This window comes from Solea senegalensis, linkage group LG19, assembly GCF_019176455.1.
Source record: "Solea senegalensis isolate Sse05_10M linkage group LG19, IFAPA_SoseM_1, whole genome shotgun sequence".
Lineage (NCBI taxonomy): Eukaryota > Metazoa > Chordata > Actinopteri > Pleuronectiformes > Soleidae > Solea > Solea senegalensis.
In genome coordinates, this window is record NC_058038.1 from 952,659 (window position 1) to 1,015,710 (window position 63,052).

The 63,052-nt window shown below is 42.3% G+C and overlaps 3 protein-coding genes across 6 annotated transcripts; all 3 read right to left on the reverse strand.

Annotated features, from left to right (window-relative positions):
* Nucleotides 1–3,378: 3,378 nt before the first annotated feature.
* On the reverse strand, nt 3,379–29,498 carry nbr1b (NBR1 autophagy cargo receptor b). Of its 3 annotated transcripts, none has more exons than XM_044051239.1 (22): nt 29,256–29,498; nt 23,674–23,736; nt 22,893–22,911; nt 22,771–22,793; nt 22,279–22,467; nt 21,722–21,799; nt 21,381–21,640; nt 21,066–21,191; nt 20,637–20,843; nt 20,343–20,502; nt 16,412–16,495; nt 16,095–16,280; nt 15,852–15,968; nt 15,009–15,084; nt 14,357–14,467; nt 12,862–13,155; nt 11,361–11,571; nt 10,033–10,260; nt 6,426–6,595; nt 6,187–6,325; nt 5,110–5,203; nt 3,379–4,098 (listed from the first exon to the last, which is right to left on the reverse strand). In XM_044051239.1, exons 1-22 carry the CDS (start codon nt 29,355–29,357, stop codon nt 3,925–3,927), a joined length of 3,111 nt encoding a protein of 1,036 aa, XP_043907174.1. In that variant the 5' UTR covers nt 29,358–29,498; the 3' UTR covers nt 3,379–3,924. The 3 variants fall into 3 exon arrangements, with proteins under 3 accessions (XP_043907174.1, XP_043907173.1, XP_043907175.1); XM_044051238.1 differs by having other exon boundaries at nt 16,077–16,280; XM_044051240.1 differs by lacking the exons at nt 3,379–4,098; nt 5,110–5,203 and adding an exon at nt 5,745–5,878 and having other exon boundaries at nt 16,077–16,280.
* A 3,582-nt stretch (nt 29,499–33,080) lies between these two features.
* Nucleotides 33,081–44,421, reverse strand: LOC122785457 (sodium- and chloride-dependent betaine transporter-like). Its single transcript, XM_044051257.1, has 14 exons — nt 44,267–44,421; nt 39,497–39,631; nt 39,226–39,363; nt 38,934–39,045; nt 38,701–38,833; nt 37,779–37,913; nt 36,814–36,917; nt 35,862–35,986; nt 35,620–35,732; nt 34,894–35,031; nt 34,711–34,813; nt 34,447–34,547; nt 33,469–33,642; nt 33,081–33,293 (listed from the first exon to the last, which is right to left on the reverse strand). Exons 1-14 carry the CDS (start codon nt 44,394–44,396, stop codon nt 33,177–33,179), a joined length of 1,758 nt encoding a protein of 585 aa, XP_043907192.1. The 5' UTR covers nt 44,397–44,421; the 3' UTR covers nt 33,081–33,176.
* A 2,718-nt stretch (nt 44,422–47,139) lies between these two features.
* slc16a6b (solute carrier family 16 member 6b) lies at nt 47,140–60,431 on the reverse strand. 2 transcript variants are annotated; one of them, XM_044051259.1, is made up of 6 exons: nt 60,385–60,431; nt 54,875–55,127; nt 54,522–54,665; nt 51,829–51,957; nt 49,267–50,178; nt 47,140–48,931 (listed from the first exon to the last, which is right to left on the reverse strand). In XM_044051259.1, the coding sequence occupies exons 2-6, from the start codon at nt 55,104–55,106 to the stop codon at nt 48,672–48,674; spliced, it is 1,677 nt and encodes a 558-aa protein (XP_043907194.1). In that variant the 5' UTR covers nt 55,107–55,127; nt 60,385–60,431; the 3' UTR covers nt 47,140–48,671. The 2 variants fall into 2 exon arrangements, with proteins under 2 accessions (XP_043907194.1, XP_043907193.1); XM_044051258.1 differs by lacking the exon at nt 60,385–60,431 and adding an exon at nt 58,249–58,634.
* Nucleotides 60,432–63,052: the final 2,621 nt, after the last annotated feature.

Genomic DNA, 63,052 nt, shown 5'->3' on the forward strand with positions numbered 1-63,052 from the left:
TGCCGACAGTCCACCTCCATGTCTGTTTGTATTCTGAAGTCGCATCAAATCACGTGACTTTCTGCAAGATTGCAAATCCCTGGAATCTTTGATTGATCTTCTTTTTGGAGTGGGGTGAAAAATTTACCTAAGCTGGGAGAGATAATCCACAGCGTGGCATATGTCCCATTCAAAGAGCTCCTCATAGCAACTTAACGTGATTCCAGGAAGTGTGCCTACCTGTTATAACCAGTGATAAACTACATAGGAGAGGTAGGAAATGAATGGTTATGACTGTATTATGTACCATATTACAGATTATAAATCATCCTCATACACACATCCACAACCGACCACGAGATCAGTGATGCCCAAACACTGGGCCGGGACTCACAGACGAGTCGCAGGAGATTTTTTTGATTCCCCAAAAAAAATTGCATAATTTCCCCAACCTTTTATTTAAGATTTAACATTTAGATTTTATGTGCCAATTCAACTGATATTAGGCGTTACAGACATGGCTGTAAATGTTACACTTACATTTGCTGTTGGCCAAATTGACTGTATATAGTTTGCTTTTAGGAAGGTTTGGGGAAACACTGCACTACATGGTATTGGACATTGTTTCATAGTTTAAAAAGGTCTAAACAAACATGTACGATGATTTATGGTTTCTGTATTAATAGAAGAGCAGTTAAAATACACCAGTCATATTTAGACAACACTGAAACAAGGGAGAGCTTCAGGAACAATACAATAATAATATGTTTCCATTCATCATCTACAGCATGTTACACATACACTGCAGTAATATGTGTTTGATATTCTCCAGTGATGTTGACAGGAATAAAAAAAGAAAACAAGAGTAATATTAATAAAAATGCATTCACAATCATAGATACTTGGATCATCACATTAGATCAGATTTAAATATGCACCTTCAAAGCAAGTGGTGTAAATACTTTCCTATGGACCTCATGGAATTAGACGTGGACAATGTGGATGATATAATAGTATATATATATATATATATATATATATGTATATATACTGTATATGTATATATATATACATATATATATGATGTATATTCATGATACAATGGCGTCAACTTAATCAACTTTAATTGCTTGGCACATGAATGTCCATAAAATCTCTGTTTTTGGCTGATATAGTGCTCACGTTTGTGACATAAAAAATCTAATATTTTAACTAAGCAGACCTGCTCACTGACTTGCAACATTGCCCACAATAAGCGACCTAATAACAGACATAGTAAAAGGAATGCTATGTATATTGTAAAGGAAAAATAATAATAAGTAATATATGTGTCCTGTCATAAAGACTTTGACTTTTAACAAGTTAACGACACCTTCTGGTTTTGACCAACTCTAACCTGACTGATTCAAGTATATCTTCTAGGTGTACATGCCCAAACTGAGACTTCAATACATCCATTAACTGCATTAACTCCACTTCATGGTTCTGACTCACGCTGCGTTCACACCAAACACTCATTTTTGCATCGTGTCATTCACTGCATTTCATGTGCAGATGTGAGACCCCTGAGGACTCGGTCTAAACATGGAACGTCTGTCTGTCTGTCTGTCTGTCTGTCCCACTTCTATGCAACACTTGACTTGAAAGTCAGTAGTAATGAAGAATAAAAAGACGTTCATTTGATGTAAAGAGTCCTACGATGACTTTCACAGGCGCTATGATTGTATATGTATATAAATATATGTGTATATATATTTATACATATATAAGTGTATATATGTATATACTGTATGTATATATATATATATATATATATATATATATATATAATATACATATATACATATATATATACATATATACATATATATACATATATATGTATATATATATGTATATATATATATATATATATACATATATATATATATGTACATACAGTATATGTACACACCTACATATACAGTGGGTTGCATAAATATCCGCACCCCTTCAACTTTTTGACATTTTGCCATGCTGGGACCACAAACATAAATATATTTAATTGAAATTTCATGTGAAAGACACACACTAAAGAACACACAATCATGAAGTGAAATGAAATTGATACATGATTTTGAACTTTTTTTATGAATAAAAAACTGAAAAGCGGGGTGTGCAAAAGTATCAACCCCTTTTCCTCTTTGTGCAACCAATTGCCTTCAGAAGTTGCCTGATGATTTCTGAATGATCACATGTTGACCCAATGACTAAACAGAGTCCACCTGTGTGTAATCTAATCTCAGTTCAAATACAGCTGCTCTGTGATGGTCTCAGAGTTCTGTTTAGAGAATATTGGGGAGCAGACAGCATCATGAAGTCCAAGGAACACACCAGACAGGTCCGGGATAAGGTTGTGGAGAAGTATAAAGCTGGTTTAGGCTATAAGAAGATTTCCAAAGCTTTGAACATCTCTCAGAATACTGTTAAATACACTATCCAGAAATGGAAAGAGTATGGCATCACTGCAAACCTACCAAGACAGGGCCGTCCTCCTAAACTTACTGGCCGAACAAGGAGACGACTGATCAGAGCTGTAACCAAGAAGCCTAAGAAGCCCATGATGAACTGCAAACTATTAGTCGTACACTGCACAAATCTGGCATTTATGGAAGAGCTAGAAGAAAGCCATTCTTAAAAAAAAACATGGGTGATACAGTAAACGTGGATACAGTAAAAGGTGCTTTGGTCAGATGAGACCAAAATTGAACTTTTTGGCCAAAATATTTGGCGTAACAGAAACACTGCACATCACCCTGAAAACACCATCCCCACTTTCAAACATGGTGGTGGTAGCATCATGCTCTGGGGGTGCTTCTCTTCAGCAGGGACGGGGAAGCTGGTTAGAGTTGATGGGAAGATGGATGGAGCCAAATACAGGGCAATTTTGGATGAAAACTTGTTGGAGTCTGCAAAAGACTTGAGATTGGGGTGGAGGTTCACCTTCCAGCAAGACAATGACCCTAAACATAAAGCCAGGGCAACAACGGAATGGTTGAAAACAAAAAATATCCATGTGTTAGAATGGCCAAGTCAAAGCCCAGACCTAAATCCATGAGAATCTGTGGAAAGATCTGAAAAGTGCAGTTCACAAGCGCTCACCATCTAATCTAACTGAGCTTGAGCTGTTTTGCAAAGAAGAATGGGCAAAACTTCCAGTCTCAAGATGTGCAAGGCTGTTAGAGACCCCAACAGACTTGCAGCTGTAATTGCAGCAAAAGGCGGTTCCACAAAGTATTGACTCGGGGGGGTAGATACTTTTGCACACCCCACTTTTAAGTTTTGTATTTATGAAAAAAGTTCAAAAGCATGAATACATTTTATTTCACTTCATGATTGTGTCCCTTAGTGTGTGTCTTTTATGTGTGACATTTATGTTTCTGGTCCTAGCATTGCAAAATGTTGAAAAGTTAAAGGGGTGCAGATATTTATGCAACCCACTGTATATGTTTACCTCTGATTGACATTAACTCGCGACTTAACTCGCTACATTGTTCTAGTGCAGATTACAGTATGTGGTATTTGCACTTAAAAGCAGGAAGCTTGTAAGTGTAGCATTTCGATGCTAACACATATCATTGTTACTTTGATGCTGGTGTGTTTGCTTGCATAGTTTGTGCAGCGAACACAGCTTCATTTTCTTGAGCTTTGTAAAGTAATACGGCGTCAGTGCCACTTTCATATGGTTAGACTGTAGACAGTAGGGGGGTGTGGTCTTAACCTTTAGAAATGTGTCTTCCTGTGAATGCAATGTTTCCAGTGTGCTATCACAGAGAAGATAGTTGAATCAGTAGGATGAAGGTAAAAAAGGTAGTTGAGTGTAGATGACTTTCTTCCTCCTCATCTTCCCTCATTATTCATGTCTTCAGTTTCATCTCCTCTCCTGTCACTGCTTTGCCTCTTTAGTCAGTAGCGTGTGGAGTACCAGTCACTGTCAGTCATCTGGACCAGCTCGTTGACCACATCCAGCAGGTTGTAGTTGTGTTTCTTCAGCAGCCGCTGGTTCAACGGCCGGTCTGCAAAGCCCATCTCCACCAACACGGCCATCATGGTGTCCTGGGTGGACTCGTCCACTGGAGGCTGTACGGGAACAGGATTTTATCAGTCCAAGAAACCTGCGACTGAACATTCAGGGGTTCTGCACTGCAGTCTCACACAGGATTTTGAAAGATAAGGTACTTGTGTAATTTTAACATTTATCTTTGTATACCTATTTCACCTATACAAATGAGATAACACAATCACAATAATAATTACAATACAATTAAATTCCCAATTCCAACTAAATTCGAAAACTTGTCCCAATGCAGCTCAGGCACAGAAGCATTTTAAAAATAAATACAAAGCAGTGTTGTTTTTGGCAGCCATTTTAGATTTAGTCTAAACAAAGTAAGTACAGTCTTTTAACAAATGAATTTAGGTCAATAAGTTTTGGAGATTGATGTTGGCCAGAAAACCTTTTATCTCCAACATATTTCAGCTGTGACAAGAGTGTCACACATGAGTCATTTCATTTCAAATGTTAAGAGATTATAATGTCCAGTTTTTTTATGTTATTCTATATCACAAAACAGTTTCTGTCTCTATGATGAGAGAAGTCCCGTCCATTTATCTTCTAAACAGAAATGTCATGACATTTACAGAAACTCACACACGTCGTGTTTCAGTCATCAAACATCCGTGTTTAGCTCATCGTGAAAAAAAGGGGCGTCAACCAAATCAGTTGGTCATGTAACAACACTAATACAAAGTTACATTGTGTTTCGATTCGTTTTTTGTGCGACATTTAAGGACAATAATGTAAGTGAAACACATTCACACTGATGGAAGCTGAAAGTGTTAGCATGTTCCGCTTACTACATGTAACTCAGCAGAGACAAACATGCAGCATTATTTTGTGGGATTATGAAAAAGGAAGGTGCTTTTAGTCCCATGTGTTATTATTTATTCACATGTCAGATCCCATCTGACACGGTGCTTGTAGAATCTAACATTTGCCACCACAAACAGGGGCAGGTCTAATCTTAGTGAATAACAATTTCCTTTAACAACAGAGATATAGAAGATGAGGAATATAAAGCAGTGTCTGACCTGTGTGGGGCCTTGTCCAGTGAACAGGGCTTTGTATGCAGAGGCAGCTACAGACAGAGCTCCTTTCACCAGACCGCTGGTGATACCTGGGTGTCTGAGGGAGGATAATACCACTTTATGACCAGAGGGGAACAACAAACTTTAAATGCTTTTATTTGTAGTATCTAATAAGACTGTTTTCTACCACTACTACGAGTATTAGGGCCACATTCAGGAAAAGAAAATTCACAGACTTTGAGAATAAAGTCTTGATTCATGAGATTAATGCTGTAAATTTACATTAAAAGTTGTGACAATAAAGTCTTAATTTACAAGATTAAAGTTTTAAATTTACAAGTTTAAAGTCGTGACAATAAAGTCTTAATTTACAAGATTAAAGTTTTAAATTTACAAGTTTAAAGTCGTGACAATAAAGTCTTAATTTACAAGATTAAAGTTTTAAATTTACAAGATTAAAGTCGTGACAATAAAGTCTTAATTTACAAGATTAAAGTTTTAAATTTACAAGATTAAAGTCGTGACAATAAAGTCTTAATTTACAAGATTAAAGTTTTAAATTTACAAGTTTAAAGTCGTGACAATAAAGTCTTAATTTACAAGATTAAAGTTTTAAATTTACAAGATTAAAGTCGTGACAATAAAGTCTTAATTTACAAGATTAAAGTTTTAAATTTACAAGATTAAAGTCGTGACAATAAAGTCTTGGATGCATTCACCGATAACCCTGCAGTCGAGTTGCAGCCGTTTCCTCCTCCACAAAAGCAGCAGCCTTTCTCGGCCAAGAAGACACTTACTTCAAATATTATTTCACATTTCTACGACATAGTTAAGTCAGTTTTAATAGACATTCATCTTTGCGACGGTGAAGTCGTAATTTACAGCTGCTTTTTCCCCAGATACAATATAATAATAATAATAATAATAATAATATGCAAAAGTATGTCTGACATCCTTGTTATACACTCAGAAACTATTGGAATTAAAATGATGGGATTTCAATTATTGTGATGGAACTGTTTTTTGTTTTTTTTTAATGGGCGAGGTCATGCATTGTCCATCAGTGTCAGTGTGACAGACCTGGGGTCTTCAGGATTGTCGTCATGGTTGTCGTCATGGTTGTCCTCAGGGTTGTCCTCAGAGTTGTCCTCAGAGTTGTCCTCAGAGTTGTCCTCAGTCTCTTCAGTCTCATCTCTCTGAGGTTGTTCAGAACCAGAAGCTGCAGAAAGAACACACACACACACATCACAAGAGGCTGCACGATCCAAACCCTGAGGCTGACAGAGAGTTGAGGTGAGTCTGTACTCAGCAGTGCTCACCTTCCTCAGTTTGGTACAAGTCAGAGCCCTCAGCTCCTTCTCCAGCGTCATCATCATCATCATCATCATCGTCATCTTCATCTTCGTCATCATCGTCATCGTCGTCGTCGTTGTCGTCGTTGTCGTCGTCACCAGCAGCAGGAGTATGTGTTTCTCCACTGCTCTCAGGACTGCACACAGTGAACAGCGACACGTTTACACATAAAAAACATAAAGAAAAGTTGATGTTCCACTTATGTGGCTACAAACTACAAAATCACACACGGTGCAAATGATCTCCGTCCTCTGAACTCAGGTACACAGAGTACGTTATTTATTCCATGGCTATAACTTGTACAATGTCATCCAGCCAGCCTTTTGTAGTCGGTCTATGTAAAGATTTCCAACATTTTGCAATATTCCATCTGGCTTGAAGAACGGCTATGGTAACCATCTTCCTGATAACTCTGCTGAGATTAATATCCTTTGGAATGAGTCCCTAAACACACATTCTTGGGCACAGAGGCAGCGTCACCCCTGACGTATATGAAAGTGTCTCAACCACCTCTCTCTAAAATTCTTGTATTTTTGGACAGGACTATAAACAGTGGAAAAGTGTTTCACATTTAGAACATAAATCAGGAATGTTACGATGGAAACGATTCAGAACCCCTGAAGTGATATACAACCTCATGGACCTTTGTATTGTAGCAGTCTGAAACCTGAATTAGATGTTTGTGTTGTGCCATTCAGACTCAGTTATCTCCTCCCCTAAGTCTGCACACCAAGCAAGTCTCTTGTTCTTAGACGACTCTAGTGACCCTGATGACAAAATCCTATAAAAGATGGAAAGAAGTCTTCTCTGGTGAGGGCTTATCACAATTTTTTCTACTGCTGAGTGGACGGCCCAGTTCTTACCTCTCACCCAAGAGAGGTAAGAACTGGGCCTAAACCAGAAAGAAATAGTCCAAAGCTGGCAAGCCCAGTAGTACCATTTGAGATTGGGGAGTTTCAACCCTCCCGTCATAAGGCAGATAGAGTAGGGAGAGGCGTAGTCTCACACGTCTGTTGATCCATATGAAATTTCTGAAGATTTTACTGATATTTTGGAAGAAGTTTGGTGGTGGTGAAAGTAGAATACACTGAAACAAGTATAGGAATTTAGGTAGGACATTAATTTTAAGGATATTAATACTGCCAATCATTGAAGTTGGCATTGTTGTCCACCTGTTAATGAGGTTAGTCACTCCTGAAATCACAGGGCTATAATTAGTAGAAACAAGATCCTCTGTTGAATGAGTAATTTTGATCCCCAAATAAATAAAGCATGATGTGTTTTTAAATGGGGTGTATATTGGGGGGCAACTTCTCACTGACTGTTTAAGAAAGAGGATATTTGACTTGGATTCATTCACTTTATACCCAGAAATTGACCCAAAGGAATGTATTAAACTAAGGAGATTTGGAATAGAGCACTTTAGTTGAGTCAGGAATAAAACAATGTCGTCTGCGAATAATCCTATTTATTATCCACATTCCCTATCCTGATACCAGATATACGACTGTTGCACCCCATCACCCCTGTCTGGTCCCACGTTGAAGTTTGAAGGGCTGGGAGGTTACAAAGTTTGTCATGACAGACGCGCTTGGGGAGTGCTATAGCATTTTCATACACTTACATATGTAATCACCAAACCCAAATCGTTGAAGCACTTCAAAAAGATAATCATGTTCTAGACTTTGAAGGCTTCCCATCTAATAGAAGCTGAGATTTCATTTTTATTTATGGCAAAGAACAACTCAATGTTTTCTTCTATTTTTTGTTCATGGAGCCATCTTGGGCAAAGCCTCCACACTGTTAGTCATGGTCTGAAATAGCTATGCCTTTATATCCACTGTCTTGTATATTAGCCTCAAGAGAGCTAGAAATTAGAAAATAATCTATATGGGATTGTGTCTGGTGTGTGTTTGAGTGGCAAGAGTATTCTATTGCGGTGGGATTCCTAATTCTCCAGATATCACAAAGGTGCAGCTCTGACATGAAGTGACCTATCACCTTTCGGGTATTAGTGTGTGAGGTGTCATTTCTCGATGAGCGGTCTAGAAGGGGGTTAGGAGCACAATTAAATTGTTATTATCATATATATTATTATTTCACCTTGAAAGGAGGAAACCGTCATAAAGAGGTTACTACAGAATGTGGCATCATCATTATTGGGTCCATAAACATTAACAAGAATAATTTCTTGGTTCAAAAGAGTTCCACTAACCACCACAAATCTACCTGCAGAATCTTGGAGAAGTTTGTCAATCCTAGAAGGGACTGATTTATGGATAAGGATTGCTACTCCTCTTCTTGCCTGTGAGGAAAACATGATGCTAGAATTTTGACTAATTTTCTTATACCCCTGACATTCCATGAAACAATATTGAGGAAAGGGGCATTACTCATAACCCAGCCTAAGTAATATTACAGTAACATCAAGTCCTCTTCCACCAAAAGGAACCAGTGTGCCAATAAAATATGAAAAATAAGGAAAAGAAAAAACAGAAACAAACGCCCCTTCTCTAGAACGGAGACGGAGCTCACCTTAATCCCTGGGCCCCCTAAATGCACAGACCCCTCTCACACTCTTACAACAGTCTGCAAATCCTGCATTCATCCTTAACTAAGGAGCAGATACAAAGCACTGAACAAACGTGGTATTACACACAAAAAAGTAAACCCTATCACATGTAGCTAACTGACCCATAATTAGGATTTCTAACAAGAAACCATCAAACAGAGATGTATTACTGTCATTATCATTGAGACAGACTTGATACCATCAACAGAGGGTCAGCTATATTACCGGAATATTAAACATGTCACTGGGATATAATAATGTTGTCCCATACATCTTAGTCTAAGTCATTCAGTTATTATAGATCCAAACTGGCTAGCAGGTGATAACTTCTTGTAGCTGTGCCGAGAAGTCTTTCTGAAGCGCATGTATAGCTGCTAAAATATCTCCGTCTCTAGCTTGGGTTGAGGGAGCATCAGCTAGCCCCTGAGCAGCTAGCTCCAAATTGTGGTCTTTCTTCTTCTCCTTAGCTCTTGAACCGAGTTTAGACTTCCCACAAAAGCAAACTAAAGGGTTTACATATATATAAGAAATATTTTACCGGAGCACACGCAACAGAGAACAAAACTTTCTTTGGTGATCTGAGAGAGAACTTTCCTGGATATCCTCCAGGCTCCTGACTCTCAATCGGAGACGAGCTGCTGTTGCTGCAACGATCACGATCGTTTTAATAATTAATTTAATTTTCTCGATGAATTGAGTTTAACCCTTTTGTTAGCAGTGCTGTCGTCACTGACAGGATCTGTCACGCACACTTCTCATGACCGTAACTCCGAGACCGTTTGTGATAGCTAGACAATTCATAAAACTCTGGACTGGCGATCTGTTAAGGGTGTGACCCCGCCTTTTCACAGCACCCCGCGAAATAGAGCTTTGGGACTTTTGTGGAACAACTGTCCAAGCAAAGACAAGATTCACCAGCGCTTCACACGACTGTGACGTCAGCTTCTCTGTACCGTACTCTTAAACGGACAAACGGGGCAGAAGAACTCAATCATACGGACCTTGGTGTGACAACAGCTTTGGGTGGTGTCACCACTTCCGGTGTCAGTGGCTCATCGTCCAGCGTCTGAGACGTACACAGCATGTCATTGGCACTGCTGGGACCCGCAGACTCTTCCAGGACTGCGGAAGCCTCGCTGCCCTCAGTGGGGTCAGGGAGGTCAGACGACGGAGTATCTGGGTCTGTGGGAGTCTTAGCGGGGACGTCACCAGGCTGGGACAGAGCAGAGCTGCAGAGAAGAGCATGTGGAGAATAAAGGAACAGCCACAACACGAGCTGCCATGTTGGAGTTACTCACCTCATTTTTGTAATATTTTTGTCTCTTAAAGTCTTGGAGTAGAAAATATTTGGCAGAAACTTAGATAAAATAATTATCCTCAATTGTGTGGAGTGTACAATCACTTGATTGTATGAATTGCAGTTGTTCTTTACTGCATGTTTTTAAAATAGTCTGGATAGGCTCTTGGTGGTATGCAGCTTAGTTTACACGCTGGACCTTTCAACAACATTTCTCCTGCACACAGATAAGATCACATCCATCCTACTTCATGTGCTCATTTGGTCCTAGTCCTGATCCACCAGTTTGTGACCTGGTCATCTGGGTTTCTAGTTTTTCAGTCGGGGTAATCTGCCGATGTTTGTTTTTTATCGTAAAAGGAGCTTTATCGACACAGAACTTATGTTTTGCGAGCACTGAAATGCTATTTTTTGAAAATGGGTCCCAAACTGAGAAAAGCTCAGAACGACACCTTTGTCTTTTTGTGTAGACGACCAACATGTTACTTTGGGAAAATGATGATGTCATCATCATCCTACCTCTCATGCACTTGCATTCGCTGTTGCTAATCTTTGAGACTGTTTGCTATATGATAACATTTATTTTCTTTCCTTAGTCGCCCCGTACGGTGGTCGACAGGGGCAAACACACTGCAACGACCCAAAACACAAGCAGGAGGAGAAACGAGCTGCATGTGTTTTGGGTCGTTGCAGTGTGTTTGCCCCTGTCGACCACCGTAGTCCTGGCTTTGTTCAATCTGCCTCTGTTTCTGTGACTGTATACATTCTGATGTGTTCGAATGAAACTTTATTTAAAAAAACAAACATGTGCAACACCTTCTCTGGTTTCTGTGTATTTGCAGCACTTTTAAACATGATTGGATCGTGTTGCACTTTGTGTGATATCAGATTTTTGTTTTAGTAAGGTGAAAAACAAGATAGCATTTACTGTGAAATGACTAGAATATATGATAGTCCTTTAATAACTAAGGTACCCAGCTGTTCTCAGGGGTCCACTCACACTTTGAGGCAGCAGGCTCAGGTTAAACACACCTGTACATGGACTCTCCCAGCGGTCGACTGGTATCAAAGCAGTCAGGAAGGATGATGATGTAATCCTCTGAAGAGGTGGAGGAGGAGCGGCTTCTTGTCCCTTCTCTCTTCTCCTCTCGCTCCTTCTCCTTCTCCTCATCTGGCTCCCCCACTCCCTCCTTCACCCTGGGCGCCACACTGATGTTCTCCACGTGGGATTCTTCAACCTCATCTGTAACGGGATCCAGAAAATGGAGACGTTTGCTGAGAATATGACGGATATGATCATTCCTATTAAAAGACTTTTTAAGGTTTTAAATCAGAGATGTTTTATACCTGACGCATCCAGGCTTGGGACCGGCACTAGGAGTAACTGGATGTGGGGTAAATTTGGGGAAAGTCCAGTTATGGCGCTTTTCCACTACATGGTACCGACACGGCTCAACTCTACGCGGTTTGGTTGGTTTTCCATGACAATATATAATATGTAATGTAATAATACCTCATCACAACAAGGAATAAAAATAGCCAAACATATACCTTATTGTTCACTTTAATTTGACATTATAATCCAATCCAGACAGCAGCCAGTCGACTCTGTCCCAACTTTACAAGTGGGACAGAGTTGGACATTCTAGAGACATTAAAAAACGTTGACTCCAACGCCAACAGACAAGAACATGAGGCTTAAATTTCGTCAACAATTACACAGTGATTGACATGATGTTGTTGAAATGATGCTAATAGTAAAAGTTTCTGGACGCAGGGGCGTAGGTTTATGGACGATGGGGACATCCATCCCCGCTCACATTTAGAGAAAGCTAAATTGTCCCTACATCTATTAGAGACAGTTGTGCGTGTGCACGAACCCTGCGAGAGGAGAGCGAGTGGATTTTACAAGCGTCAGTGAACGCATCACAGTCGAGCAGATGTGCTGTTGTGACACAGAACAGACACAGCACTGATTTTGTGTCCTCACCAGTCTTCTAACCAAACCTCCGTCCCCGCCCTCATGACAACACCGCACAGCTGCATGAAGCTGCCATGACACGACTCACACAAACAGCTGTTTTCTGTGAACTGAAATACGACGGCAAGTGTTGTGATGTTAAATGTTGAGATTTCAGACATTTTAAAGTTGATTTTTTGACTGATCTTCAGTGGGGTTTGATTCTTGTGTCACACGACGTAGAGTCGAGCCGTGGCGAGCTGGAACTGTGTCGTGGAAAAGCGTCATAAGATTTACTGATTTACTGAGCTTTTTCAGTTCCAGTCAGAATCACTGATCATTTTACAGGACAAAGTGACTTTAGTCTATTTCCATACACTAATAAATCACAGCTGGTGTCATTTCTGAAAATGATTCAAGCACAAACACTATCAATGCAGCAAAGTCTCAAGAAAATGTCATTCAGGACTGTGAATAAATATGATTCTGTCATTACCAACATGTCCTCAAAGACCTGCTGTACGGTTGATGTGATCTCTAATGAATTCTGATCTCTGTGTGCACTGCGATCACCTGTGGCTGCGGCCGCTGCAGAGGCCCCAGAGGCCCCGGAGGCCCCGGCTGACGTGTGGAGCAGGGTCGGTGCTGAGTTGGGGCCCGGCCCCGCAGCTGCAGTCACAGACACTGGAGCCGGCAGGGAGGCTTTCAACGGGGAAGGGAGCGATGACTTCAGAGTCGCTGGTGGTTTGATGGTGTTTGAAGTGGCTAAATTAGAGTCTGGGCTCTTCTCTGTTTTCAGGGTTTTACTCTTCACACAGGAAGAGGAAGAGGAGGAAGAAGAGCTCCCCTGAGCAGCTTGACAAGCCACTGTGAGCAAACGGGATAATGATTGTTAGACACAGTGAAACTTTTATCTTTTAATCAAAAAGTTAGATCCAGGTCATACTTAATAAAGGTCTTATTCAGTCTAACATTACAGTAGCAGTGATTTCTCCTGCTCTCATTTGTAAGTAGACCTGTGACCCTGTGACCCTGTGACCCCTGTGACCCCTGTGACCGCTGTGACCCCTATGACCCTGTGTTATGACCCTAGCAGATCACTGTGTACAAGTACATACAGAAAGTATGACCCACGTCTTATGATGTCAACAGAGACTTGAAGCGTTGTATTTAGAAGCATCTTTAAAAACGGTAACACGTTAGATTAGGGGACACATATTCACCAGTAACTATTTGCTCATTAGCATGTTAGTAACATAGTTACTTAATATAGATCTGTGTGTACAGTCTGTACATTTAGCTTACATTTTATCATAGTTTTTTTTATTATATTTTTCTGATATTGTGTTTACTTACATATTTTTTTGGTAGTGATTATGGGGAACGTGCAAATCAAGAATTTCATGGAACATATGACAATAAAATATCTTGAATCTTGAATTAAGGACTTATTAATGCCTTATTCTGCATGGCCTTATTATACAACCAGTAAACCTAAGAAACTAAGAGTTTTCCCTCAATAACCTCAGAATTATTGCTTATTAGTACTTAGTAAGGATGTTGTTGTTTATGAATTATGATCTTAGTCTGGACTTTATCACAAGAATAGTTAGTCTCCTCAATAACTGTTCTTATGTAACAAAACACACAACTACAAGTGTTAACAGTGTCTAAATAACTGTAAGTGAAGTCTTTGTTACTTGAATATGTTCCTCACACTAAAGTGACATGTTGATCACTACTAACTCACCAGTAGTTGAACACTGATTAACCACCACATGTTCCCTAGTCTAAAGTCTGTTCCTGTGATGGTCCTGGGTTCTCAACTAACGAACATTGACAATGATACGTTCTGTAATTAAACATGATGAGTAACAGGTGGAGAGATGTTGACTGACTGTTGTCACTCATCCCTCCTGAGGTAAACACTCATGTTCATGGTCATGGTGAAGGTGAAGCCACAGAGGAGAAGAGAACAATATAAACTCCAGCAACAGCAGTGCATGATGGAAACGTGGCCACAGTCTCTATGGTACCAGAACACAGGAACAATAGGAACATCCATTACCCATAATGCTGTTGATGGCTTCTGTCTCCTCCTGGATTAGACCTAATGAGGGACTGCTCTTGTCCTGCAGGTGGCCATCTTGAGGCAGAGGTGACATGCAAGGAGTGATGTCTGAGAAAACATAAGGATGTGACGTTAGAAGCGGAAGCAGTTAAAAACAATTCTGAAATGACCTTCAAAATAAGAGTTCCTCTGAACATCCTTTGTAACCATAGACTGTGCTCACTTTGACACAGCTTTATTAACTTGGACTCCACTGTTTTATTCATGGCAGAATGTGTCTCCACGGAAACACAATTAGAATCAGGGACCTAGTTCTCATCAACATTTCTAGACGGTCATTTAAATAATAAAAAAAGAGCCATTGATATTGAGGAACATCATGAAAGGAACTAACCGGGGTTCAAGTCCCTGTTGAGGCGGAGCAGTGATCTTTAAGAAATTCTGCTTCATAGAGAGAAGCTCGTGGGAAGACGCAGGTATTTCACCTCTGAGGCTGACACCGCACAGTTTCACCTGAGACCGGGTGTGAAGGCGGTGACCTGAGAGGCACACTCCACTATTGTGTGGCTGTTGTTGTTATAATGTGTGCTGAACTGTGTTAAACGCTGGGTGTTGTTCTTTCAGAGTATGATCAAACAACACTTCTTACCTGCTGGTGTGTTGTTTGGGACACTCTCCAACTCTTGGACAATGTTGATATCCAACAGCTCAAAAGACAGAAGATCCTGACAGATAAATGACAGATTACTGCTAAGGAGGGGCGTGAATATTTAATAATTCTACGATTTGTCTGATTATAAAAGGTTAATGTTAGGGACAGTGCTTTGTTTAGGCTGTAAAAATGACTCTGGTTAGGGTTAAAAAGTCAAAGTCATGTCCTTGAAAGGATGGCCGTGAATCTTTCTCATTTTTTGAATGACTTTGGGATCGGAAAAAAAACCCAGATATCTGAATCTATTATATCTGAAACCATTATTATTACCATCATTATTTTTTTTTTTTCATTCTGTCAAAGTGTCAGTGTTGACCATTTTGTAGCTAGCATAGCCTGGCTAATGGCAGGCTGCATCTCAATTGAGTCAGAATCTGGATGTCGTCACCTCCCGCTTCCAAGAGGTGTGACCAACGGAGGTCGATCCAAACACCTCTGACCACATTTGGATGGACTGGATCCGTCACACAATGATCTGCATATGCAAAAATTAGTTTGCAGTGGTTACAGATGTCATGTTGGATGTTTACAAACGTGCATGGAGGTCGTTCCTCTGCTGTCACCACGTTAAGGCCGCATGCCGTGCACCGGGGGGGAAACGCGGTTGTGATTGGATGTGAGTTTTAAACAAAGACGTGTCTGCAGAGCGAAGTCACTGGCAGACTTGGCTGCATTCACCAAGACTACAGCTAGTGTGTGTTGCCCCAAAAAATATGAAAACACTGTAAGAAAATGTGAAACTGTGTAGAAACATATGGATTCCAGCAGCAGGTGATTTACCTGTGCAGTGAGAAGGTCGACAGAGGGGATGAAGTATTCCTCCTGATCCACTGACAACAAAGGCTGCTCCCGAGAAGCTGCACAGGCTTTCCCATCCTTTGCAACTGGGTTCTTACCCTGCACACAAAGACAAACCATTTCAGTTAGTCACTGTAACCACAGCATGTTTCTATTTATTTCAATAACATCGCTGGAACACATCTAACACATATACAGTGTACATACTAGAATCATTTCTTCTACCTGTGGTGTGACACAGGGCGACACCAGGATCCCATCAGCCATCACAGGTGCAGGGGCAAGAGGGTCGACCACGATGCTGCACCACACCCTGGGTCCAAATTGCTCTCCAGCATGAGCCAGGCGCCAGTGGGAGGTGTAGGAGCCCTCCACAGCAGGAGCACACAGGGCTACACTCACAATACCCACCTGAATAACATCATAATATCAAAATGACAGTAAAGCTGAAATATACCAGACAATAGAATACAAGTGACAGAGGGCACATCATGTTTACATGAAACACTGCTGCATAGAGAAAGCAGGAAACATCTGTTTACCTGTCCGGGCTGAAGGAACGGAACACAGACTTCTTTCCAACGGTCCCCAGATCCCACAGCCAGGTTTCCCCACATGAACTTCAGCTATGGGAAGAAAACCAAGACATGAGAACGATCCGCTGACAAGCACTTCTATCTTTCCACTAACCCTTGACTCCTCCCACCCTCCCACCATCGTCAGCTCTACCTCGACTAAGACGACGATGACAACAAAAAAAGCACCTACTTGTACATCGCACTTATAACTAGCACTTTTTAGTTTGACTTGAAACACACTGTGCATTTGGATAAAAGCGTCTGCTAAATGTCATGTAATGTAACGACACGTCGTGTCATGTAAAAATCGGGTGTCTCCAGCCGCTAACTTATTAAATCCTGAGTTTCAAAATCTAAATCTTTTTCTTGGTTTATTAATTATACTTTATTAATCCCCTTTCTTTCCCCACGTGGTGGGGAGTGGAAACAGCAACCTCGTTGTTACAAGCCAAAGTCCCTTTCCACTTGGCCATGGGCTGCAGATCATATGCAGATTGATTGTCCACGCAGTTCCTTATCCTGTGCAGTCTAATGGAGCTGCTGATGGGTCAGAGTCTCAGTAGACCAGGTCCACAGGGGGCTGCTGGGACTGCAGCCTCCTCACACATCAGTGGTGAGGGACATCTGCTGCTGTACTTCTGTCGCTTCGTCTTCTCCGTGAGTAAATGGTTACACTACTTATTCAGCTGAATTAAGGACTTTAATCTCATAAATTAAGACTTTATTCTCGAAGTCTGTGAATGTGGCTCCGTCCTAGTCAGGCACAGAACTGCATTCAGTGCTTGTGACAGAGCAGGGAGGCTGTTACAACACTGAAGTGCAATGTCTCCACAACGTATGAACAATGCAAAGGTACAAAATGAGACATTATGTCTGCACTCGTGCCTGTGGACAGACAGACAGACAGTATGGCGAGTGACGAAAGCGTCTAAAAAGGCTGAAGCGGACGCCTCTCCTGCGGGCGACAGCACAGTGCTAGCTAGCATAGCTACTATGCTAGAAGACCACAGAGCTAGCATCGCAGCCGACTTCAAGACAACATTTACTGCTTTGGAATTGAGACTCGACAAGATGCATTCTAGAGTTGTCACGATACCAAAATGAGTAACCAGGATACTATACCAGACAAAGTATCACGGTTCCAGGTAGTATCACTATACTGCAGCCTTTTTTGATGATTATTATTTTTATGAACTGCAATGTAATTTGTACAAGTTATAAATACTTAGCCTATCATATCCCCGAACGACACCAGTAACCAGCAAACAGCCAATCATTCAGCAGCTGTGTAGTTCGGTTGCAGTAGTTACAATGTGGGTTTGTTTACAAGGGAGTAGCATGCAGTGGAAAGCCGGGAGGAGAGTAGAGGCGGCCGCAATGTAGCAAAAACTGGCACCGGTAGTATAGTAATCCACGGTAGTACCGTCGTGTAGAATTTCTAGTATAGTAGGAACCGTTACGATTTGGCACTGTGGGGTACCTTGGGGATCGTGCAACTCTAATGCAGACAACGATAACGGAACATGGTCAGGACATGGAATGGACTCATTGGAATCCCACGCTGAGCTGCACGCCCAACGAATTCAAGCACTGGAGGAGAGGTATGTGGCATCAGCAGAAAGCAACGCTAAGCTAACAGCAAAGACTATCGATCTTCAGAGCCGCAACCGTAGAAACGATATCAGGATAATCGGCCTCCCGGAGTCGATCGAAGGGCCCAGGCCCACAAGCTTGTTTGCCGAACTCTTGTCTGAAGTACTCGGCAACCAAATTCTTCAGTCTCCTCCCGAATTGGACCGAGTGCATAGAGCTCTCACCGCTAAACCGCAACCTGGCTCACGGCCCAGACCGGTAATACTTTGCCTTCATCGCTATCAGGCTAAGGAGCTGATCATTCGGGAGGCTCGTAAGAATCGTGGGAAACTTCAGTACCAAGGGTCACCAATCCAGATCGTTGAGGACTACACACCAGAAGTCGCCGGGGAACAAGCTAAATATCGGACAGGGATGGCTGATCTCTACAACCTCGCTCTTCAACCAGCGCTTCTCTTCCCAGCCCACTTGCAGAATGGGGCAGAGAAGAGATTTTCATCTCCCGAATAAGCCACCACCTTCACGTATACCAAGTATAGACAGGCCCCGAGGCCCGATTAGCATGGCGGCTATCTTATCTACGGCTAATGTGGACTATGCTAACCGAGCTTCCTTACAGGAGGAGCTGTTTCGTATGGGTAAGCCCTAGCACTCATCATTTTTACAAGCGTGATATGCTGAGTGAGTTATTGTGTTTATTTTAAAGGGACTTAAGGACTGGTTGGACACTGTAGGGCCCAGGCTTGATGTTTACCATTTAACTGCTGTGCTGGGCTAGCCCTGGGACTAGCTCGGCTAGTTCAGGAGCTGGGGTTGTGTGTTACACTCCATTTAATTTGATTCTAATTTGAAGTTGACGTTAATTAGAGGACATAACAGCTTGTATTATTTTCCCTTATTTAATTTTATTTAAGTTAACAGGTTGCCAAGCTTATGCATGGTGGAAACTATCATTATGATGGAAGAGGGTTTAACTCTGCAGTTACTCTGCACTCAATGTTTAATTCTAAGTGATCAATACCCTATATTTTTACTCTGCATTTAATTTTTCTTACTTTATCAAATTTTTATTTAACCACTTTGTTACTTCTGAATCACTTTTAATATTCAAGCTGTCTTGATTTATACTCGTACTACATGAGCGTTATGGAAAGCATGTTCAAGGTTCATGTTCATTACTATAGGGGTCCCAACTGGCTTTTTAAAGCTGCAAGAGCTGGGACAAGTAAAGGAAATCTTAGATCTTAGATCTTCACTTTAGTATGAAGCCAAAGGGATTCAGACATTGGAGGCTGGATCCTGTCTTGCAGGCAGATTTCTGAGGCAATCACTTTCTTCTGTGAAACTAATAAAAAGGATGAAACCTCCCCGTCCATACTATGGGATACTCTCAAAGCCTACATAAGGAGTAGAATTATCTCTTTCACATCTCATACAAATAAATTGCGCAGATCTCGGCAGAAGGAGCTGGAGGATGCCATCGCAGATCTAGATAGCTCACTCAAAAGCGAATACTTCCCAATCAACCCATTGGCTGTAGACTTATAGCCTTCAGTTATACCCTTTAAACTAGCAAGCAAAGGATTTAAACACCTTGGCATTACGATTACACGATCCTTGTGGACTATGAGAGAGCAAAATCTTACTTCATTAACAACAACGGTCAAGACCGATTTACGAAGATGGAATTACCTGCCATTGTCCCTACCTGGTAGGATACAAATTATAAAAATGAATGTGCTACCAAGATATCTGTATGTTTTTCAATGTCTGCCTATCTTCCTTCCCAAATCCTTTTTCACAGCTAAAAATTACATTGTTTCATCATTCATTAGGGCTGGTAAACGGCCAAGGGCAAATCGTACACTGCTTTGTAGTGATAGATCGGCTGGGGGACTGGGTGTACCCGATCTAATCGGCTACTATTGGGCAGCCAACGTGCATAAGATGATTTCTTGGTTCACTTCTCCTCAATCGAGCTGGTGCCAGAGTGAGTCAGCCTCCTGCTCCTCATGGCTGCTAGCTTTGACATGCTTTTGACACGCCTATTTGCAATATCCACCTGTTCATTTCAGCAAAGATTGACTCACGAGTCTCCGTTTTAGAAAATAAGGGGCTACGTAGTCTGGGAGACTTGTACATTGATGGTATATTTGCGAGCTTCAACCAATTACTCTCTACCTTTAATATACATCAATTAGACTTTTTCCGGTACTTCCAGTTGCGGGACTTAAATACATAGTATTCATTTATGCAAAAAAAGAGTACAACAGGTGTTATATGACAAAAGAGCAGTATTTACCTTAGTATCAGCACTCCAGCTCATAGTCCCAGTGTTCCTCATCTTCCAGTACTTTATAAACTTAGTCCCAGGACGCAGTCTGGTTCCGTCAGGAAGGTTTTCATCCAGAAATGCAGCCGTCATAGTTGGAACCACCAGGGGACAGGGACGCTTTGGACGCCTGATTGACAAATCATATCAGTTCCTGATCAGTTGACTAATCAGGAAATGAAAAGCACTGACTGAATTAAGTTTGTAAGAACTGGTCTTTTCTCTGGACCTCCAGCATCTGCAGCATGTGTTTCAGTGACCTACTCTGGGCTGTTGTGCTGCGTGGCTCGAGGTTGCAGCAGAACAGGGGAGGAGCTTCCATCTCTGTGGGAGGAGCTCCACTGTATGCCCCTCCTCTCCATCCTCAGCTGTTTGCGGATCTCCTTGACCTCCGCCTTCAGCAGGCGTTTCTCTGCTTTCAGCCGCTGCTTCTCTGCCTTGCGGAAACTGCGGTCGCCTCGTCTGTAGAACCTAGAGCAGGTGACGATGAAGACAACGACATGCAGGTGAAGATGCAAACCTGAAACCAAACTGGGGCACGGAAAATAGGAAACTCCTACTGGCATTTGGAAAAGAGTCAAGAGAGTTTTTACCACTGTTTAAAACACACATTAGAGATATGTGGACAACACTTGTGTTAAATATGGTAAAGTGAGGAATAACAGAGACGGTCACACTGCTGCAGTGACATACTTGCTGTGGTCAGGAGCAGGTGATCCGTGTTCTGGGATGGACAGAGGAGTCCTGGCTCTCACCAGGTTGTGACTGGGATCATGGGAAAAACTGCAGGGCTCACACAGAGTGCACGATGTGCACACGCTGATAATAAGACAGAGAGAGAACCTTAGAGAACATGTGGCAGCTCTTCTTCTGTGGAGTCCACCATGTTTATTTGACACTGGTTGTTTCAGTAGGTGCGTGGTACCAGTACAACAACTGGAGTTTACCTCTAATAATAATAATAATGATGTCGTAAGATTTAGCCAGTTAGCTCCTAACAGCACACACCTGCACTGGTAGCCTCCTCCGGTGGTCTGTCCCCTGCAGGAGGAGCAGGGAGGAGTGGAGGAGGAGGAGGATGACGCTCCAGGCAGAGTGGAGGACACCTCAGGGACCTGCTGTGCCTCTGCTCCACCTACAGCTTCTCCTCTGCCACCTCCTGCTCCCCCTGCAGCGCCTCCTCCTCCCAGGGGCTTGTGAATGCAGCACTGTCCGGAGAACTCCCTGCAGATCTTCTCCACGGCCTCTCGGACCACCTGGTCTTTAAACTGTGTGGGTGAAATGTGTTATTACTCTGATTGCTCCCCCAGTGTCCAGTGAGCATGACACAGTCATCAGGTTGTTTGTACCTTCTCCATGTAGGAGGTAAACCAGGCTGGAGGAGTCTTGTCTTCTTCTTTGTTCCCTTTCACCTCTTTCATGATCACCTGATCAACAGGAGAATAATTCAAACCTGTATTTATCGCCAGTTAAAATGACAAACCACTGGGGCTGTCACTGTTTGTACAGAACAGAATAAACAGATAAAGATATCCAGATAGACATGCTCTTTGATTACTACTTGCAATGAACAGTATCTGAAGCCAGCCTGTGGTCACAGTGGAGAGGTTTCTGCCTGCAGTGAACAGAGCTAGCTGCAGCTCCCTCATGTGGCACAACTGGCTAATGCCAGAAAATTGCTAGCGTTGACGCTAGTTGTGCTTTTGAAAACAAAGAACACCACAGCTAGCAACACTAGCAACACTGCCCCGAACTGCACACTCTCATGCACTAATATCATTTTATGTAAAATCTAACAACAAAAGGACATTGAACAGCCAAGGTACAAGGAAGATTCATGCTGCGACTTACAATAAGCAGCTCTAACGACGTGATGCAGTGTGAGTGTAGTGTGAGTGTGTCTTACCATGCCCTGTTCTGGCACTGCAGCCTGGACCTTGCGACTGACCACCTGTGCCAAGGCGGGGCAGTGCTGTGGGGGTCTGAACCCTCTCTTAGGCTCTGCTCCGCTGGCCTTGGTGGTGGAGACCCTCGCCGCCTGGCCTCGAGTCTCGTACACGTTCATGTGGAGCCGGTTTCCCTGCCGTGCTGCACTCTGGGAAAACACAAACTCTGGTGTCACTCTCACCTGTCGCCACTTTGGGGTACATTTAAAAAAATAATACTAAATAAATAAATAAATAAACCATTACGACACAAGCTCAACTGAAAGTAGGGACGGGAGTTTCTCACAAAAATGTTATTTGAGTATTCAATAGAATAATTCATTGAATATTCTAAACTGGAGCACATGAGAGCTTGCGAAAGTAATGTAGGGTTCACAGCGCGGCGCAGCTGGTAATTGTTTGTTAAACACAAGTACACTAATAATGAGTCGTAATCAAACTAGACATCTTACCTTCAGTGCCTCTTCATACTCCACTGGAATAAAATCAGAAACAGAATTCACATACATTGCTATTAAACTTATCTTAAATGCTAAGGATTACTTAACATCATGGTGTGTGGCTGTCCACTTACCTTGACTGTTGATGGAAACCTGGAGGAGGAAAGAAATATATTTCTGTGTAAATCATTAAAGGGCAATTGCACTAAAGTAAAATGCAACACTTAAGGTCTAGGATTAACTGGGATTTATATGAAAAAATAGAATCATCTAAACCACAAGGATACAAAGTGATATTTGAGCATTATTCATGAGATGATACTCAAAAGAAGCTATAATATTACACCATCATTTCCGCCAATATGAATCCCTCGTTTTCAATAGAACAACAACAAAAGAGATCAATGTGGGATCATGAGCTTCAGCTCGCTTCTGACTTAAGTGACTGATCCTCTCAGTCTTTGAAGTAAAAACACTCAAACATTGCTGTCCCATGTTTCCATTTATGTTTAACAACATTATTGGGAAATACTTCACTGGATCTGTAGCTTCACAATGAATTTAATTATACAGGGGGAAATTTAGAGTGTTTAAAAGTTTATTATTTATGGTAATTTATGGTAAAGGCAACATTTATATGAAACATTAACAGCAGCCACACCAAGATGTCATTAAAATGCATCAAATAAAACATAAAATAGAGTTTTCTTTGGAGATTTAAACACATTTTGGCAAATTTGAATAGGAGTAGTAGTGGTCTTGTTATTTTTTAGATATTTAAATGCATAAATGTTACATATATCATTAAAACACAAGAGGGATTGTCATTCTAATGCCCAATAGGCATGAAAACAAAACAACAGAGTAAAATTTAATGACATCAAAAGACCAGCGTGATTACAAACGGTCTCTCACCTCCTCGTTCTCCTCGTCAAAATAGGTCAGCTGAAGACTGCACAGGCCGAAGGAACGCTTCACCTGTTCACACACACACAGAACAATGCAAACTCAAATAAAGTGGTCACAGTTCATTGATTTCATACAGATTCAGTGATTTTGTCTCAAATGTGTGTGTGTGTGTTCTTGAATGTGTTGATAAACCACAGGGAGTGAAGACATTTAGTCTCGTCCACACAACTTGGTTTTAGGGTTAGGGTTACAATTGAGTTTAAGTTAGGTTTAGGTCAAAGGTTAGGTATTTAATTGTGAGGGTTAAGGTTAGGAATGTGTCATGTCTGTGAGTGTCCTCAGTAAGAATGCTGCAGTGACCAGTGAACAAACATGCAGCAATATTCATGGAGATCTGAAACCCTGGTCCACGCAGTCACTTCCACAATCCTCTACCATTAACCAGCAAAGTGTTCATGTGATTTTACACATTCATCGTGTTGTATTAACACATAATCATCGTCATAATCATGACGTCCCTACTTTGTACAGTAACTCACACTGTGAGCAATAACCTGATAATAAACCTGTCACTCAGTGACTCCGCCTCCTCCACACTGATTTCTGACCTGACGTGTGCGAGACGCAGGCGACGGACAAGTCTCCACTCGACAACAGCGCAGCTGCATGAAATGTGACTTGTGAGTCATCGGCCACATGATTTCCAACCACAACCACAGACTGCTACTGTTAGCCCACATACACAGTGTCTCTGCTTCAACCTTCTTCACCAAGCAATTCTCAGACAGACTGCACACACACACAGTGTGATCATGAATGCACACTCATCTTATTCTTATTCTTCTGTACACTGTCCATTGCTTTGGAAGGCTGACCTCCAGGTATTTAAACACATCCTCTTTCATGTCCTCTACTGTTCAACTGCTTGATAATGCAAATATCTAAATCAGTGACCTGCTGATTTTCACACTGAGCATCAGAATGAAGAGGAAAGTCAGAAACTGCTGATCTGCTGGGGTTTTCATGCAGAGCATGGTCAGAAAACAGAGATGGAGAGAATATCAAGTGAGCAGCAGTTCTATACACAAACGTTCCTTGTTGCTGATGCCATCTCAGAACATAGAGCAGCAGAAATGTTGGGGGGTGGGGGCCAAACATGTATCTTCCATTGCCTTTAAGACAATGAAAGGGTACATAAACTGCTCAAAAAAGTAAACACATACAAACTTGCTTAAAGGTCCCACATTATACCCTACTACCATACCCATACCATAAGGATGAAGCACCATAGCAGTTCAATAACCCTGCTAAACCCGTCCCTTTCAGAACGATTGGTTTTGTGCCTGGTCCCTTTACATGCAAATGAGACACAGGCAAACACACACCCACTTCTTCCAGGGGGTGTGTCGACACTGGCCCGCTCACGCTACCATGACAGCAGGTGAATGTGAACCGTGGGAGAAACATGGATGGTGGAGGAAATATTGTGGTTCAACCATATATGTTTGAACCAGAGTCCGACCCTGAACAAGAGGAAGCTACAGAAGAAGTTGTAGTATGTAGACTGCAACAGGACGTGTCAGAATGGTCAGTTATGAGCTCTATTTGACCTTTTCCTTAAAACGTGTGTGTTTGTACGTCGGTTAAATACAGTCGCTGACTAAATACGGCGACTGCTGGCCGCTGTTTGTGCAACTCACTGCTTATAAAACTCTAGATTTGTTTCAGTAACTAGCATGCTACTCGCGTGTTCTCCACAGCAGTGGGAATGTAATAGAACCATTTTTTATTATGAATCTTCTGGTCAGTCCAGAACAGAGGTTGCGCTAGACTTTTTCGTTGTCTGTCATTTTGACTGACAGGGTCATAAAAATCCCGTCATAATCTATTTTTACCGGTCACTTTAATTTTTTAAATGATAATAATGACATATTCAATTGCATTTAATTTTATTTAATTTTTAATTAATATTCAGTCCAAACAAGCTGAACAAATAATCCACACCGTGGATAAATGCATCAAGCAGAAGAATATGTAACTTTTTCTCCGCAGTAACAAAAACATCTCACTTTGTGGCCCCATTAGCTACATATGAACAATGAATAGTGAAATATGAACAGTTCTCACACCTTCCTCCTGGTCCGCATGGACTTGAATCGCGTGCCTGTTTGTGCGTAATCAAATGTCTCAAGTGGGTCTGCTGCAGAGGCTATTGTCATGAGGTTTTGGACTTTTTCCTCAGACAGACGACTTCTCATGGCTGTTTTAATGTTGTTCTGGAGACTGAATCCACGCTCTGCTGCTACACTGGAAACTGGAATTACAAGCGCCACTTCAGCCAAAGTTTTGAAACCAGGGAACATTTCTCCAATTGAAGTGATCAGAAGTCAGCGAGACTCTCTGCACGAGGGGTTTCCTGATCCTGCAAGCACCCGCTTCAGCGGTAGGAAATCCCGCAGAATGTGCTCCTTCTGCACCAGTGGATCAGCTGCACTGCTCTGTGACCTGTAGTGGTCACAGACGCGCTCCAAGCCTCCTGTCCATAGCTCTTTAACGCGCTGTCAACACCAATCGGATAGAGAGATGCATTGAGAACGGTGTCCAGGTCAGAAATGATGCTCAGGTGCTCTGATGGGAATCTTTTTTTGATTGATTTGGTCACCTCCGCAACGTACTCTGTGCGTAAAGATGAAAATGTCTGCGTGTCTACATGTGTCTGTGTGACGCCACAGAACCTACCATGCGGTCATCAATATCACTGGTTATGGTCTCCACTAAGGCCTCCTCCATCTGACTGACTGTCTCATGGCATGGTATGTGTGTACACTTTGGCGACTGGTAGGGCCTCCAGAGTCCCAAATATAAGTATTGAAATGATTAAAAAGTTCATTTTGCATAATATGTCCCCTTTAAAATTAAGCTATAAAACTGTATAATTCTTTGACAACAAAAATAATGTAACATCCACTCATGGAAATCAAAGCCATGACCTGCAACAATGTGAAATAGAATCTCTTTTCACTGTGTATCGATCTGTGCTGCTCCTTTTCAGTACCACGGACAGCGCAGCTGCAGCATTAAAACATGCTCAAAATGTTGTGGACAAAGGGATTCACAGACACAGCAAACAAGGGGGATTGTTTTTCATTTGAATCACAGCTTTTTTCCAAGTTGCATGAGAAGCAGAGAAGCATGCACACAAAGCGTCTGGATAAAAGTGTCTGCCAAATGTGTAATCCACACATTTCACACGACAAACAACAGCCACATCTGACCCCATATCAGAAACATGGCACCAGCTCCTGCCGCTCGGTACAACACACTCAGAGGACCACTAGCATACAATATGTTGCCACTTGTGCACAAATCATAGCTCCCTGCCACCTGTGAGGCGACGTAATTCTTGGTAGCAAGAGCCAATCAGCTTCCATTCTCCCACCGAGATTCTACAAAAAATTGGATGCTCCGGCCAATCAGCAGCTGGTATAAAAGAGTAGTGTGAGAGTCTACAGGAAGTACCAAGAACTAACCTAAGAAACATTGGCTCGCTCTCACGAAATCACTGCCAGTGGGGATGCAAAGAAAAACACATTTAAGCCACTTAGCAAAATGCTTGACTTAAAGGGACGCATGCCTGCTTAAGGATATGTTTGCTGCTTCATTTGCTGTTAGACAGTAGAGGTGTGACGTTCAGGAACGAACTAAATCTATTGAACGGCTCTTTAACGGGAACGATGGGAACCGAGTCGCAGTTGAGAGGCGTTCTTTTTCTTTCTTTGTTTTAAACTGCTGTCAGTGACTCAGCATGCGCACACAAGCTCCTCCTGCTACTCCACTGAGACGGAGAGCACGCACAACAAGGGAGAGTACACATGGGCTGACAATTTGATATGCAAATTTCACGTGAGTGCGGACTGCAGCTAAGAGCCAAAGGAAGCGCAGCAGCATCTGAATGCACTTTTCAGATGAAAAGAACGGTAAAGCAAATTGTAACATATGCCAAAATAATATATTACTGTCAAGTTTACGAACATTTGCACTAACGTTACCAAGGACAGTTCTGGAGTCCTCTGCAGGTTTACACTTGAAACTTGTTTAGTAAATGTTTTTCTATGTTAGTGATATTTATAGTTTAGTATAGTTTTGCATGGAAGTTCATTGTAGACTGCTTAGATTTTTATTGTGCCACAAATAAAAAGGCTTTATTTACACATTTTATACAAAGATCGATAATAGTGAGCCAGTCTTCTGAACGGCTCTTTGAAAGGAATGACAGATCCAGCTCCCTTCAAAGAGCCATAAATGCCATCTTTATTAAACTCTGGACTCTGATTCTCTGACTGCAAACTGAAGTTTGTGAATGGCTAATACTTACACCAAACAGAGGAAATCTGCATGTTTAGCTTCTGTGGTCACAGGAGTTGCTGGTTTCCTAATGCCTTGTTTAGTAAGTTCATGTCACTTGTGGTAAAAACACACTATACAAACTATACTCATCCTCACCTTATTGCTAACTATTTGTATATTGTATATATTTCCAGATTCTACTTTATTATTGTATTATTATTTTTATCTAATATTTTATTTCATTCCGCCTTATTGCCTATTTTCCTGTTTTTTTATAACCATATCTTATGCCTTGTTTCCAATGCTGTGTTTCTATTTCTTGCACGGAGCATCTGGAACAAAAACTATTTCCCTTCGGGGATTAATAAAGTATTCTGATTCTGATTCTGATAAATTCAGATGAAGGATTTGAAATACCAAAGGCACAAAAATGCACGTCTGAAGAGACTGACGGAGACACATAGAGGTCAACGTGTCGTGAAGTAAAATTGCAAAATGTCTCTATGGACTTTGGTGCAGGGGAGTGGTTGTTTATCTATTCAAATATTAGAAAAATGTGACACAAAGAGCTATAAAAGCCATCAAAATGTTATCTCTTGTCATTGTCATATCGCTCACTATGGTTACGGGCGTCCTTGTAAAAACACGTGTGTAAAGCACTGGGTTACAAACAAATGAAACATAATCAGTCACACTTTTTAGTTGTGAATGCTATATGATATTTATAATATGACGATATGGTGCAATCACGTATATTCGCAGCAGTGTTAGGCCTGCAAAAGATCATTCATGTAGTAATGACATAATAACATTTACACAACACAACCTGATGAGCTATACAGGCCATAAAAATGGTGGCTGTGATTAAGGCTGCACAGGCCACTCATGATGAGCTGTAAACATTGTTTCCACGACGACAGGTCACTAGGTTAACAATAATAATAATAATAATAATAATAATAATAATAAATGCAGCTGCAGTTCTACAGTAGTGACTGCTGCTGTCTCCTGAGTGTCCTCTGTGAGTCTGCTGTGCTGGGATTAATGTTTTTCAGCTCACTGGACACGAGCTGCATGATGGGTAACGTTAGTGATACAGTATAATGGACTGGCGTCTGACCGCATTAATAACAAAAGCACCTGGAGATGACGCAGTGCTCATCGTTAACACGCGACAACAATCTATATGTTTGTATGAGACAGACAAGACAGAGCAGCGCTAACAGTAAGCTAACTCTTACCATGGCCTCCATCGACTCCCAGCTCTTGGTCTCGGATCCCGACAGGAGGAAATTCTTTGAATTTCCCCTGAAATTCACCTTCAGGTTGATGTAGAAGTCCATGGTTCCGTCTGTCAGCGCTTTAGCACATAGTACACACGACGGACACGGTGCGTTTCCCCCTCACCGATGACGGCTGCTCGGGTTAATCTCGCCAGTTCTTGTCCACTGTGACTCAGTGACGGGAGATGAGGCGTCTGTTGTGTTTACACCAGCGCCCCGGCCACGCCCACCCCGCACCACATGTCCGGAAAAGTGGGCGCTATACACTACTACGTCATTGCGCAACAGTGACGTAGAGAGAGACGCAGCGCCACAGGGGCGGTTTGAGTGATTTGGAGGCCCTGAGCAAAGAGGCCCTGCAGAAGATAAACGAGGTGAAACTCAGACAAACAACAAATACACAGATTAAAACTACAAACACGCCGGTGTGATACATTTCTGCAGTGTCACATTTAAACAGAAAGACTTTTTTCACTCTTCATGATCTAAATCACAGAAATATTAACTGTAGTCATAGCAACTGGCGTCACACCTCATTTTGGCACATGCTAGCATGAATCATTTTTAATGCAACAACATTTAATATAGTACAGTCACTCATTGTGTGTGTGTGTGTGTGTGTGTGTGTTTCGCATGTAAAACGAACCTCACCAGAGTAAAGGTACCAGGTGCTATTGGTATGATGATGATAATAATAATTTCTTCTTCTTTTCCTTTGGGCTGCTCCCTTCAGGGGTCGCCACAGCGAATCAACCTCCTCCATCTCACCCTGTTCTCTGTATCCTCCTCTCTCACACCGAATAACTTCATGTCCTCTTTCACTCGATCCATAAACCTTCTCTTTGGTCTTCCTCTAGACCTCCTGCCTGGCAGTTCCAACCACAGCATCCTTCTACCAATATACTCACTATCCCTCCTCTGCACATGACCAAACCATCTCATTCTGGCCTCTCTGACCTTATCTCCAAAACATCTAACATGTGCTGTTCCTCTGATTGACTCATTCCTGATCCTATCCATCTTCGTCACTCCCAAAGAGAACCTCAACATCTTCATCTCTGCTACCTCCAGTTCTACTTCCTGTCTTTTCCTCAGTGCCACTGTCTCTAGACCATACAGCATCACTGGTCTCACCACTGTCTTGTATATCTTTCCTTTCATTCTGGCTGATAGTCTTTTATCACACATTACCTCAGACATTTTTCTCCACCCATTACAACCAGCTTGAACATGTTTCTTCACCTCTTTTCCACAATCTCCACTGCTCTGGACTGTTGACCCTAAATACTTCAAGTCCTCCATCTTCTTTATCTCCACTCCCTGTAGCCTCATGGTTCCACTTGGGTTCCTCTCATTCACACACATATATTCTGTCTTGCTGCGACTAACCTTCATTCCTCTCCTTTCTAGACCATATCTCAACCTCTCGAGCTTTTCCTCCACCTGGTCTCTGCTCTCACTACAGATCACAATGTCATCTGCAAACATCATAGTCCATGGAGATTCCTGTCTAACCTCATCTGACAGTCTGTCCATCACCACCGCAAACAAGAAGGGACTCAGAGCCGAACCCTGATGTAGTCCCACCTCCACCTTGAACAGCACACCTCACTGCTGTCATACATGTCCTGCACCAGTCTAACATACTTCTCTGCCACTATGACTTCCTCATACAGTACCATAGTTCCTCTCTCTTTTTCCAGATCTACAAAGACACAATGCAGCTCCCTCTGACCTTCTCTGTATTTGTCTAGCAGCATTCTTAAAGCAAATACTGCATCTGTAGTACTCTTTCTAGGCATGAAACCATACTGTTGCTCACAAATGCTGACTTCTGCTCTCAGTCTAGTTTCCACTACTCTTTCCCATAACTTCATTGTATGGCTCATCAACTTTATTCCTCTATAGTTACTGCAATTCTGAACATCTCCCTTATTCTTAAAAATGGGCACCATCACACGTCTTCTCCATTCCTCAGGCATCCCCTCACTCTCTAAGATCTTGTTGAATAGTCTAACCAGAAACTCTACTGCCTCCTCTCCTAGACACTTCCATACCTCCACAGGTATATCATCGGGACCAACTGCCTTTCCATTCTTCATCCTCTTCAGTGCCCCCCTCACTTCATCTTTACTAATCTCTGCTACTTCATAGTTCACAGTAGTCACTTCTTCTACCCTTTGCTCTCTTTCATTTTCCTCATTCATTAGCTCTTCAAAGAACTTTTTCCAACTTCCCATTACTTCTGTGGCACCTGTCAACACATGTCCCTCTCTATCCTGAATCACCCGAACCTGCTGGACGTCTTTCCCATCTCTATCTCTCTGTTTTTCCAACCTGTATTGGCCTTTGCGACCTCTACCTTGACCTTGTGCTGCACCTCCCTGTACTCCTGTCTGCTCTCTTCAGTCTCCTCAGTGTCCCACTTTTTCTTTGCTAACCTCTTTCTCTTTATATACTCCTGCACTTCCCCATTCCACCACCAAGTCTCCTTATCTACTTTCCTTCCTGACGACACACCAAGTACTCTCCTACCTGTCTCCCTGATTACATTAGCTGTAGTTGTCCAGTCATCTGGGAGCTCTCCCTGACCACCCAGATTCTTTCTCAACTCCTCCCTGAAAACCATACAACAGTCCTCTCTTTTCAGCTTCCACCACTTTGTCCTTTGTTCTGTCTTTGTCCTCTTCGTCTTCCTTGTCACCAGATTCATCCTATGCTGACTTGCTACACTCTCACCCACCACTACTTTGCAGTCACTGATCTCCTTCAGATTACATGGTCTATACAAGATGTAGTCTACCTGTGTGCTCCTACCTCCACTCTTATAAGTTACCCTATGCTCGTGCCTCTTCTGGAAAAAAGGATTCACTACAGCCATTTCCATCATTTTTGCAAAGTCTACCACCATCTGTCCCTCTGTGTTCCTGTCCTGGATACCAAACCTGCCCATCACTTCTTCATCACCTCTATTTCCTGCACCAACATGTCCATTGACGTCTGCACCAATTACCACTCTCTCACCTCTGGGGATATTCTGCATCACTTCATCTAACTCACTCCAGAATGTTTCCTTTTCCTCTAATTCACATCCCACCTGTGGGGCATAGCCACTAATAACATTTAACATCACACCTTCAATTTCAAGCTTCAGACTCATCAGTCTATCTGACACTCTTTTCACTTCCAGGACATTCCTAACAAACTCCTCCTTTAGGATAACCCCTCCTCCATTTCTCTTCCTATCAATACCATAGTAGTACAACTTCAAACCTGCACCTAAGCTTCTCGCCTTGCTACCTTTCCACCTGGACTCCTGGACACACAATCAACTCTCTAGCTTTTCCTGTCATTGTCCCAATATTCAAAGTGCCTACTCTCAGTCCCAGACTCTTGCCTTTCCTGTTTTCTCTCTGTTTCTGAACCCGCCTTGCTCCTCTCCTCCTTCGACTTCGACTTACAGTAGCCCAATTCCATACCGACCGATCCGGTATGGAAGTCATAGATTTGATTCGCATATTTGGTTTTGGCACAAGTTTTATGCCGGATGCCCTTCCTGACGGAACCCTCTGCATTTATCCAGGCTTGGGACCGGCTCAAAAAGACACTGGCTTGAGACCACCTAAGGCTGCATTTGATAATAATGATGATGATGATAATAAAAATGAAGAAGCATGCCACGACCAAAATAAAATATTCACTTTTACAAGATTTCCCGTATAAAAATAGTGATGTGGTACATTCAACAGAGGGGATCATTGAAAATGACTAATAATGTTGCATAATCAACACACCTTTAATATTACACACATGCATACATACAGCTTTACAGCTTAAATATCATATGTGAAAATCAATCATCTAAATTCTCATACTGACTCATAACATGTCAGAGACAGAAGTATTCATTGGTGTCATCTCTGTTTCATCCACATTTACTTTGTCTAAGTTGCCACCATCAGGTTCTGTAACAGGACGCCACAGGAGCAAGAGACGCTGTCGAGGACACAACATTCAACAATTACCAAATGTTAATCATGTTAATTATATTATTTAAATAGACGAGGTTGATTAAAAAGCAGCATATACTGTATATATCTATATCTATTTAGATATAGATATATACACATACATATATGACAGTAAAAATAATTCATGATGATGACCCTACTTGTTTGAGGGAGCCCTTGGTCTTGGTGAGGCAGATTTTGCAAACGGCCCAGATGGGTATGAAGACGACAGAGGAAAAAGAAAAGGACCAGCCCAGATAGTAGGCCCAGTCTGGGTACACATAGTCCCCAGTTTTTAGGGGCTGAAAGTCCAGGAAGGAGCCAATGAAGCAAACCTGAAAATATAACACACAATAAGCTTGTTACATTTGCTGATTTTTTGGGAGCCCTCTTAGAGGGTTTACTAGCAGACATTCAACCAAAGTTATTATTATCATTATTATTATTATTTGTGTATGTGTAAAATTACTTGACAGTGAGTTTTTGGTTTCCGTACCCATAAGAATTAGTATATTTACTTTAGAGCTCCAGTGTGCAACTGCTGCTGTTGATGTTATTATTCAGCCTGTTCAGTTTGAACGATGCATCATTCCTCTGAAAACAGACTCTGTCAAGTAACACTAAAGCTGCGCTGCAATCGAGTGGAGTGTTTGGGTTTGTAAAGCAGTAAAATGTACGGTACGTCCATGAATGGAGCGAGACACAAACTGAGCAGGGAAAAAGAGCGGCTGGATGTCCTCCATCATTGATTGTTGTGTTGTGTTCTATGTCGTTGTTCGTTGTCAACATGGTAGTGATGTTTGTCTGTTGCCCAATCAGCAGACTGTCCAAGGTGGAGCCAGTCTACCATTTTACTGTGGTACCCCAAAGGAAGGGTGTATGGAATGGTTATTTTGGTACTATTCCAAATGGGGAAAAAAGTATTTTGTTGCTACTTGATGATAACATAAAGACACCCCCCACCCCACTCTTCCTTGGTCTATTCCTCTTCCTCCCCCTAAGGGTCATTATCGAGATGCCCAGATTCCAACTCTGAAGCTTCCTTACAATGCACCTTATAATAATATTAACTGTTTGAGACAATTTGTTAAAATTATGATGTTTACTAGTAAAAAAAACCAAGTCATGTTGTAACTCACCAAGCAGATCAGAGGGGTGATGTAACACCAGCACAGTTTAAAAATGACCCATGGCCTCTGACCCGTCATGTCTTCTATAGCATCACACATCCGGTCAGCCCCTGAATGATAAAGATATTTAGTAACATCTGTGTTTTTATTCACATGATTTCAACTATAAAAGCACAAATGTATTTCCTGATCAACTCAGTGATATTGTTGCATTATTGGCTTTTATAGCAACTGCAGTTGTTGTTGTTTTTTTGGGGGGGGTTGATCTCTTACCAAAAGCCCATCCAACAGCCACACTCTGGACCATGCACACAAATAACAAACATGCTCCACTGCAACCATAGTAATCAATCAGCTGGAAAATGTAGACTCCTCCCTGCACAAGACAAAACAGAAAATCACACACAAAAAAAATCCTCTATGATGATTGGTTAAGATCCTCTCATTGCGTAATACCTGGGTGGTCAGAAGGATCTGTATGGTGAAGCAGACACAGCAGAACAGGAGGAGGAATATTTCTCGGCACCAGGGTCTTCGTAAAACTCCTGGGAATATGTCGGTCACTGACGATATTATCGTTTCCAAACCTACAAACTACAAAGAATCAAACTTCAGCAAATCATTGCAAAAAATGTGCATTAAGATTTAAGGAGAGACTGGGAAGAGTGCACGATTTAATCTGAGGAATCAGAGCCTCATTTGCTAGACATCACGTTCAGCTTTCTCAGCCTTTTCAGCTGTGAGTCGCCTGTCAACACTATAGAGCTCCAGGAGATGAGGTCACAAAACAAAGATCACGCCCTCTGGCGATAACGCTGTTCACATATGTATGTATATATGTGAACAGCGTTATTGCTAGAGGGCGTGACCTTTGTTTTGTGACCTCATCTGCCCCAGAATGCCAATACAGTTGGAGACAAGCTAACAGGAGCATTTTAGCAGATTTACAATCATAGCCTGAGGCCCATGTCACGGAGGACACACCCTGGATCAGTGAGAGCTGCCAGCAAAAAAAAGGACATTGTCTGGTTTAGACACATTTGCTTTAGCAGGAGAATCTCTGGAGTTGATCCAGAGGAACTTCTGCAGACATTTACTTTCTACATCCAGACCCTCTGCAGTTAAAAGTCTGAAACCATTTCCTTATTCAAGTGTCAAAGTCAATCCACCAATTAATCTTACCACTGTGTCCAACCCCAACATAATGAGCATGATGAAGAAGCAGGCCCCCCACAACTGAGGCAGAGGCATCATGGCTACAGCCTGAGGAAACGCAATGAACGCCAGCCCAGGTCCTGAGAAGACCAGAGAAATATTAGCATTTTCATCGTCTCCACTTGCTTTGACTAAGATCTTTGTCATTCTGCAAAAACATGCACAAATAAATATAAATTCACATTTATCCCAAAAACAGTGACTTTCACCTGAATCGACGACCATGTCGATGGTGGTTCCCTGAGCCTGAGCCATGAAGCCCAGAGACGAGAAGACTGCAAAGCCAGCGACGAAGCTGGTGCCACTGTTGAGTGCACACAACCACAGACTGTCCCTGAAGATATACACACACAATAATCACTTTAATATCTGAGATTTTACATAAAACTACACAGGATGAATGTTTTATTTCACCCAGTAATGCTAAATACAGTAATTCATTCATTGGTGGCTGGAGAGTTAGCCAAAGCACCGGGGCGTGTGCCCCAAATACACTCATTATTTCTTATTAATTGCTTAAACAATTTCTTTTTGATGACAATAGTGGAGACAGGAAATATGGGACAGGTCGTAGTGGAACAGTATTCAGCCACTATAGGAACTGCTTCCTGGCCAAATGGTTAACCCTGTCTTCATGTTATCATAAAGTGTCAAAGATTATGACTTTATTGTCGGACGACTTCAATTATGACCAAAAAAAAATTCTAATAGCAAAAAAAGACAATAAAAAAACAACATTGTCTTTTTTACGCCGCCATCGTTCAGTCAGTCCTGTGCACCTCCATCACCCCAGACTGTTGCCAGGAGGCGGCGCTGCAGAGACAGTTTCCTCCCCCAGGCTGTCTCTCAAATGAACAATGAATGATCTCTGCACTATGCTCACTTACACATTCTGGTTATGTACCGTAGTGAACCAAACTGAACCGGTCCACTCGGAGGAAACACGTCTTTAAAGTTCACCCCACTTTGTGCTCTTCACTGGTGGTGAAGAACTAGAAATACAGCCTGCGATCTAAGAGCATCAGTAACTGAGAAGTAACTGGTGAATTGGTGAATGTATGACAATTACTGCATGAAGTTAGATGGACTTCACTGATGTAGTCGCCGTGATAACAACTGAACATATACTGTATCAGTGGAGAGAGTGATCACATGGCTCACTTGACACAGTTGTTCTTGACTTTGTTGTAGCTGCCCAGAGTGATTATGGATCCTTCTGCAACACCATAGGAGAAGAGGACCTGAGAACTCGCCTCCATCCACACCTGATCAACAAGGGCAAAGAAAATATTATTATCATTCATATCAAATCATCACCATTGTTATTATACAATCATTAAAGTAGAATTCTTTATCAACAATCTCTGCTCATATAAATGACGTCATAATTCTATAAACATGTCATCACTGACTCAAACTGTCCTGTATAAACTTAGAACTTGATACAGTTGTTGTGTATCTGCTGCTGGTCTCTCTCTTCTGTCTCTGACTCACCTCCCTCTTGTCCTTTCTCTCCCCCACCTCTCCTCTGTCCCCCATTTTTCCTTTCACCCCAACCGGTCGAGGCAGATGCTGCACATCTGTGAGTGTGGTTCTGTCAGAGATTTCTTTTTCTTTCCACTGAAGCCTAGTGTTTGCTCATGTGAACTGTTGTGTTTCTCTGCTACATGTTGTTGTTATGTACACTATATTGATTACAGTTCTATAGTTTATAGATATTGATGGTGTGCGGTCACATGGTCAAAAAAGTGACCCTCTCTATTATTGAAGTTCCTCAGCCCTGCTTCACAATAACTGACCTGAGGTGTAAACCCATGGTAACCGGAGGGTTGCCTGTTTAAAGCCATGCCAGGTCAAGGGCTGGGGTACCCCTGAGCAACGTACCAGTCCTCATTGCTCTTTGGATAAATTGGAGGGTTTTCAAACCAAACAGACAAACATGGTAAAGCTTCAGGATTTACTGTTTCACCTAACTTTTACTGTTTCACTTAACTTTTTTTTTTTATTTTTTTTTATTTTGTATGTTTGTTATGCACCTATGACACCAGAACAAATTCCTTGTATGTGCAAATCATACTTGGCAAAAAAGCTCTTCTGATTCTGATTCTGATTCTGGTGTGTGTCACCTGAAGGTCTGCCAGACGAGAAGGTTCTGGATACAGATAGTAGACAACACCTTGCCAGGCTCCTGGTAATGTCAACCCCCTGACCAGCAGGATGGCCAGCATTATGTAGGGAAACACTGCCGTGATGTACACCACCTGCAATGACAGTGGTTATTTAACATATTGCTTCAGGTTGACAGAATGTGACTATTGAACTGAACATAAGTTCTGTCCATGCAATTAATGTTAAAAAAAATCCACAAAGAAAAAAAAAAAGCCAGGCGAAAAAAAATAAACTGCAGAGGCTTGACCACGTACCACAGCCGTGTCTGTCTGAGCTCCACACCGACAGGATCAAGCAACTTGATCAGTTGCCTTATTGTATCTTGTGATACAACATAGCCTCTCTGGATCACACTCAGGTGCAACCATCGGTACCCCTGCATCTGCCCCGTTCCAGCTATTTCATTTTGCATGAATGCGGCCACCTCCTCCAAGTTTGTATGGTTTATCCTCCTGAACAAACTAAGTTTCTGATACAGTCTCTTCAGCGTGTTTTTGAGCCAAAGGAGAGAATTTCCTTATTATAGTACCGCTTAATCGACATGTCTGTAGAGGCAGCCATGGCCATCGATTATAGTACTTTTCTAAATTAATTTATTTTTATGCCTGACTTTGTTTTTCTTTTTTTTTTGCCTGACTTTTTTTTTCTTGTGTCAGATTTTTTTTTTTTTTTGGCTGGCCCTAATACTCCTTCGTAGAAATGCTTTGATATTTATTCCGAAAAAAATACATTAAATTAAAAAGATCACTTTCAGAGATTTCAAACACACTACCCTGACAGTTGTGAGGGATAATAACTATTTATTTTTTCTCAATGTGGCCCTAATACTCCGTCGTAGGTTCTCTAATCTGTTGGCTTTATCAGAAAGTGTTGACCAACCTTTCCTGTGGAGTGGACACCTTTCCAGACGCAGAAGTAGCAGGCCACCCAGCAGGCCACCAGACACAGCACCACGTCCCATTTCACGGTGCCAACCTCATCTATTCCCCCAGACATAGACAACACTCCTCGCCTGTTCAGGGACACCAGACAGTAGGTGAAGGTTATGCGTAGGTCAAGTGAAGAATTGCTGTTCTGTTTCTAATGTGCTGGCTGTGACAGGACTCACTCACTCCCAAAACTCAGAAACTGAAGACTTGCTGTGATCTCCAGACGTGAAGTTGACGGTCTGGTTGCCACGGTGCATCGTTGTCCAGTTCACAGAAGTCAGGTCCATACATCTGTCTGTTGAAAAAGAAAGTGTGTTTGTAAGAGGTACTGACACAGAGACACATGATCTGTATGGTACAGTGGCTGACAGGGCCAAAACACATGCAGCAGGAGCAACGAGCAGCATATTCACAAACACAAACAAAAACACACACAAACCCCAAAACACCGGCAAGTCATTTAAAGTTTGCTGACCTGTGTTCCAGGGATTGCTGCAGGTTGCCCAAGGCAGAGTGGCAGTGAAACAGTAGATGAGGTAGAGTAGTGCCCAGGCCAGGATCATGCAGTAGACTTTGGCATACAGCTGGATAACGATGACGGCATAACCAGCTCCTTAAGAAGGGAAAACAACCTTTAACACACTTTATCCTGTTTGTTGACAAAGCTCTAAATAAAATAAAGAATCTATAATCATAGAATGGGCTGGTGTAGCTCTCTGTCACTGTGTACAGGTAATAATGATTACCTGTTGCCAGTGGGCAGATCCTGGTCCAGCAGGTGATGGCACTCTCCTGTGTGTACTGACCAATGGCAGTCTCCAGCAGGAAGAGTGGAACGCCCAACAGCACGGCGAAGAAGAGGTAAGGCAACAGGAAGACGCCTGCACACAGAAACACACTCGTGTGACGGTGTTTGTTGTCGCTGAATTTGAAGAGAGTCGTTCTTTGACGTTCTTAGTGGATTTAAGAACATCAACCACCTTTTTACTGTTCACTTGACTTGACACAGCCAGGTCTCTACTCAGTGAAATCATGGCTGCCAGTCACCACCAGGAAAAACAGACTTTGTTTTCGACATAAACTTAAAGCTGTCTGTCTTAAGAACATGTTTGCTGCTTTATCTCACTGTGAGACAGCTTTTGTTTTCAGTTTGCAGTTTTTCTTTGTAAACTGCTCAATTTATTGCATCTTAATCCATAAAAAGGTGAGCTGCTGGTCTCGGCTGGGTTAGGGTTAGGGTCTCACACTTGTTTACACATATAAAACATCGCTGTAGTTTTGGCAGCAGAAACCTGCACCTCACCCAAACACAACGTCTTTAATTTCGTTCATTATACATAATAGAACACTAATGCTACAATGTGTGTTTATACTTCAGGGGAATTACATTTAGCATTTAACTGACCCCATGAAACAACGACAGAGGAAGAGAGTGACCCTACCCGTAGGAAGCCCGGGGCCCCCGCCTGGAGCCAGGCCCAGACGGAGGGCCCGTGAGCGCCTGGTGGCTGGGTCTACCACGGGGCCCAGCCAGGCACAGCCCGAACAAGTCCCGTGGCCTCTTCATCGTCCTTTATCCGACCCACCACCTGCAGGGAGACCGACTGGGGTCGGGTGCGCTGCCATATGGGTGGCAGTGAAGGTCGGGGGTCTCGACTTACTGGACCTGGGCAGCAGAAGCTGGCTCTGGGGACGTGGAACGTCACCTCGCTGTGGGGGAAAGAGCCAGTGCTTGTGCGGGAGATGGAGCGCTACCAGATAGATCTGGTGGGGCTTACCTCCACGCACAGCCTTGGCTCTGGAACCACATTCCTGGATAGGGGTTGGAAGTTTTTCTTCTCTGGAGTTGCCCAGGGTGTAAGGCGCCGGGCGGGTGTGGGGATACTCACGAGCCCCCGGCTGATCGCTGCTGCGTTGGAGTTTCCCCTGGTGAACGAGAGGGTCGCCTCCCTGCGCCTTAGGGTTGTGGGGGGGAAGCCCTGACTGCTGTTTGTGCCTATGCATCGAACAGCAGCTCGGAGTAGTCGGCCTTCTTGGAGGTCCTAGATGGAGTCCTGCAAGGGGCTCCGTCGGGGGACTCCATAGTTCTGCTGGGAGATTTCAACGCGCATGTTCTGGACACTCGGGTGAAGAGAGGGGCAGAGCTGTCAACTGATCATCATCTGATGGTGAGTTGGGTCAGAGGATGGGGGAGGACTCGGGACAGACCTGGTAAACCCAAACGTGTAGTGCGGATGAACTGGGAATGTCTGGAGGATGCCCCTGTCCAAGAGGCCTTCCCTGTGGAGGCTGGGGACATTGAACCTGAATGGGCAGTGTTCAAAGACTCTATTATGAAAGCTGTAGTGGAGAGCTGTGGCTCCAGGGCTTTAGGTGCCTCAAGGGGCGGTAACCCTCGAACATCGTGGTGGACACCGGTGGTCAGGGAAGCTGTCCAACTGAAGAAGGAGTGTTTCCGGGATAAGTAATCGACGGGCCCGAAGGGTGGCAGCCTCTGCTGTGGCAGATGCAAAGCAGTGGGTATGGGAGAAGTTTGGAGAGGACATGGAGAAGGTGTTTCTGGAAAACCATTCGGGGCCTCAGGAGGGGAAAGCGGGGGACCATCCAAGCTGTGTACAGTAAGGATGGGACACTGTTGACCTCGACTGAGGTGGTAACCGGACAGTGGAAGGAACACTTTGATGAACTCCTGAATCCGACATCTGCGCCCTCTGTGGTGGAGGCAGAGAGGGAAGCTGATGGGGGATCATCGTCAATCTCCCTCAGGGAGGTCACTGTGGTGTTAAACAACTCCGCAGTGGAAAGGCCCCAGGGGTTGTTGCGATCCACCCAGAAATGCTGAAGGTTCTAGGTGTGGAGGGGCTGTCTTGGATGACATGTCTCTTCAACATTGCGTGGAGGTAGGGGTCAGTACCAAAGGAGTGGCAAACTGGGGTGTGGCATCACACTTCTCAGCCTCCCTGGTAAGGTTTACTCCAAGGTACTGGAAAGGAGGGTTCGACCGGTAGTCGAACCTCAGATTCAAGAGGAACAATGTGAATTCTGTCCTGGTCGTGGAACAACGGACCAGCTCTTCACTCTTGCAGGGATCCTGGAGGGGGCCTGGGAGTATGCCCATCCAGTCTATATGTGTTTTGTGGACTTGGAGAAGGCGTATGATCAGGTTCCCAGGGAGAGACTGTGGGGGGGTGCTGCGGGAGTATGGGGTGAGGGGGGCACTACTTAGGGCCATTCAATCCCTTTACGCCCAAAGTATGAGCTGTGTCCGGGTTCTCTGCACTAAATCAGGCCCGTTTCCTGTGGGTGTTGACCTTCGCCACGGCTGCACTTTATCACCAATCCTGTTTGTGATTTTCATGGACAGGACATCGAGGCGTAGTCGTGGGGGAGAGGCGTTGTGGTTTGGCAGGCTTGAGACCTTGTCGCTGCTCTTTGCAGATGATGTGGTCCTCATGGCTTCGTTGGCCTGTGACCTTCATCGCTCACTGGATCGGTTGTGGCCGAGTGTGAAGCGGTTGGGATGAAGATCAGGACCTCTAAGTCCGAGGCCATGGCTCTTAGCAGGAAACCGGTGGATTGCTTTCTCCGGGTAGGGAATGACTCCTTGCCTCAGGTGAAGGTGTTCAAGTATCTTGGGGTCTTGTTCACGAGTGAGGGGACGAGGGAGTGGGAGATGGGCCGGAGAATCGGAACGCTCGTACAGTACCGCGGCTGGTGGGGTACTGCTCAGCTGAGCCGGAAGGCAAAGCTCTCGATCTACCGGTCAATCTTTATTCCTACCCTGACCTATGGTCATGAAGGTTGGGTCATGACCGAAAGAACGAGATCGCGGGTACAAGTGGCCGAAATGGGATGCCTCAGGAGAGTGGCTGGCTTCTCCCTTAGAGATAGGGTGAGAAGCTCGGTCATCCGGGGGGAGCTCTGAGTAGAACTGCCAGTTGAGGTGGTTCGGGCATCTGGTGAGGATGCCTCCTGGGCGCCTCCCAAGGGAGGTGTATCAGGCACGTCCAGCTGGGAGGAGGCCTTGGGGTAGACCTAGGACAAGGTGGAGAGATTACATCTCCACTCTGGCCTGGGAACGCCTCGGGATCCCTCAGTCGGAGCTGGTCAATGTAGGTCGGGAAAGGGAAGTTTGGGGTGCCTTACTGAAACTGCTGCCCCCGCGACCCAGCCCCGGATAAGCGGAGGATGATGATGATGATGATGAAGTCAGATAAGTTAGATAAATTAGATAAATTAGATAAATTAGATAAGTCAGATAAGTCAGAGAAGTCAGATAAGTCAGATAAGTCAGATAAGTCAGATAAATCAGATAAGTTAGATAAGTTAGATAAGTCAGATAAGTCAGAATTTTAGCCTCACATTAAATGTGACATAGTCTAACCCAGGGGTGTCAAACATACGGCCCGCTGCAGGGTCCAATCCGGCCCAAAGGATGGATTTGTTAAAATTTCACACTACGATTACAATCTAAACATAATGTCAAATACAATATTTTTCTCTTCCAGATACCTGTGACTAAATGCTGTGCCTTTTTAGATCCAGTGTGCTGTGTAAATAGTACATTTGGGCACGATATTGTTGAAATTGCACTTATATTTCTCAAGAAATTTCATGTTTTGTAAAAATATCGTTCATTAAATATAAAACAAAGGAGAAAAAAAGCAAGGAGTTGCTGTTGTTCTTGTTGTTCATAGGTTATTATGCTATTATTTTACTATTTTTACTGGTCCGTCCCTCTTGAGATCAAATTGTGCTGTATGTGGCCCCTGAACAAAAATGAGTTTGACACCCCTGGCGGCTAGACACTCACCACTTCCTGGTCTAAGTGCCAGTGACATGTGATCTGTGAGCAGCCACGAGAAAACAAGATTTTCATTTTTTACAGAATATGCAAGTTGAATTTTGAAGAAGCCACTGCATGTTTCAAATCCCACAGTTGTGGGTCATACAAACATAAACTCTGTTTGTGGTGACACCACATTCCAGAAGAACTAAATTTTTGGCTGCACTTCTTAACAAAGACAGAGGTTGTGGTCACGCCGACGCCGAGCTCACTCGTTGGCGGTCATAGATGTGACCTGACTCCTGATATAATATGAAGAAACAGTCATCTTTCATTTCTGCCAAATAAAAATAAATAACACGTTTTACTGCACTTTTAAATAATGATCTAATTTATTTATGAAAACCTTTTTATGTAAAATGATCTCATAACAAAACAGCTTTTCCCTCTCAAGTGAATTTAATTCAATTGTATTTATATAAAATCCCAACGTACATGATCTCAGGTCTGTACATAACAACATCATGGAGCAGAGAAACACAACAGTTCACACAATGAGCAAACACTTCTTCAGTGGAGAGAAGAAGAAATCTCTGACGGAGCCTGACGCACAGATGTGCAGCATCTGCCTTGACCGGTTGGGGTGAAAGGAAAATGGGGGACAGAGGAGAGGAGGGGGAGAGAGCCCAGGCTTCACTAAAAAGATACAATAATGTCAAGTCCAGCTCACCTCCTCCATTCTTATAGCACAGGTAGGGGAATCTCCACACGTTGCCCAGACCCACGACATTTCCTGCGACAGCCAGTAGATATTCTCTCTTCTTCCCCCACTGTTCCCTCTTCTCCACAGCGTTCTGCATCTTGTGTCCTCTGCCTCCTATCAGTACAGACCATTAGAGAGTTTGCAGTGAAGTGAATTTACCTGGAAAGGCTGAAAATCAAGTCAACCGAGTTTAGCTGAGTTGGGGGCGGATCTTCAGTGCAGCTCTGTTAAAATAATGCATTCCATTTCCATGCTAATGGCAGCTATACACATAAAACAAAACAAAAAACATCTACTTCTAATCTTGTTTTTGAAAGCTATGATTTAGAAATATTTCAGCAGTTTCAGAACCCTTCAGTTCATTATAAATGCTGAAAAACTAGTTCATGCTTTTGTTAATAGATTAGATTACTGAGTCTGTTAGAACCCTTCAATTAATTCAAAATGCTGCAGCACGAGTTCTGACAGGAACTAGAAAGAAAGACCATATAACTCCAGTGTTAGCTTCTCTACACTGGCTCCCCGTACAGTTTAGAATTCAATTTAAAATCCTCCTCCTCACGTACAAAGCACTTAATGGTCACGCGCCTTCATACCTGAAAGACCTAGTCTTACCTTATCACCCTAATAGACCACTTAGGTCACAAAATACAGGTTTACTTGTGGTTCCCAGAGTCTGTAAGAGTAGAATGGGAGGCAGAGCCTTCAGTTACCAGGCTCCTCCTCTCCTGTGGAACCAGCTTCTAATTACAGTTCGGGAGGCGGAGCCTCTCTCTGTATTTAAAGTTAGACTCAAAACTTTCCTTTTTGATAAAGCTTATAGTGGGAGCTGGTTCAGGGAAACCTGAACTAGGACTGAACCTTACAAACTAATTTAAAAACTTTCATCACGTGACCATTCAGATACGGACAAATACACTCGCTCGTCCTCAGGTGTTTCCTTGGTTTCAGAAAGTAAAACCAGCGAGAAACAACGAGAGTGAAAAATGGTATTTCTTTTCTTAGACCGACGGTAAGGAGAAATAAAGTGTGATGGGAAATAACAGTTCTACTTATACCTTATACTTTCTTCCTCTGTGAGAGACGACCAAAGATGGAGTTTCTGGAGTCAGTGATGAGTTAAGTTGAAAAGCTCAGATCTGAGATCTGTCGGGAGTCGTCTGTCGTTCTGCTGTGAATCTCTGACTGAAAGTCGGACTCCTTCCTCTGCTGATACCTTGAGTCGACCTTGAGGAGGACTGTGCCCCAGTTAGGTTAGGTTCAACAAAGATATGATGAGGAACACTCTGCAGACACATGATGGTGCCAGGGTTACACAGAGACCAGTTTCAGCTGGTTCATACTGTGTTGTTTTTGCTTAGGAATGAAAGTTGCTCATTTAAAAAAAAGAATAATATGTTTTTATCATACAATGATTTCTACAATCAATGAACTACGTAAAAAGCACAAATTCACAATAAACCAATCAAATATACTCAACACAAAAATGTTCACTTGGCATGAATGAGAAAAAAAAAAATTACATCAATCAATAATAAATGTGTAACGCTGAGATAAAATCAATCACAAAGAAAGAAATGAAACATTGTAATCAATAACCCAGAAATCAAAGTAAAACATACTCAACATCTCTTCTCTATGACTCAACAACAGCAGATTGTGGACTAAACACCTTTGACACCAGAGCATCACAGGCGCTCACAGCAGACGTCTCAAATCACATGACACAGGAGCCAAAATACAGAAGAATCCAATCCAAATGTATTTGTGAAGCACATTTAAAAACAACAAACACTCAGACCAATGTCAAACCAACAGGAAAGGAAAGAAGAGATTAAAATAGGAAACGTTTGATTTAAAAACAGGCGGTTCTGAGATTGAATGTAGACCTCGGTGCAGCCAGAAGCAGCTGATTAGATGATCTGAGATACTTTGAGCCAGTGAAGCGACGCTAGCTCTGGGAGATGTGCTAACGTTTACGAGGTTCAGTTAAAAGACGATACAGTTAGCTAACACCAACCTAAAGCACATTACAGTAGTCGAGACGCGTGGTGATAAAAGCATGCATTACCATTTTAAAGATAAAAAGGACTTAACCCTGGATAAAAGACACACTAAGTTTATCGGTTTGTCCATTTTAAAATCCTTGTCCATTATGTCCCCTAAATTCTTTACAGACCGTTTGATAAAAGATTCCAGGGGGCAAAGGTCCATGATGGGGTTGTGTCTGTCTCTATTTGCCCAAGAAGGAATGAAAATGTAAAGTCATCCAGTCTTTTATGTCTTTAAGACAAGCAAGCAATGTGCTCAAAGAGTTCGGGTCTTTCTTTTTTAAGGTCTTAGTTTCATCTGTAAAAATGGAAGGATATTTCCTCAGAATGGACCCTGGAATGGAAGCATGTGTAAGGAAAATAAAATTGGACCAAGTATAGCGCTTTGGGGTACTCCACAAGGGAGAGGGGCTGAGGAGGATGTAAAATCATCAAGGCTAACAGAAAAGCTAGGATAGAAGAAGGGTTAAAAAGACACCTGCACTGACTCCTCTGTCCTACAACCGTCAAACCTCGATGTCCGTGAGGAGAAAACAGACCCTCTGTCAGTGATGGGTGATGTACAAAAACAATGCAAATCAATCAAGAGTCAGCATGAAACACATGACGCGAGTATGGAAAATACACAAATACACAAAAATCAATACTAATCACACAAACACATGAGGTTACGAGCACAGAGTACGATGCCTGGCAGCATGGATCCATCACCGTCATGATGTTTACAGCAGAGACAGTGGACATGATGTTATGTGAGACAGATGCACACAAATATGACATTAAACAAAGTTTAGGGGAGATTTTATTTTATTCTTATATAGAAAAGAAACCATACAGCTCGTTAACAGACAGGAACCTGCCCGGCACTTACTTTAGAATAAAACACATCAGAGAGCTCAGACCTCATCTCCACTGCTGCAGTTGTTGTTGTTGTTATTATTATTGTAGGGGTGAAGTGATCCAACACTCACTGGTCAAAATCACATGTGTTAACATGAACTATTGTGTGAATTAGGGCTACAGAATGAAGTGATTATTAAAGGTCCAGTAGTTATAAATAAACTTCAGACAGACACTCACTACATTGTATCAACATTGCTACTATGGCAACGACAGCAACTTCCTACACTATAGTTTTATGATATAACTTAACTGTTTTTTTTTTATTATTCTATAGAATAAATAAAATGATGTTTGTGATCAAAACCACACGTGTGATGATGATGTTGATCGATGACATTTCAGTGAATCTATGATACAAGTGTTCACTCGGAACATGCTGCTGTCATCATGAATGATTGTTCGTGCACATGAACAAGCAGCAGCAGCAGCAGCGTTTTAACAGAATCAAGTGTTCATAAAGGGATAGTTCAAGTATGAGATACTGACAGTGAGAGCGCCCCCACATGCTCAGTGAAAACATTCACACAGGGAAACAGAGTTTGTGTGTTATTCAGAGCAGAGAAGCTGCTGCTCTGTCACTGCCTGGTTTCTTTTTTTTTTGGTAAACTTTGTTAAAACAACACATTTTAACTTTATCAACTTAGTTATGTGTCAGGGACTGACACTATCAGCAGATGCTTGAAAAAGTGCCGCGTCGTTGTTACAGCAACTTCTGACATTTATCTCCGTACATCCAGTGCACGTGAGAGCACATGTGTGAGAGCATACGTGAGAGCACATGTGAGAGCACACGTGAGGGCACATGTGTGAGAGCACATGTGTGGGAGCAACGTGTGCCGCTGTTGTTTCACTCGACTATAGCCACACTATTGTGTTTTTATTTAAAGATTCAAAATCATGTATCACGTAAACACGTCACTGATTTTGAAACATTACGTTAAAGGCTATTCCTTCCGCTGCCTCACGTGGGTGGAGCTAACAGCGAAAGTAACAAAGTCTGCAGGTTTGTTCATTACTTTGTCGACCACACTTTACTTGGTTTTTATGCAGTGAGTTTGAACATTTCAAGCGCACCTTTTAATGGAGATAAAAAGTGTGACACTGCCATCAGGTGAAGGACATGAGTGAGAGCATTTTTAACTAAAATAAAAGACACAAGTGGTTTTAAACTCTTCAGCAGTAACCATTTCAGATGTCATGTAATAAAAACAGTAGTGTGGCTGTAGCATGTGTGTGTGTGTGTGTACGGATGGACACTCATGGCTGTGTCTTTGGTCTCAGAGGATACACTGAGCGTCTCCTTCCTGGGGACGAGTGGGAACTTCAAGCTTGTCAGAAAGTGACAGAGTGACACCTGAGTTTTGGAACCTGCAGCAGCTTCTCCAAGTCCAAGTGCTTCACCCAGTTCAGGTTCAGGTTTAGATCACCGAGGTGTTGGGACTGTCCTCTGAGACCAGGTCCATGTCCAGAAAGTCCACCTGGTTGCCGTCGTCCTGCCGCGTCATTTTCTCCTCCTCCTCCTCCTCCTCCGTGCTCTCGTCTTCGTCCTCGGTCTTTCTTTGACACATGCTGGACTTGGCCAGAAGGACCAGAGTCAGGCAGATGGCACTGAGGCCCATGCCCACGGCGCAGGAATAGAAGGCAGCACCGTAGTTCTGTGTGAGGTCCACCAACATACCTGCAGGTTTAACAGGAGATAATTCACAATATTACTAGTTTTTGGTTAATTTTATTTCCATATAAACAGGTGGAGACATCTGTCCATAATCTGTGTTCTTTGGGTTATTATCGTAAACTACTGCATTAGTCAGGAGTGCTGCCCTGAATGGATAAACCAACCACGCCTGCAATCTAACAAAACAACTTGTATTAGCACTGATATGCTATTTATATATTTACAAAGTAAATTTGAATGGTTTTCACCTGATAATGGAAATTCACCACTCTCATCCGCTCATTGTTAATGTTTTTAACACAATAATGCACATGAATGTCAAACACTGCATGTTTTACCTGCTAGCGGCGGTCCAGCCAGCCCGGCGAAGCTCTGGATGCAAACGTACACACCAACGGCTGACGCCATTTTCTGGATGCCCACCACGTCCTCCTCTGCCAGCATGGGGATGTGGGTGGAGCCCACAGTGCCCATGAAGAAGCCGAAGAAGGCGCAGCAGACCATCAGGCCCCAGAACTCCCACACAATGGTGAAGGCCACCAGGACCAGGGACATCATCACCACACAGCCCAACAAGACCAGGGTCTTCCTGCAGCGGACGTGGTTCAACACCACCCCGATGGATAGGCGGCCGAAGATCTCGGCCACGGCCATCACAGACAGTGTGTAGGAGGCCATGCTGGGCTCCATGCCCCGGCTCTTGCTCAGCTCGATGACGTAGAGCTGTGGTGCAAAGAAGCCCAGTGTGGCAAACAGGCCAAAGAGAGAGTAACAGATAAAGACACCGTCTTTAACCACGGAGAAGTCCAGAAGTTTGGGCTTGGAGGTCTTGAGAGGACCAGCCTCCACTTGGACCTCGCTCTTCTCCTTGACTGTAGTAGGAGGACACAGTGATGGCTCCAGACCCTCTTTGACCTGCACGTCCCACTGCAGCAGGGCCTTGCTCTCAGCTCCGACAGTCCTCAGGTCAACGTTTGAGGTAAAGAGCGAGGTGACGCCCGAGTCTGCAGAACCCAGGGAGGCCCCTGAACTGATGGAGGTTCTAGTTTGTTCGTTCTCCAGCTCATAGACAGCCTGTAGCTGCTTGGTGGAGAGTGACTCTTTGTCCAACTCGTTGTCTTGCTTTACAGGTTCTGGCTTGATGATGATTGGGCAAAGAAGAAGCCCACAACCAATCACGGAGGTCTGAATGATGCCAAGGATGATCAGACAGTAGCGCCAGCCAATATGTTTTTTCAGTACAGTGAAGGCTGTGGGGAAATGATGAGATGTCAAGCTACTATTATTATCATTATTGTTTCTCATTCTCTCTGTTTTCATGTTTTTTTCCCATCTTACTTGAGGTCCAATACAATACATATCAATACAACCACACTCTACAAAAACATATATATATATACACACACATATATATACTGTATATATATACACAACTATCCCTTTAATCTCAGAACTATACTTTGTACTGGGCACTAGCTAAAAATGCTATTTGGATATTTAATGATATTATACATTGTATATTGTGAAGTAGTGAAAGTAATGCAGGGTTCACAGCGTGTTGAGCTAATGAGACTCACTAATAGCGATGTTTCAGTCCGATATCAGTCAAAAAACGAGTATCAGATTATATCGGACTGCCTCTAAAATCTCCGATAGAAGCACTCCGATACAACAGTACATTCCGCTCCAGCTCTTCTATCCAGCAGCACCCGTTGTGATCACGTGGGCTCTGCGTGTTGAATGCATGTAGATCACATGATCACAACAACAGTGTGTGTGTGCTACTGCTATTTCAGAGGTTAAACATTTTTCTTTGACCTCTGAAATCAGAGGCTACGAAGCCGCACAGCGAGTGCGAGTTAGCCATTAGCACCACACTAGCTCATCCTGAGGCGAACTGATAAAACAACATTATTTCATAAACCAGCGCCACCTGTCGAATTTCAACAGCCTCCGTTTGTTAATTATACCCCGAAAAGCAGCCATGCCAAGAGCTTTGTGTGTTTTAAATGTGTCCTGAAGCTCCACACACGGAGCTAAATACGTCTGCAGGGCCAGTCCCTGGGCTCTGGGCTCCGGGTTTACCTGCGGGACGAGTCGCTCACCCTGTGTGGGTTGGGCTAATAATTCAAATTCAAAATAGTGAAAACAAGGGGGGTGTTCTCTGAAGACACGCCGTAACCTGTGAAACATGGCTGCTCTGAAAACACCCCCATTAGCACTTGGTACTTTCTTCCTGATGAAATGAACCATAGACTGTATGAAATTAACATGGCAAAAATGTGTTTTTATAAATGCAATCTTTGATGAATAATACCCATCCCTACTTTGTACCAAATTTAGCTTCTAGCTAGTGATGTCGCTATTCTCTCTGTGACATCACAACCTTGTTTTTCTATTATTTATGACCAACGTTTAAATAAAGAGCCATTCAATGTGCATACATCATATATCGACTTCTTCATATAGTTGTTTTAATGGTTTGTGGCGTTCAAATGTACAAGGGCCTGACAAGGATCAATGCAGCACATATAGTGTGTATATATGAGCCTCACTGTTCTCTCAGGCACTTCCTCTCATGCTAACACAACATTACTGCAGCTGCTTCACACTGACAGCCTTCAGCTGCTGAAAAAGGAAGTGGTTTCAGTGAACAAAAGCAACTCTGACACGCATATATGTCAAATTGGCCACATTCAGACCCAAATAGTAATATGGGTTAATAGTTGTTTAACCAATTAAAAAGCATCTTGGAAGCGTCTCGTGTAAGTATGTATGATTGAATCTGGAGTCTCCACAACTGTTCAAAAGGAAATAATTTTCTCTATTTCTTTTCAGGAAAAAAATGACATGAATTCTTTGGTGAGTGAATGCAAAACAAATCTGCATGTGACACTTGCCTGGAGCAAACGCAAATATGGCAAAAGATTCTCCAGTGGAGGCGACAGATGTGACGAGGGCACGTCGCCTGTTGAAGTACTGCGCTAAGATGGTGATGGTGGGGAGGAAGGAAAAGCAGTAGCCGAGGCCTGTAAACAAAGAGGACAAAAGGAAAACGGGACATGACAGCCACTTGCCCGCATGGTAGGAACACAGCAGGGATATGGGGGTGGGTCAAAGATCAAGGTTGTCAGGTCGCTCCTTTTTCAAAGGTGGCGTGCTGCTCGAGTCGACTCATCTTTGCTACAGTTGCTGCTGAAAGACAAAGGGCATGTAAAGACAAAAAAAGAGAGACAGGGAGAGAGGAGAGGGGGATTTCAAGTTAGCTGTGGTCCTTTTCAGAAGCAGACATGGTAACACGATGGGAGGGCTAGCAGTGCTTTCTGTCCGAGAAAAGATCAAGTTATTGTGCTCTAAATGCAAAAGTCATTTCACCAAATTTGCTCATAATCCAATCAATTACTTTCAGTGAGTGAGCCACTTTCTCTTCCACCAGCCTGATCTGAAAGGGAATTTAGAGTTTTAATTTTGAGAGGGGGTGGGGGGCTGTTGTTCTGTTCTGACAGTCCTTCCTCTTTCCTTAAGATAGTGAAGCAGAACTTGGAGTTTACCTCTCTCATTGGACATTTCTGTAAGAAACAGTGGTGGACACTGCTAGGAGTCCCTTTAGTTCATTCACTCATGAGACAAACATCTGCAGGAGCAACTGGCATGTTACTATGACACTCAGAGGCTGCGTCCACACATCATCACTTCATTTAGCATGAAAAATAATCTCTGTGCACTAATACACCTGAGACCAGGTATCACATGACTGACAGGGCTGTCACTTTAGTCAAAAATCTGTCATTTGAACGCATTAATGAGGAAATACCCCCTCCCCCGCCCTTTATTAACAGTGTACTAACAGTGTAGTAGGATAGAATGGAATTAAACACTCCCTGAATGAGGAAGCTACAACAGCTTTCAACTAAAATGTAATAATGTTAAAACCTAGAAGTGAGACTCAAAGATGGCGTGGCTTCATTTCTGATATTATTTGAGTCCGTGAGTCTTATAAGGATCTTTTTATTTACTGTCTTACCCACGGATGAGCACACGCCATCACATGCACACACAGGTATTCATGAGACATCGTACAGAGAGTTTACACTGTTATCTGATCCTGCTGGTTTGATCGATTGATAAGAATGTTTCCTGTGGGTATGAAGCATGTCTGTGTTTATTAAAGTTAGATGTGGCCTTATGACGTGTGACGTCAGGGAAGAACAGGTTAAGTGACCAAATGTGATGCATTTTAAAAACAAAGCCTGTAAGTGTGGACGCAGCCAAAGACAGACGTACAGACAATTAAGACCTGTATTTATATGGATAGATATAGATTTATATTTCTTAATAACATAGAATTAAAAAAGATGTTAAGCAACAATGATAAAATAACAAGAAAATAACAAAAGTAGAATAAAGCAATCAATGAAATCAATTAGGAATTAAATGTAAAATAGGGATTTTGAAAAGTGATATCAAAGAGGACAACGTGTTTTTCCTTTCTAATCTTGTTGTTACACATCTGAAGAAACCAGAAAAGTGAGGGCCCAGTCACATTTTGAGGTTAGACCGAGCTGTAGCCTGGACTGACCTAGTGGAGGACTCAGGACGGCGTTTTAGGAGCCAGTCCATTATGAGCTTTAAAAGTAATCAATAATATAAATAATATGTATAAAACATGTCTAAATATGCTTCATCGTGTTGGACTGACTGAGTCTAGCTTGACTGAATGAATTGCAGTCGTCCAACTAGCATTCACGCATGAATGACTGAGTTATTGGAGGATAAACAAACAGAACCAGAGGCCTGTACACTAAGATGACAGGAAATCTAAGTGTGAGATGAAAAAGAATTAGATTTGTCTGAGATGCCGTCTGTTGCTTAACTGGTTTGAGTCATTGAAGTATGACTGTATGTCATCTGCACAGAAATGTTCAACAGTATTGTGTTTTTATCTAATGTTACTGGACTTGATTTAAAGCTCCCACAGATGAGGAGAAAGTATAAGAAGAGAAGACAAAAAGCAGATAAAACCAAACCTAAAATGCTTACCCGATTTGTTTTAAGAAGCTCAATTAAATACAGTATAACCATCAACACTGTCAAAAAGCTGCAGATGGATTCAACAGTGTAGTCCCCAGTCAGCTGCTAAAAGAAAATAATTAAAAACTCATGCCAGCACAGTTTCAGTGCAGTGACCTGTACTAAACTCTGACTGAAAAGAGACCACCACCAATTGTAAAAGAAATACTCTGCTTAAGTTTTCTCTTATTATCTTGGTGACAAAAGGTCTGTCGTAACGCAGTTTTTTAAGGTTACACTACTGCAGTTTTAAAACAATGAATTCAATTAATGATGTTAAGTGAGCAGGTGAAATTTTTAATTTTGGAAATGGTCTCAGTTACTTTACCAAGTGTCGGTTCATGGTACATTTGGAATAAGGACTGACGATCAGTGAAGGTTTGTTTCTCTCATTTATCATTTTGACACAGGAAAAAAAATGTGATATTGTTCACATTTGTCACCAGAATCAAATTCAAAATCAGAGTGGATAGATGGATGGATAGACAGACAGACAGTGTTGAGACTTATGCAGCTTATATACCTGAGACAATGCCGATGGTGATGTACATTTCTTTGATGGAAGTGGTGAAGGCAGAGAGGGTGGTTCCCAGACTGATGAGGAAGCCTCCCATCATCACCACTGGACGATAGCCAAAGCGGTTGCTCAGCATCGTGGACAGTGGAGCTGAGAATTTTGGAGTAAGTGGGTCAAAGGTAAAAAACAAACAAACATTTAAAATTGAAATCATTTCTGCATAAAACACTTTATGACGTCTGAGTCAGTCTGTGCTACAAACACTTATTAGGTTTGTCTAGATTGGTCAAGTGTTGGCATTTGCACACTTTTGTGGAATACAGTTCATGAAACCACAGTCAATTCACAAAGTGACTGACCAGTGAAGGAGAAGATGAAGACACAAATGGAGATGACCCATGACACACGGCTGTTTGTCTCCCTAAACTCCTCCATCAGGTCCTGAAGGAAGATGCCCAGGCTCTTGATGGTTCCATAGGTGCTGACCTCCACCAGGAAGAAGGCCACAGCCACAGCCCAACCCCAGCCACCATCAGGCACCTCTGAGTAAACCTTAGGACCCAAACAACAATGGGGACTGGGAACCATCATGGCTACCTACAGTGGGGGCACCTGGAGGCAGAGAGAGAGATGACACCAGACATCAGACATGACAAACTCTAGAGAACTGGTTCTGGACAGCTTAAAAATGCTGTCTAATATAAAGATTATTGTTTACCACACACACATATACTGTGTATGTGTGTGTATATATACATACATATATATATACATAAATATATGTATATACACATACATATTTGTATATATATATATACATACATACATATATATGTATGTATGTATACATACACACATATATGTATGTATATACATACATATGTATGTATGTATATATATACACACATATATGTATGTATGTGTATACATACATACGTATGTATGTATATATATACACACATATATGTATGTATGTATATATACACATACATACATATATATGTATATATACATAAATATATGTATATACACATACATATTTGTATATATATATATATACATACATACATATATATGTATGTATGTATATATATTTACAAATATGTATGTGTATATACAAATATATGTATGTATACATACACACATATATGTATGTATGTGTATATATACATACATCGTCTGCTGAGATGAAGTCAAAGGGGAACTGAACCTTAGACACATTGCTGACTGTGATAACAGCATGTGAATTAGCTGTGATCCTCCGGCAGACTTTAGGTTTAACAGTTGACAGTGCAGTTGATCATGTTACTAAATGTGCACCTTTGTCTGTTTTCATCAACAAGCCAGCGGAGTTGTGATTGCAACTGAATCATTTCCAAAAATCTTTAAAAAGCCACAACTATGTAGCAATAGGACCTGTTCCTATTTGATGTGCAGAGTAGAGCAGCAGCACACTGTGACACACTGTGCTGATGTTTCATTACTGAGGGTGTGGCCGCTGTGAGCAGCTGAGAAACCACAGGAAATGTCAAAGTACGTCTAACGTGGCACCCCGCAGCAACAACTCCACTAACACACTAACTCCACTAATGGACTTTTGGAAAGGTCGGAGAAAAAGGTTTGGCAGTATACCCACATAAATAAAATAATCAGAAGCAACTGGACTTGTGAAGATATAGATTATATCCACACAGAAACAGAACAAAACCTAAATGATCTTCTTCTTTGTTGTTTTGAAAAAGTGTTATGTAAAGACGACATCGTGTCAATAAAAGAAAGCCAGTTGTGACTAAGGAAAGAAACTAAAAGTTAACATAAAGCAGTGATGCTGAAGTGTCGCAGGACCCAGGGCTGGTCTTTCACATGGGTCCCAGGGAAATTCAGTGATTACTAATAAAATGTGCAGCGTTTAACTCGTGTTTGTTCTTATATGGTCATGATATGGTCATTTCAGACGATGCTTTTATTCCAGACGCAGCGTTTAAATAAAGGTAACGTGATCCCGCATAATCACAAAATCAGAATGAGAAACCAGTTATTTAAGGATAGTGAGAAATTAAAGTATTTTACGTTCAGCTTTCGTAAATCCCTCTGATTTTCAGGACATTGCTGTCTGAGACGCCTGAATACGACGCCACTCGCATCACGTCGAGCAGTGTCCCAATCGCGGCAGCGGTTTCACGATGGCGTAGCACAGCACAGAGGCTCCCGCATAATGATTAAGATTTCCAAATGGACATTAGGGGTGGGCGGTATACCGGTGTCATAGTCAGCACCGATGTGACATTGCGCCATGATATGGATTTTGCAATACCGTCAATACCGTGATAAATCAATTGAGCGCCAATAATCTCCTAATTCTAAATAATAAGGCATTACATTTTCTTCAAACGTTCAGCGGTCTGAATATCTGTCCTTATATACTGTATATCTTGTTGCAAATAAAAAAGTAGAACATATTCGGTGGTAAAAGGGGAGTGGCCATTAAATTAGCGTAACGAGCACTTGGGTAATTAATAAAGAAACAACTGCTCAAACATCAACACCAAGAAAGGTCGGGCCAATAATATCTGAAAAAAGATGAGTGGAGTGTTGGAACCAGCAATAATTGCGTTAGGCCTGAAGGATGCACTGACAGCGGTGCAAACGGTGCACAGACTGCACAACACTATTGGTAAGTTACACTATGTAAACCTAACATTTCATATTCAGAACATTTTCTGTTTGTATTAAAAAAAGAAAACAAAAACAAATTTAAGGCCACCACATTAGTATTGTATTGTTTCTTGTTAGTATTGTTTAGCCGTGATTCCTCTGGGGACCGGATCAGAAAGGGAAAAAAACTACAAATATCAGATTAGAATATTATTAAAAAATATGTACTCCTCCCAAAACCTACCAAAAAAAGTAATACCGTGATATTATACCGTCACCGTTCAAAAGATGAAAAATACCGTGATATTAATTTTAGGTCATATCGCCCACCCATAATGGACATTTGCATGTATTGGAAAGTTTATACATATTGTTATAACGTTAGTTATGATGTAGGCTCTGTTGCAATGGTAAAGCCCTGGATCAGGCTTAAAGATGTGTAGATTAACAATGGTGTGTGGGTTGTGGGCTGTGCCTGATGTCCATGGGAGCAAGATATGTAGCGTGATGTTGAACGAACAACAACAGACATAACACAACAGACAACTTCTTTTCCTGGTCAGGTTGTGGCTGTTGAAGAGTGACGAGTTTCTGTGAGTCTGTCTAGCTCCACCCTCATTATAACACATTATTCCACAACCCAGGGGAACGTGTCATTATTACAAAGCAAACAAAAACAAACGGATGTAGAAACATAACTAAAATATACATTAGTAAGTGTGGATTAACTTTGAAAACCTGGTTAAAAACCTATAATATAATATACCTGTGTCTGTGTGACAACATGAGAAACTACCACTGACCCCGTGAGCCAAGTGGTGGGGTATCATCCGCACTGCGGTGGGGAGCTGATGACGTCAGTGTGCCACATCCTGAGGTCTGGACTCAGTGCTGCGTTCAAGCTCACCCTCTCCTTCGTGTTCATTTAAATGTACTTATCAGAGTGTCATCATTGTGACATAAACAGTTAAATGATCAATCAATAACACAACGTACACGGCATTAAAACGCACACTACACACACACACACACACACACACGAGTGAAAACATCCCCACACAGATGGAGTCTGACTTACCGGCAGAGGATGTAAATGACAAGCTTTTTCTGTCGACGACTTCTTTTTGTTTTCTACCGCATTGTATACAGTATACAGTATACGACTATCTCCAAACACGAGAATGCTTTAAAAAATGTAGAAAAAAAACTTTTTTATTTTTTTTATTAAAATGTTCTCTTCACTTCTGGGGCTAAAAACCAAAAACGCTCTCTTCTTGGCCTCGTTGTTTCGCTCTGTCACATGTTCCAAGCAGCAGCGGCAGCAGCAGCATCTTTTGTCTGAAAGGTTTCCTCCTGCCTGCTTTGGCAGCTCTTTACCGGCTCAAGCCGGTATTCAAACGCGGGCACGCAAATCTGTCAGCTTTCACGAACGCGCACAGGCCTCTCTCTCTCTCTCTCTCTCTCTCTGTCTCTCTCTGTGTCTCTCTCTCTGTGTGTGTGTCTCTCTCTCTCTGTCTCTCTCTCTCTCTGTGTCTGTCTCTCCGTGTGTCTCGAGCGTAAACACAACACAGCACCGCGTGCTTCACCATCCGCGTGTGTTGCTTTCGTGCTGCGTTTCAGTGCTGTCAGGAAAAAAATGATACCTGAATAAAAGAACTATTTAATGTGGACTTATATAAAGAGAGCGTGTGTGTAAATGTCCCTCACTTTATAACACATGTAACATTGACAGCTATAGCTACACAACTGAGCGTGACCGTCTATGAAGCATTTTAATACATGATTAATTTATTTTTTGACTATCGTTTGTCAAACATTGTTTTCCTTCATTTCTGCTAGACATGGATGTCGATATTTCAACGATGTGTTTACTTGAGGTTAAGACTTGAGATAAAGGGCTTGAGATTCCCGATCCTTACGCCAACGCTAGAAACCCATTTGTACGCATTTTTATCATCTCACGTGAACACACCTGCGCCGATTCCTATTTGCTAGCGTCTCACAGCAGGAACGCGGCCGGACAGAACAGGTTTATACCAGTCAAGTGGTGTGTGTGTGTGTGTGTGTGTGTGTGTGTGTTATTTCTTCAGAACCCGTTTTTGGCATAAACCAAAATCTGGTCCTAATGAGGCATCATCTTGTTTCTGAAGAACTGGTTAAGAGTTGGGTTTAGGTTTGAATTGGGGTTGAGGTTAGGATTAGTTATTTACTGGTTATGGTTAGGAGTTATGCAGTTTGGTGCCCTAGGTGATATTGGGATTTCTGTTTTACCATTATTTTATATTTACATTTATACTTTTTCCTCTGTGGTTGTCTGGCGCCCCTCCAGTAGATGGCACCCTAGATGACCGCCTATATAGTCTTTACCTAGAGCCAGTTGGGGTTAGGGGAAATGTCTCAGAATGATACATGGTCTGTATTTATATAGTTTATATAGTCTGTTCTTGATGCTTCAGTTTGGCTAGTCTTCTTTTATACCATTCATTCATATTCACAGTTGATTAGTAGTTCATTAAGTCAATAACATAACCCTTTGACCTACATGATCATTTAAGTACATTATCAAATACTGTGTTCCAAGGGTTAAACTGGGCTTCTCCAACTTGAATTGGTTCAACATACTTTATCTGTTAATCCACCATTTCTTTATTTGTTTTGAAGAAATTCTGAACAAAATGTAAAAATAATATGTCAACAAGACATTATACAGCCACAATAAAACTCCATTTACCTAGAAATTGTGTAATAGGTTTCCAGAAAGTGAGTGAGTGAGTGAGTGAGTGAATGAGAACGCTGTTTCAGCACTAACTGAGATTTATTTACAATTTCTTTACCAATGTGAAACATAGCAGTATAATTTCTGGATGTATTTTAAATCTATGACGAGCAACACATTTTTAATATTTTTCATTGCTTTAATCTAATTTCCTCAACCTATGACTCATGTGTGCTGTTTGACAAGGTTTGGAGAAAAATAAGCTGAATGCTGAATTTAAATTCACTATGGTAGCAGAGTGATAGAATAATTATTTTAAATATTGCACACCTCCTGAACTTCAACGGGACTATACAACTGCTTGTTATAATTTAATTTAATGAAATCAAATTATATAGCACAAAATACAAAGAAACACAACGTAATCATGCATGTTGATGACTTAAATCAGCAATTTAACCGGAATGTACTTCTGTATATAATAGATACATGACTCACCTTCCTCTCAGTGGTGACTGATGTTGAGTGTCAGAGCTGCTCTGAACTGGAGCTCTTTTCACTATAAGGCAGGGGCGTGACTAAGGAGTGGTCAGACACTGTCCAGCACTGAAACTTGTTCAGACTGATTCCAAAGAATGTTAGAGGTGTGTGTGTGTGTGTAGGTCACATCTTTAAAATTATTAAAAATAATTAAGAAAATAATGTTCATGGTATGCTAGCAGCTAGACTGTCAAGATAATACTTAAAGTAAAGTAAGCATCGTGTGGTTATTTGTGCAAGTTTGGCTAAAGGATCATTTGCATGAGTAAACACAACCAGCGACTGTTTGTGACTAATATTAAAGCTAATTATTTTTAATAGTAACGCTGCGTTCCGTTGTTGGAGGTCGAACCTGGGAGTTCACGTGTGACAGTTGTTGAGAAGTCGGAAACGTAGGCTAGCTATTGTTAGCGAGTCATTGTTGTCTGTGGTTAGAAATGAAACAGCACTATATGTACAACTGATTTACTGTGAAACTAATATGTGCCCAGCAATGGAAAACCAGGAACAAGTCTCCCGAGGGACATTTTGAATTATTTACAGACTGTGTGATTTCTAAGCTTTCCGAGATCGTCTAACACATGAAAATCGGACCATTTGCATGTAGGCACTCCTCAAACTGCCTTTGGGAGAATTTTAGCCTTAAAGATTTACACCTTCTGGGAGCAAAGAGACAGAATCATCACATTTACATAGTCCAGCCCCCTCCTGGTCTAAGCTGTCTGTGATATCTGTTAGTCCACAGGACAGAAACTATTGTAGTAGTTGAAACAATGGTTTTCAATAACAGGTCCACGGACCCGAAGGTTCTGTGAAGAGGTCCCAGGGAGTTCCAAGAGAAAATACGATGAGATATGAATATACGATGTCCTTCTTCATTCAATGATGAAAACACATGCAGCTTCTCCAAGTAGCAGCAGCAGCAGCAGCAGCAGCAGGCAGCAGCAGCAGCAGTAGTAGCAGCAGCAGCAGCAGCAGTAGTAGCAGCAGCAGCAGCAGTAGCAGCAGCAGCATCAGCAGTAGCAGCAGCAGTAGTAGCAGCAGCAGCAGCAGCAGTAACAAGCCTCCAGGAGTAGCTGCTTATAAAGTAGCCATGTGTTTCCTCTGTGACACACAGCTGATTGGCCAGAAAACAACAAAAGCACTATTAACAGTAAAATGAGCAGTGTTTATATGTTGATAGTCATCTTGGAATCCCATGTCGGGGTTGGTGAGGTGGAAATCTGAGTTGACGGGAATTCCCAATGATCTTGAGTCCTGACTACAAGGGAAATGCAGCATTTATTGCAGCTAGGAGGTTCAGTCAGTGACGACACACAGTCTGGTAAATGAATACTGTTCACACAAGGTCATTTTTTCTGTATACAGCCAGTGATAATATAATGATGTAAGGCAAGTCTGAAGTCCAACATTAGCAGCGCTGATTAAAGCACAGACGTCATTCCAATGATAGTTAGTCAATGTGTCACTGAACACCAAACAGTGACACTAACTATTTGTCCTGGACACACTGAGCATCACATGATCGTAGAAATCTTGTCTGCAATGAAAAGCCAACGCTCACAATATATGTACACGCACTAGAATCATCAAGACTCACATGCATGTAAATGTGTGAGAAAACTCAATCTTATGCTACCTTGATATCAGTATGTTGAAATCTCTTGTGATTCTGGACTTGAACCGCACTCACTGTCTACCACGTTATCCTCCACATGAGAGCCAGTCTCAGCAGAAAGGAGGGGACACCGTGGACATGTCAACAGTGCACTGAGACGAACAACCATTCACTCTCACATTCAGAGTATCCAATTAACACTCTGACTGAGGAAAGCGGAGAACCCAGAGAACACGCGAGAACATGCAGTCTCCACACAGAAAGGCCCTCGCTTGAACCAGGATCTGGACTGGAAACCTTGTTGCTGATTGTGTGCTAGGTTTAGTAGCATCTAGTCTTAGCATGTCAATGCTAACATGGCTAAACATGGCTCAGGCTAATGTAACCACTGAATGAACGAAGTGTTTGGTCCACACTGTTGCTTCACAACAAGAGAACACAGAGAGAACCATGCACATACCGCGAGAACATGCAGGCCCTCGCTTGAACTCCGGTGAGCTATCACTACGTGCTGTGTGGCCCAGAAAGGTCAGCTAACTACCTTTACTGGTGTTAACCGTGATAGTTAGTATTATTAACTATGCTTTACAACCAACATGGTCGTCATGTTTTTCAAAGACTTCATTCCAGTCTGGTGAAATAAAAGACACTGACATTGAATCCACTCGGATCATCTTGGCTATTGTCCTTCCTCTGACATCCAAGAAAATCCAAAAATAAAATCTATTGTCCTCAGATGACGTTACACTAACCTAAATCAGGACTTTGCCACACTGGTAAAGTTCATCACCCTGAAGCAGTGTGTCCAAAAAGCAAATACACATTCCTGTATTCAAGAGAAATGATCTGGTTTCTTAAACGTGCTCATTCATTCCTCAGCCTGTTTAACTGTCAGGGATCGTCTGTCTGTCTGTCTGTCTGTCTGTCTGTCTGTCTGTCTGTCTGATACTTCCTCTCTTCTACTCCAGGATCACTTACCTCTGTGTCCCCTCAGCAGCTTATAATGTT

Excerpts from the sequence above, each read along its gene's own strand:
- LOC122785457 (XM_044051257.1), bottom strand. The coding sequence starts at position 44,396 with ATGCAGAACGCTGTGGAGAAGAGGGAACAGTGGGGGAAGAAGAGAGAA. Across the intron at positions 39,046-39,225 it reads CAGCAATCCCTGGAACACAG|ACAGATGTATGGACCTGACT; the intron begins GTCAGCAAACTT and ends CTTTTTCAACAG. Across the intron at positions 34,814-34,893 it reads AGATCCTTCTGACCACCCAG|GGAGGAGTCTACATTTTCCA; the intron begins GTATTACGCAAT and ends TGTCTTGTGCAG.
- nbr1b (XM_044051238.1), bottom strand. The coding sequence starts at position 29,357 with ATGGACTTCTACATCAACCTGAAGGTGAATTTCAGGGGAAATTCAAAG. Across the intron at positions 21,800-22,278 it reads CAGTGCCAGAACAGGGCATG|GTGATCATGAAAGAGGTGAA; the intron begins GTAAGACACACT and ends CCTGTTGATCAG. Across the intron at positions 21,192-21,380 it reads GGAGGAGGCTACCAGTGCAG|CGTGTGCACATCGTGCACTC; the intron begins GTGTGTGCTGTT and ends TCTTATTATCAG.
- slc16a6b (XM_044051259.1), bottom strand. The coding sequence starts at position 55,106 with ATGATGGTTCCCAGTCCCCATTGTTGTTTGGGTCCTAAGGTTTACTCA. Across the intron at positions 54,666-54,874 it reads CTTCATCTTCTCCTTCACTG|CTCCACTGTCCACGATGCTG; the intron begins GTCAGTCACTTT and ends CAAAATTCTCAG. Across the intron at positions 51,958-54,521 it reads CACCATCGGCATTGTCTCAG|GCCTCGGCTACTGCTTTTCC; the intron begins GTATATAAGCTG and ends CTTTGTTTACAG.